At 42.1% G+C, this 72089-nt stretch overlaps 2 protein-coding genes across 5 annotated transcripts in view; both read left to right on the forward strand.

The window, feature by feature from the left end:
- Nucleotides 1-6978: 6978 nt before the first annotated feature.
- On the forward strand, nucleotides 6979-21108 carry Eef1aknmt (eEF1A lysine and N-terminal methyltransferase). The gene is made up of 8 exons (XM_027417218.2): nucleotides 6979-7389; nucleotides 9024-9783; nucleotides 10628-10827; nucleotides 12827-13022; nucleotides 15540-15707; nucleotides 16875-17090; nucleotides 18229-18360; nucleotides 20290-21108. Exons 1-8 carry the CDS (start codon nucleotides 7237-7239, stop codon nucleotides 20562-20564), a joined length of 2100 nt encoding a protein of 699 aa, XP_027273019.1. The 5' UTR covers nucleotides 6979-7236; the 3' UTR covers nucleotides 20565-21108.
- A 40615-nt stretch (nucleotides 21109-61723) lies between these two features.
- The window catches only part of Dnm3 (dynamin 3), a 473687-nt gene continuing 463321 nt past the window's right edge, over nucleotides 61724-72089 (forward strand). For 3 of the 4 annotated variants that reach the window (XM_035445648.1, XM_027417220.2, XM_027417221.2), the window contains exon 1: nucleotides 61902-62062. In XM_035445648.1, the coding sequence (XP_035301539.1) occupies nucleotides 61902-62062 (161 nt within the window). Of the gene's footprint in view, nucleotides 62063-72089 lie in introns of all 4 variants that reach the window. The other variant, XM_027417219.2, reaches the window with a different exon arrangement.

Here is a 72089-nt window from a genome sequence, read left to right on the forward strand (position 1 = left end):
AATGGATGGCTCTCTCACACACAGATTGTGAGTTATCTGACCCAGCAAGAGGGACACAATCTTTGGGAATTCCACACCTACCACACGATTAGTGGCCTTATTTCCCAATTGGTTTTCTATACTCTTTTGCCTCTGCCATCTCTTCCTAGCTGAGCTCCTCCTGAAGCATTTCTCCTGATCAATGATAGATAAGTTGGATGCATGGTCAGATGAATTCCTGGAGAGCCTAAGTTGAGGAGTACAGCTGATTCTGGAAGGGCTCTGGCACAGGGAATCTGTACTGGCAGATGTGACAAGAAGGACACAGCCTATAGGGGAGGCAGGTCTATCATGCGACCCACAGCCAGGATTCCCTGGTAGTTCTTGAATCTTTTGCAATTCACTGTAGCTTGCCTGTTCTTGAACCAGAACTGGGGAGACAAAGGAAAGAGCAGGTCAGTAGAAGCCAGGTGCCTCATTTATTTCCTCATTTATTTCATCCATTGGATGAAAAGCCTGGACCTTGGTCTCACTTCACAGCACTTATAGAAAGAACTCTAAGGTTCATGGGCACAAGAAGGATGAAGGTAGATTGAGATAACCTGAAAGGCAGAGACTAAGAAAGCTTCTGTTAGAAGGCAGGGATATCAAGGAGAGCCCTGATGCTGAGGCCTCTAAGACACTTCGGAGAAGATATTTAAGCACTGGTCCCTGTAGTGTTGATCAAACACAGAGGGTGTTCTGAGAAAGTTGAAACAAACTATGGATTTCCTGGTGAGTTGAGGCTTCAAGGAAATTTGTGTGTGATAGATAGATTGGGGGGGGGGGGCTGCCTTGTTGCAGGAGGGATGTTTCTAGATAAGGAAGAGACTTGGTAACACTCTCGGGATTTTATGTGTGTTTGGAGTTTGAAATTCACCGTATTCCTAGCATGATGGGTAGAAGTTCCTGTGAAAATCCAGGAACTTTTTTCAAGTTTACCATGTGGATGTAAACACTGAGAACCAGATGAGAGCAGAGATTGCAGCAGCCTGGCTTAGAGTGCTGATGAGTCCCCACAGTACTGGCAAAGCTACTCTGTTTTTGTGCACTGTTCTCCAGTCAATGCACAGGCCTGAGCAGGGTGTTGTATATCAAGTCTGTAGCAGTTGATGTGGAGGCTTGAGCATAGGAGCTGGGGACTGATCTATTTCTGGTTAGTACCAGGTTTTTTCCATTCCAAAAAGATCTCACAATGATACCAAATTACCATATGACCTTGGATCTCTAGTTCCCCAAAGCTTCTCATTGCCACCAGATCTAAAAATGATTGGAGGCCCCAATGTACATCTGAGTAACAATTCTTCTAGCTCTCCAGTGAACCCAGACCTCCAAGGTTTCACAAGTACTTCAGGTCTACCATGTCCACAAGGTCTCCTGATGTCTCGAGTGCCTGGAAGGTCACAAGTTTCTCCCAGTGATGTAAGGATGCACTGGAAGGAATACAGTCTTCGCCCAGGAAAAAAGGCCGGTCATAAAAGATGATTTTAATTAAGTACATGCATGGTACTGGCTCAAATATTTGACTTCCATATGAAAGACCACATCTGCTGTCAGCTCTCCTCCTCCACTAAGTCCAAGTATTTTCCCAGAACCGGATTCCATCTTCTCCATTGATCAGACAAATGAGTGTCTCTTATACAAAGCCCTGAAGTGTGGCCAGGCTGGCCAAGCCCCAACAGCAAGAGACAGAATCCCAGGTCAGTCAGCAGCTTATGCATCACCTGCACACCCAGCTCCAGTCCAAAATGTGGACTCAACACAAGCTCCAGAATCCAGCACAGCTTCAACAGCAACTCAGAGGCTACCAACAAATCTACTGGAAAAGTAAAGGAGACTAAATCAGCTGACACCATTCCAGCCACAGATGATGGTCAAGACTCCACTGCCATCTGGGTCCTGCTTTTTCTTGAACGTATCTGTGAATTGGATACTTCTCTATATCAAGTATCCCAACCAAAGATTTTTTTACCTTTTTATTTTTCCTAAAAATTTATTTTTCATTATACATACCAATCCTAGTTCCCCCTCCTCCCATCCTCCTGTCCACCAACTCCCCACTTCCCACCCCACACTCACTCCTCAAAGCAGATAAGGCCTTTTTGGGGGATTCAACAAAGCTGGCATACCAAGTTGAGGCAGGACCAAGCCCTTCCTCCTGTCAAGGCTGAGCAAGGTAACACACCATAGGGAATAGGTTGCAAAAAGCCAGTTGTTCATGCACCTAAATAGGTCCTGGGGCCACTGCCAGCCCCCCTCAACAGATCAAGCCACATAACTGTCACCCACATTCTGAGGGCCTAGTTTGGTCCCATGAAGCCAACCTGACTTTTTTAGCACTTCTCACTGCTTCATTTTGTAGGGCACATGAGCCAGCCAAAGATGGCGCTAAGGGGAAGTCAGATGGGTGAGTCCTGAGTTTTTTGTTTTTTTGTTTTACAAAAAAAGATGATCTGTTGCCTAGATCGAACCAGATGAGGTCACTGCATGAACAGCTTGTGTTCATTAGCTAAAGCCTAGGTGCCTAGGGGGCATGATAGGCTGACTTTTAAAACCAGTGGCTGGCTGTTTCCCATTCTGTGTTTTTTCTTCCTTTAAAAGATGCTTGCTGTGTGGTAACAAATGAGTTCCTGCTTGACTAGATTCCCTGCTGCATCTGATTGTCTCCAGGAGTCTGGGAACTGGCTAGCAGCTTACTCTTCCTCAGACCCAGCTCAACTTTCCATGGTTGGGCTAAGACCCTGCAGGTTTATTTTAAGAACTCTTGATTCTGATGGTTCTGACACTACTGCCTTCAACTACCACAGTATAGGGATCACAGGCAATTGCCACCAAACACAGTTTGGTTTTCTTTAACTTTAAACAAAGCTTTAACTCTGTGTAGCCCAGGCTGGCCTTTAGTTCAAGGAACTTCCAGCTTTCTGTCCCACAAGTCTGTTATTATAATTTAGCTAAGAATTTGGATACAAGAATATTAATTTTTCAGTGACCATATTTTCGTTGTTTTTCTTTTCAGAGTTAACTGTTTATTATGTGTATACAATATGTAAAAATTGTGCAGATATTGTGAGAGAGCATTTCTTCATTTAGTTCAGGCTGGCCTATACATTCTAGCTGTCCCACTGAGTCATGAGATTCTCAGTATGAGTTAATATATCTCCCCTATGAGCTTCTCTCCACGGATTAGAGAATTGTATTAATCTACTGTGTTATTCATACTTTATCTTTAAATCAATAGAGTGATTTTAATCAAATTCCACATATCTCTCTTACTACTACATAATGTGCCACAACTTTGAGACAATTAAAATCCTGGGCACTTGCGATGACTCAGAGAAACATCATCCTTTACAATAGGCACAAATATAAAATATCTTGGGGTAACTCCAACCAAACAAGTGAAAGACCTGTATGACAAGAAGGTTAAGTCCCTAAAGAAGGAAATTGAATAGGATATTAGAAAATGGAAAGATTTCCCATGCCTTTTGATAGGTAGGATCAACATAATAAAAATGGCAATCTTGCCAAAAGCAATCTACAGATTCAATGCAATCTGCAACAAATCACAACACAATTCTTCACAGGCTTTGAAAGAACAATACTCATCTTCATAAGCAAATCCAAAAAACCCAGAATAGCAAAAACAATCCTATATAATAAAGGAACTTCTGGAAGCATCACCATCCCTGACTTCAAACTTGACTATAGAGCTATAGTAATAAAACAGCTTGTTATTGGCACAAAACAGACAGTAGGATCAATGGAATTGAATCACAGACCCTGACATTAATCCACATACCTATGAATACCTGTTTTTTGACAAAGAATCCAAACTGGTAAATGGAAAACGTCTTCAACAAATGGTGCTGTCATAACTGGATGCCGATATGTAGAAGATTGCAAATCAATCTGTATTTATCACCATAAACAAAACTAAAGTCCAAGTGGATCAAAGACTTCAATATATATTCAGTTACATTAATCCTGATAGAAGAAAAAGTGGGAAGTAGCCTGGAATGCATTGACACAGAAGACTACTTCCTAAATATAGCACAAGATGTACAGAGACTAAGAGCATTAATCAATAAATGGGACCTCCTTAAAATAAGAAGTTCTGTAAGGCAAAGGACACTGTCAATAAGACAGAACAACATCTAACAAAATGGGAAAAGACAAAATGGGAAAGATCTTCACCAACTCCACATCTGACAGAGGACTGATCTCCAAAATATATGAAGAACTCAAGAAACTAGACATCAAAATACAAAATAATCCAATTGAAAAATGGGGTACAGAGCTAAAGAGACAATTCTCACCACAAGAACCTCAAATGGCTGAAAGACATTTAAGGAATTGCTCAACATCCTTAATCATCAATTAGAATTTGCACTAAAGATGACTCCAAGGAAACTGTCTTCCACACACAACAGGACTGACACACATGAACTCACAGACTGTGGTAGCATGCACAGAGCCTGCACAGGTCCAAAGCATGTGGGAACCCAACCCTGAGTGGGGGGAAGTTGACACTGGCATCCATACCTGATCAAGAAGCTATCTGGAATTCCAACTTGAAAAGGAAAAACTAATATTTTTCCAATGGCATCTAATTGGATATATTAAACACACTTTAAACACAAGATTAAGATGGCCAACACAAAACAGACTGAAGGATACTTTTGCAGACTTTTTCTCTTATTGCTTTGTTAGGACATTTTTTGCCTTACTGGTCTTTGGCCTGTATATTATGGTTTTCAATCTTTTGTTTTGATGAGATGATTGTGTGTGTTTCTTCTGTTTTTTAAATTCTGGGTGTTTTATTTTATTGCCTGCTTGCTTGCTAAATAGTTTGTGTGTGGGGGTCATGGGGAACATCTGGGAGGAGTTGGGGGAGGAGAAACCATGATCAATATAATATATATATATATATATATATATATATTATATATATATATATGATTTTATTATACAGTCGTCTGTCTGCAGTCCAGCAGAGGGCACCAGATCTCATTCAAAGTAGTTATGAGCCACTATGTGGTTGCTGGGAATTGAACTCAGGACCTCTGGAAGAACAGTCAGTGCTCTTAACCATTGAGCCATCTCTCTGGCCCCCAATAATATATTCTAAGAAAAAAAATTTCAAATGAAAAAGCTCAGCTGAAGCTGGGCGTTGTTGCGCACGCCTTTAATCCCAGCACTCGGGAGGCAGAGGCAGGCGGATTTCTGTGAGTTCGAGGCCAGCCTGGTCTCCAAAGTGAGTGCCAGGATAGGCTCCACAAGCTACACAGAGAAACCCTGTCTCAAAAAAAAAAAAAAAAAAAAAAAAAAAAAAAAAAAAAAAAAAAAAGCTCAGCTGGGCAGTGGTGGCACACACCTTTATTCCCATCATTCGGGAGGTAGAGGCAGGAGAATTTTTGTGAGTTCGAGGCCATCCTGGTCTACAAAATGAGTTCCAGGACAGCCAGGGCTACACAGAGAAAACAAGCTAACACATAAATGCTCAAAAGATGATTATAAAAGATTGCTTTAAATTAAAAATGATGTCTACCCTAACGGTTCAGTGTCTGTTCTAGCACTATGTGTAGGCTGTGAACAAGAATTACTGGAAAGAAGCTGTGTCCTCAATGGCTCATTGATCACAACCAAGAGGTTGACATGTTCCAATCCCAATCTTTAGCCTCCTTAATAGCCATTTGGTGTCCTCTGTGCGTGACTTAACATCTTCTGTGATCATTATGTATGATCTCTGGAAAATAGAAATAGACCTCCGGCTTTCCTGCTTGTTTGTAACCATCTCACAATATGCCAACCAATGTATTTGGAAGTGTTATTTTACTGTCTGTATTGTTACTATAAAAAGGTCCATGAGCCGGGCGTTGGTGGCGCTCGCCTTTAATCTCAGCACTCGGGAGGCAGAGGCAGGCGGATCTCGGTTTGTTTGAGGCCAGCCTGGTCTCCAGAGCGAGTGCCAGGACAGGCTCCAAAGCTACACAGAGAAACCCTGTCTCGAAAAACCAAAAAAAAAAAAAAAAAAAAAAAAGTCCATGAAATTGCAACCTCATGGAAACACCGTATTTGAGGAACCTAAATTTGTGTTTCTGGGCTACGGTCACTCCGTATTTGGCTCCAGAATAAACCATCTCTTTATCGTGCTGTTTCCTTCATCGTCTTTTCAAAACAGCCCTTCGCCAGGAACCTCCTTGGAATATTTTCATGCAACGAACATTTGAAAGGATGGTATGCTCATCAGACACATAAAAGATACCTTTACAGCTGGCATCAGCATGACAATTTAAGGAAGTCGATAACAAAATGAACAGCTTCAGTATGGATACCGTGTTTTGAGGGGCGAGGTAGAGGGAAAAGGAGGCACCTAAGAAAGTTGGTAGTCTTTCCTCCTGAAATTTTACATTGTTACAGTATTGATAGCGAAGGCCCGTATTTTGGAGCAGAAAAGTAGTCCTTTCCCTCTGAATTAAAGGAAGTCCGGGGAGAGAAGATGGGGAAGGGAACAGAGCGGGCTGTGCAGGTCTGAGACGACAGAGAGGCACAAGCGCACCAAGGCTTCCATCCTCCCGAACAAGAGGGATTTCTTCCTGAGCCTCCAGCTTCTGCGCAGTTTAGCCACAGTCCCACCGTGACTAGGAGGGCTCCCCAAGCCCGTGCGCCCTCTGCCGGCCATGGAGCGCAGCCTCTCAGAGGCCGTTGTGGCGACGCGCGCAGCCGCTCCCGGCTCCCGGCTCCCGGCTCCCGGCTCTCGGTAGTGGCCTCTTCCGCCCGGACTCTGGCAGGAAGTCCCGCCCACCCGAATCGGCTTGGGTAAAGCCCGCGACGCCTACGATCCAGGCCCAGGGCTAGAGAGTCCTAGCCAATGATGTGCCAGAAATGAGACACACTGACCAATGAGCTGCTGGCGTGGTATGGGCGCCAGACCAATCCCGAGGCGTCTTACCCGGATGTGTTTGCTGGGCTCTGAGAGTAGCAGCCTGAGTGTGGGGCTGCTGCTGCACGTGGGGCGCGGGCTGAGCGTGCAGAGAAGGGGGCGGCGCGCGTGCGTGTGCCGCGTAGGGCGTTCGTTTGGGTTTTGAGTGCGGGGAGAATCGATGCTGTCTGTAGTGGGTAAGATTCCCGCGGCTGCATCTAGGTGCTTCCTGTGGTGAGGTCCCCTCTTGATCTGTCACCAGGAGTAGTCTCGAGGACGCAGCTCGCCGTGGGAACATGAATCTCTTACCTAAAAGCTCCAAGGAGTTTGGCTCTGTTGACTATTGGGAGAAGTTCTTCCAGCAGCGAGGAAAGAGATCTTTCGAATGGTATGGAACCTATCTGGAGCTGTGTGAGGTGCTGCACAAATACATCAAGCCCAGGGAGAAGGTAAGACATGAGGCCAGGAAGCCCTCCGTGGGGACCGAAGATAGCAGTTCTAAACTTAGGAGACAGGCAAGCGTGGGTACCCTACTCGGATCCACAATTCAGGAGTCCGTGCGGCATTTTGGCCAAATGACAGCTTTAAAATAGTGTTTTAAAGCTTTTGGTCAAAAGCTGATCCTTGAGCCTGGCGCAGTGGCGCATGCCTTTAACCCCCAGCTGAGACAGGCGTATCTCTGTGAGTTTAAGGCCAGCCTGGGCTACTAAGCAAGTTCCAGGACAGCTAGAGCTGTTACACAGAGGAACCCTGTCTTGAGAAACCAAAAGAAAAAATAAAACAACAACAACAACAAAACAACTCATGACCTTTTTGGAATGGTTACTTTTATCAGTAGTCTGAAAGGGTATTCTATCACTGCACGAGTGTGGATTAGGCAGTGCTGTGTGGCTTTGTTGATATATACTTTTAGTAAAGGAGGTGTGGAAGAGATGGGGTTGTGTTGGTGGTAGGGAAGAAAACAACATCTGTTGTGTGCCGTCTTTTTATTCTTAGCAAATTTAGGTGCACTTGTTTTCACAGGTGAATGTTGGAGATCACGCATGTAGTAGGTTGTCACATGGAGATTTAAAAGCAGGTCTGTCTGACCTCAGAGCTTAGTCACTTCCCATCAAAGGATGCTTTTCCTTCAAGAGATGGGCACAGCAGAATTTTTGAAAGATGAATGGGAGATTGTGCCATAGAGAGAGACAATAATTTGGGTTTTAAGTTTGACTTCAGAAGAATAGCTAAATATCATCAGATGGGATCTGATAGGGGCAGATTTTGAAGTCTCACAAACTGTAGTTTATTATCTGGGAAACAGGAAGCATGAGTGCACGGAGATCGTTATGTCAGGCTGCTTTTTAAACGGTAAAACAATATTGCAGCTGGTTTGTTTGCATTTTGCAACTTCCTACAGACTTTTTTTTAAAAAAAGGAGTTATTTATTTTATTATGCATATGTGTGTTTGATTGCATGAGTTTATGTGCCTCCTGTGAGTACATGAGCCTGTGGAGGTCAGAAGAGGCTGTCTGGTTCTGGAATGAGAGTTATAAGTAATTGTGAGCTGTACCGCGTGGGTGCTGAGAACTGAACTTGGGTCCTCTGTAAGAACTGTAGTAGCTCTTACCTTCTGAGCTATCTCTCAAGCCACACATTAATTTTTGAATAGCACACATCACAAAGCCCTGTTGTCACATGACCTTTATTGTGGCAAAATACTGTTTCGATTAGTGAATTCCTGCCAGGTGTGTCTAGCTTTTGACGTCGAGATACAAGGTTGTCATCTACAAGACTCACACGTGAGAACCATGCAATCAAGTGACATAGAAAAATCATTGCAAAAAAAAAAATACAATATTTTCAGAATGTTTACAATTTTGTTTTGAACTCTAGTTCTCAGCATGAGTCATACACAACTGTATTGGTAGCTTCAAGATGGCACCTAGAGTTAATTGAGTGTTGCTTTCTTCTCGAAATAGTTGTCCTGTCTTTTGAGAATAAAAAATAGGCAAGGTGAGACTTTCCTCTTTGAAGTATTAAAGAACATGTCTTTGCCTTGGTAACTTCCATTTTGTATATGATTTTTTTTTCCTCTAGGTCCTTGTGATTGGATGCGGCAACTCAGAGCTAAGCGAACAACTATACGATGTGGGCTATGAAGACATTGTGAATATTGATATCAGTGAGGTTGTCATCAAGCAAATGAAGGAGCGAAACGCCGGCCGACGGCCCCGCATGAGTTTCATGAAGATGGACATGACACAGATGGACTTTCCTGATGCCACATTCCAGGTGGTGTTGGACAAGGGCACGCTGGATGCTGTCCTGACAGACGAGGAGGAAAAGACCCTACAGCAGGTGGACAGGATGCTGGCTGAGGTTGGCCGTGTCCTGCAGGTGGGCGGTCGCTACCTCTGCATCTCCCTGGCTCAGGCTCACATCCTGAAGAAAGCAGTGGGTCACTTCTCTCGGGAGGGGTGGATGGTGAGGGTGCACCAAGTGGCCAACAGCCAGGACCAGGTGTTTGAAGCCGAGCCTCGGTTCTCCTTGCCTGTCTTTGCCTTCGTCATGACCAAGTTCAGGCCAGTCCCTGGCTCTGCCCTTCACATCTTTGAGCTGTGTACTCAGGAGCAGGGCAAGCCCGTACGGCTGGAGAGTGCCGATCGGCTGGCCGAGGCCGTGAGGGAGCGGCAGCACTATGCTTGGCTGTGTAGCCAGCTGCGCCGCAAGGCCGGGCTGGGGAGTATATCTCTGGACTTGTGCAGTGGGGACACTGGGGAGCCACGCTACACCCTCCACGTGGTGGACAACCCCACTGTGAAACCATCGCGGGACAGTCATTTTGCCATTTTTATCAGTGAGTTGGGATTGTTCCACCTCTTTCCCTGGAAGGGCTGGCTTACAGGGGCTGGAGTTGGGCTTGGGTATTGGTGACTGAGTATGTCATGGCTCTTTTTAATCTTAAAGTGAAATTAGCCAAGGTATGATGGAAGGGAGTAATAGGCCTCCAGCAGCCTTCTTAGAGTTGAGCATCTTCTTTTCATAGTCTATTATAAAGGCTTGATGACGTTTGAGAAAGGAGGTGGTAGGCAGGAGACAGTAAGTGCAAATTTAGATCCATTACACATTATGTAGAAATGTTAGTTCCTCAATGAATGTAGATTAATGGAGGCAAGGCTGGGCTGGTTAGTGCCAGCTGTGAGCCGGCTTTCTACGTATTTCATAATCCTTACTGTCCACCTGTGGGAATGAATAGTTGAGTGGATAGGAGGATGGGGATGGGTCAGACTGACTGGGGTTGAGTCCCGGCTTTGCATTCACTAGCTGTATGAACTTAGACAAACAGTTTAGGTTCTGTGCTTCTCTTTCCTCATTTGTAAAAATGGAAATAATGCCATGCTCATTTTGGGCCATTGTGAGGATTCCATTACTTGTATTTTTTAAACAGCTTGGAGTTAGGCCTGCATAGATAAAACAGCATTTTTTTCCCCTCTCTGCTGGTTTCCCCCAAGACTTGTATCACATGTATTGCCTGCTTCGTGTTTGATGGGCTGCTCTGCTTTGGTAATGATAACCTGTCAGTGGGTCACAGGAAGGAAGCTGGTCCTGAGCAGTGATTGGCTTTGCCATGTGGACCATATCTGTTATGAAGCTTGAATATTTGCCCCCAGACTCCCTGTAACCAATTTTGTCTGTTGTAGTACCCCAGGGCCGAGAGACTGAGTGGCTCTTTGGCATGGATGAGGGCCGGAAGCAGCTGGCAGCAAGTGCAGGCTTCAGGAGGCTGGTCACAGTGGCTCTTCATCGAGGCCAACAGTATGATGGCATGGAAAGCATTCAAGCAGAGCTGTCAACCAGAGTCATGGAGCTGGCCCCAGCCGGGATGCCTCCCCAGCAGCAGGTACCAAAACTTTGGCATCAGCCTTCACTGGTTTCTGGAGTTCTATCAGCAGCTAGGAAGGCAGAAGAGCCTTAAAAAGGCCAGGACAGGGGAGGGAAACAAATGAGAACAAAGTATAATGACAATGCATAGAAAGGCCATGATGAAACCCATAACTTAAAAAAATTGATTAAGGGGCTGGAAGGTTGACTCAAAGATTAAGAGCACTGACTACTCTTCCAGAGGATCCAGGTACAATTCCTAGCACCCACAGCTGGCAGCTTACAGCTGTCTGTAACTCCAGTTCCAGGGGTCCTGACACCCATGAGAAAACACTATACACATAAAATAATAATGAATAAAATTATATTTAAAAAAATTAAAGAAGAAAGTTAGAACTAGAATCTGACCATAGTTTGGAGAGTCATTGTCAGGTGAGAGTTAAATGTTCCTGGGTAGAGAGAGAAAGGTGAACCACTCTAGAGGCTAAGGTTGTAGATCAGTGGTGCAATAGAACCCCTGCCCCCCCCCCCCCCGCCTGTTGTGCAGACAGCCCTGGGCTTAATTCTTGAAACACACACCACACACACCACACACACACACACACACACACATACACACATATATTATGTATATGCGTGTATTATATATATATATATATATATATATATATATATATATATTATGTATATGGGCTTTTTCTCTGGTGTATGTCTGCACACCAGAGGACAGCATCAGATCCCATAGGATTACCATTATAGACAGCTGTGAGCTGCCAAGTAGATGGTGAGAATTGAACCCGGACTGCCAAAGCTCTTGACCACTGAGCCATCTTTCCAGCCCCTTAATTCCACATTTGAAATGGGCGTCCCTGGTTGTTTTATGTCTCAGAAGTATCATATGAGGATATAAAAGAGAAGATCTAAACAACTCACTTCTGGGTATTAGCATGTCTGAAAAGGAAACAAAGTTATGCCAAAAAATGGTATTGCCAGTTGACATCTGTCTTTTGTCATCTGTCACCTTGAGTAATTGACAGGTCTATTTAAGAACTGAACTTTAGGAAAGCAGAGGTCCTAAAGGGTCGGTGTGACACTGTGGATCTAAAATGATCATATCTTGGGTCTTGGGCTCCTAGCCTAAGGTCCTACTCACTAGACTGACCTGTGTTATGAGGACTCTGATTTTTTTTGATAGACTCTGGGGTTGTAATCAATTAGAGATACTTATTTCATGAAGACCCAGATTGTCTGGGGAGCTCTTCTCCCCAAATCTGCAAGGCCAAGGATTATTGGTAGTTAGAAAATATGCTGGGAGGTCTTTAAAAGGAAACAGAGGGAGCAAGTTCAGGGGGAAATACATTCTCGTCCTGAGATAGGGAAAAATGGGCAAAACATGAGACTAAGTTGAGGAGAAGAAGGGTTGTTGTTTCCCCTGGGCTTTTGACATTTCTGTTCTTGTCTAGATCCCTCTCACTTATTACAGCCCCTCCCTGACAGCCTTGTCTCCTTCGTTGATGTCCTGGGCTGTGGAGAATCTGCATGTTTATTGATGAAATCTTACATTTTTCTTGGGCAGCACCAAGTGCAGGTGTCTAGTGGTTAGGGGGATCTCTGTGTGTTCATTAGAGTTTCTATTTATTTTTATTTTATGTGTATTGGTGTTTTGCCAGCATGTATGCCTGTGTGAGGGTGTCCGATACCCTAGAACCAAAGTTACAGACAGTTGTGAGCTGTCATGTGGGTGCTGAGAATTGAACCCAGGTTTTCTAGAAGAACAGCCACTGTTTTTAATTGCTCAGCTATCTCTCCAGCCCCTCATTTGAGTTTCTAAAGTGGATCAAACCTTTGGTCTCTGTCGAAAGGCCCAGGAGAGCACTGGATTAGAAAGGCAAGTCTTTGGGAGCTGTTGCTGTCCTTGGCATGGGGAAGTTTTCATGCTCAACCAAAGCACAGTATATAGTGTGACATACTTCTTAATTGAGCTGATGTTATTTCTACATCTCTGTCTGCGCCTACAGGTTCCCTTCCTGTCTGTGGGCGGGGACATTGGAGTCCGGACTGTTCAGCACCAAGACCACAGTGCCTTGAGTGGTGACTATGTTATTGAGGATGTGCAAGGAGAAGATAGGTGGTACTTTCGGCGTCTCATCTTCCTCAGCAACAGGAACGTGGTGCAGTCGGAAGCCAGGCTGCTGAAGGATGTGTCTCACAGAGGTGAGGCATCACAGATGGGACTGTGGGAGCTAAGAGCTTGGCCAAGATGGAGGGCAGAGCTTGCTCTTTGTAATCGGAGGCATGGGGCTCTTTGGGCTCTCTCTCCTTTTCCACCATCTGAGCAGGGTACTAGTAGAGATAAGCAAGCAGAAGCATTTGCACACATCCTGAGCAGAGCCTAGCTCTGGAATGATAAGGAGTAGGGGCAGTGGTCTGAATAAGCCTGATACTGGCTTTAGTGCCTCAGCTTAGTTTTATAGGCTGCTACGTATACATCCCTCATGCCCCTCTGGAGACGAACCAGAAACACGAAGGTTGCATGGAGCCCTGCTTTCCTCCATAGTATGCCCGAAGTTGTCTGCTTCAGAGGGATTTAGAGTTGGGTGCAGTGAAGAAAATAGTTTCTGAGCCTTCGCTCTAGTATGCTAGGCTCTAACGGGAAATGGCTGTAGAGCACATGGAATACGGTTGGTGTGATGGATTTCTTTTAGAATTTGATTTTTACTTACTCAGGTATTTTATTTTCGAGATAGTCTCAGTCTTTAGGTTGTCCTTGAACTTTCAGCAGTCCCCCGCCTTAGTCTCCTAAGCTAGGATTACAGGCATAAGCCACCATACCAGTCTGAATTTTAATTAATTTGTATTTAATGTGGTCACAGCTGTCTGATGTTTATAGTGTTGGTCAGTGAGACTCAGACCTTACTTGAGTTCACTCATTTTCTTTTTTTAAGATTTATTTTATTTTTAAGTAAAAGAGAGAGAGAGGGGGAGAGAGAGAGAGAGATAGAGAGAGAGAGAGATAGAGAGATGTGATGCAGGTGCCTGAGGAGGCTCTAAGAGAGCATTAGATCTTCTGGAGCTAGAGTTACAGGCAGCCATGAGCTGTTTGGTGAGGGTCCTGGGGCCTGAACTCTGCTCCTCTATAAGAGTAAGCCAGTGTTCCTAACCGCTGAGGGCCACTCTTAAGTGTGTCTAAGATGTTTGATAGAGATCTCACTGAGGAGAAATCACTACTTTGTCTTAACTGCCCCTTTTCCCTGGTTACATATGTTCATATTATTGTGACTAATTTAAAATCATGCACTTAATGTAAAAACTAAGGCAGGTTTTGGTCATGCATTGTTAGTCCTAGTACTCAGAAGGCTACTTGGCCTGCAAAGCAATTTCCAGGCCCCAGGCTGGACAGGATGAAACTAGTCAAAAAAAAAAAAAATCACTTTAGATTAAAAAGTAAAAGTTTCTGTCCTCAACCTCTCCAGTATAACTTGCCTTTGGTCACAGATATTGGTTGTCCCAATTCCCAGTCACTGCTTTTGTTTGACCATGCTGTTGTCTGGCACATTTTCCATGCTTGTGGGCTCCCACCCTCTCATCTGGTAATTCAGGCTGCAGGTTCCTTAATCCCATACCATACCTCAGTCAAATGATTGAAGAGAATTTTGCTCTTTTTCCACATTGCCCTTCCTTCCTTCCTTCCTTCCTTCCTTCCTTCCTTCCTTCCTTCCTTCCTTCCTTTTTTTTTTTTTTTGAGACTGGTTTTCTCTATGTTGCCCTGGCTGTCCTGGAACTCTCCCTATAGACCAGGAGGCTAACCTTGAATTCACAGAGATTCACCTGCCTCTGCCTCCTGAGTGCTGGGATCAAAGGTGTGTGCCACCACTGCCCAACATTATCAAATTTCTTGACTTCTTGGTAAATTTTTCTTCCTGTGAGAGGAGTAATGTCTATCACAGAAGTATGAATGACCACAAAGTAATGGTTACTCAGAAGAGATTAACATTTGAAAAGTACCCCATGGTTGTTAGTGCGGATGCTTCTAGGAAGTGTAGAGTCCTGTGAAAATTGAGAGCCATCCATTTAGGATGACACTGAAGGAGTCAGGAAAGTGGAGTGTTCTGTTGTAGAGTTTCTAGCCTCTGTAATTTCCTTCTCAGGGGGGTGGCATACTGTATGGTTCAGGAGGCACAGTAGGAAGATGGTAGATACGGGACACAAGCAGCCCTATGTTCATGTCTTAACTGCACCACCTGTTAACTGTGTGTACTTTATTGAATATCTGAGATGCTCAGTCCCCCCCTCCCCCATGGGCAAAGAATTGTAAACAGCTATGAGAAGAGCTAAGAGTAAAAAATGTTGGAATAGTAAGTGGTGTTGTAACAGGTCTTACATTCTCAGAGGGAAATACCTTAAGGCCCTTTAGTTAATATTTCCAGGTTTCAATGTGCTTTTGCTGTCTACCTTTTCTGGCTCTCTGGTATTCAGCAGTATATGGCGAATGTTAAAACAACCAGGTCTTTGTGAGGGAAGTCTGATTTGTAGAATTTGCAAATTTCTATGGTATAAATATTCTCTCAATGGTCAATTTCAGACTATCTATACAATGTCAACCAATCTGCAGCAAAACTGCTTACCAAACAGGTGGGTCTTCTGTTTAAAGCACACTGCTGCTGGTAACCCTTACTTTCCAAGGGCTAGTGTAAGAAGCCTAGGACTTCAGAGTGTGTCTCTCTCCTTTAGCCCAGAAGAAACGGAAAAAGGACAGGAAGAAACATCGACCTGCTGATACTCCTGAGGACTTCCCTTCTGCCCCAGGACAGTCCATCGATAAGAGTTACCTCTGTTGTGAACACCATAAAGCCATGATCGCTGGCCTTGCCCTGCTGAGAAACCCAGAGCAGCTCTTAGGTAAGAGGTGCCACTGCCTTCACAGCCAGAGCCTGTAAGACTGCAGGGCTAAGCTTGTTGCCATTCCACTTATGCAGGTACCACAGACTGGCAGGCACACATAGCAGGTCATCACTCACCTGAGCTATGTTCTCCACTAATGAGTTTGTGGGTAACTTGCCTCAAACAGCCTGCCATCTTGAAATATGTATTGAGATATAAGCTTTGTTTTCCTGTTTATTTTACTTTGGAATTAAGGTATAAAATATATTTAGCAAGGTATGTGTGAAGCACACAGATTTTTAAGTTATTTATAAATTTTCACATGTGCATATAGTCATGTTATGGGTGGTATATTTATCCTATCTCTAGTGCCTTTCAGTAGTGCTTTCTTGGAGCACAGAAGAGATTTTTGTTTTTTGGAGACAGGGTTTCTCTGTGTAACAGTACTGAGTACTGGCTGTCCTGGAACTCCTTTTGCAGACAAGACTGGCCTCGAACTTACAGAGACCGCCTGCCTCTGGCTTCCAAGTGCTGGGATTAAAGGTGTGCACTACCACTGCCCAGCCTAGAATTCTTCTTACAGTTAAAATGACACTAATAAGTAGCTTGATGTGTTCACTCACAAGTGCTTTACCTCAAGTCCCTAACTATACTTTATTTAATCTCAGGGTCTAGCTTTTTGTGGTGATTTGTTTCTTGTAGTACTCTTGTGGTTACTGTGGTTCTCTGCTGAGGGCTAGGATTTGGGTCTTTGTTTTCTGTGCTTTAAAGAACTTGAATGGATTGGGCTTGTTTTGTTGGGATGTCTGAAAAGGTAGTTAGGGCCCTCTGAGTTAAGAACTGGGTGAGGGACGATGCGTTCAGACTGCTTTGTGGTTATGATTGTGTCTCCATTTCCGAGGATGGAAAGTCTATCCAGTAACTCTTAAGGAACTCTTGGTAGCACGTTAGCCCATTACATTGGAGTTTGTGAGGGCCCATGATGTAGGCATGGTCCATTATCTGCATCTAGTCAAAATGAAGCCATGGCTGAAAGAGCAAATGTCTGGAGACGTCTCCGTTTCTTGGTCCTTAAATGTATATCACTAGGCAGAACAACAATTTTAACTTCCTTTTTTGTTCTCCCTGTAGAGCTAACTTTCCAGTGAGCAGATTGCAACATGATCTTCTCTTCTTTTGTTACAGAGACTCCACTGACATTATTGGTGGTGGGCCTGGGTGGGGGTAGCCTCCCCCTCTTCGTTCATGATCATTTCCCAGAGTCTCGTGTTGATGCTGTTGAGATTGATCCGTCCATGTTGGAAGTGGCCACCCAGTGGTTTGGCTTCTCACAGAGTGACCGGATGAAGGTTCACATTGCTGATGGCCTGGACTACATTACCAGCCTGGCAGGAGGAGAAGGTACTGCTGTGACAGCATTCAGAGGAGTGTTAGTTATGGAACGTTAGAGCAAGGTTGCCAGGCCTGCAGGGGTCTCTAGAGTTCATCTCTCTGAGGTGCTAACCACATCCTGTGAATCTTCCCCTGTGTGTTCATCTGGCTGTGGATTCAGTTTTGCTGGGGTGTAACAACCAGTAAAACAGACCAGTAGCCCCTGTCTGACCTTGTAACCCTGCCACCTCTTACTTACAAGGAAGCTGGAGTCTGTAGCTGGTGAGGAGAAGAGGAAGAAAAGATAGGGCATATGCTGATTTTTTTTTTTTTTTTTTTTAAACAAATCATTCAGCTGTAGGCAAAGTCAGAAATATAGTAAAACTGTTCCCACAAGTCAGTGACTTCCAGCCTCAGGGGCATTTGACAAGGTCTGCAGAGATAGTTTTGGTTGCCACAAACTGGAGGGAATGTTACTGTCACTGATGACAGAAAATCTTCTATCCAAAATGTCAGCAGTGTGAGGCTGAGAAATGCTATTGCAGGGTTTATTTTTCTCTGTACCTTACACATAGGCTGAAGTGCACATTACTTTTCTTAAGAACGCTAGATTCAATAGGTCTCTTATTCCTTCTTTAACTTCATCTGTAGGATCCTGGTGATGCTGCTCTAAGTTAGTGTACGCTTGGTCAGCCTTAGTCTAGTTAGCTGCTTTGGCCAGATGACTGGCTCTCAGTTTTGATTTTACTTTTAGAATTACCTGGGGAGCTGGGAAAAATTACCACAGGCTTCCCATCTCCTCTTACATTCTCTTGCCACCACCCTAGGGTTTCGTCCTCACGTTCTCCAGGTGATGCTCATTTCTTCCAGTATTAAAAACCACACACATGGCATGTATCATGCTAGAATGAGCCTGTTAATGTGCCTTTGGAAGGCACTTCTAAATTCGGGGGAATGCTCATCTGCTCTGTAGGGTAGTTTGAACTTTGATGAGAAAGACTGCTATAAACCATGGCATTTGAGTCGTTAATAGGCAAAGTACTCATGTCATCTTTCAGGGTTAGTTGCCCCCAGCAGGTTTCAGAGGAGCAGATGTGTGTATAGAAATGTAAATGATGTTGTCATCTTAGCCTGCAAAGACAAGGACTCACTGTCTCCTCTTTTGCAGCCCGACCCCACTATGATGTGATCATGTTTGATGTAGACAGTAAGGATCCGACACTGGGAATGAGTTGTCCTCCCCCAGCATTTGTGGACCAGCTTTTCCTGCAGAAGGTCAAAAGCATCCTGTCTCATGAAGGTAGGAAGCCCTAGAGATTGGAATGGAAAGTTAGCTCAGAGCCTCTGCTGCTATGGCAGAGGACTCGGTTTAGTTCCCAGCACCCACATCACCTGCCTCTAATTCCAGCTGCAGGGAATCCTAGGCCTTCTTGTAGACTCTGGGTGCCTGCATAACAGCATGCACATTCCCCCACATCACATAAATGCATAATGAAAAATTAAAAACCAAAATGGTTCTTTTTTTTTTTTTTTTGAGACAGGGTTTCTCTTGTGTAGCCCTGGCTATCCAGGAACTGGCTGGCCTTGAGCTCACAGAGAACCTCTCACCTCTGTCTGGAATTAAGGGTGTGTGTCACCACCACCCATCACAAAATTAAATTATTCTTTCACTCTTTTTTTGTTGTTTTGGTTTTTTGTTTTTGTTTTTTGAGACAGGGTTTCTCTGTGTAGCTTTGGATCCTGTCCTGGCACTCGCTCTGGAGACCAGGCTGGCCTCGAACTCACAAAGATCCGCCTGTCTCTGTTTCCCGAGTGCTGGAATTAAAGGTGTGCACCACCAATGCCTGGCTATAAAATTATTCTTTAATAAAAAATTACATGTAATTACATGTAAATGTGTAGTCTGATTGGTTTGTAGTTTGATTAGTTTTCTTGAATTGACTATCTACAAGCACCAAACAGACTATTTCCAGCAACCTGACCCCTTTACTTCTTTAGTAACTCTTCTTCCTCAATAAGAGTAAACACTAAACTTTCATTACAGCTTGGTTTTGCCTATTTGTTTCTTGCTATAGATGGAGTCACATGTATTATACCCTTTTTAAAAATTTTACTTATGTATTTTGTATGTATGAGTGCTCTGTCTGCATGTACATCTGCATGCCTGAAGAAACATCAGATTTTATTATATATTGTTGAGAGCCACCATGTGGTTGCTGGGAATTGAACTCAGGACCTCTGGAAGAGCCTTGAGTGCTCATAACCTGTGAGCCATCTCTTCAGTCCTGTATTATACTTTTTTAAGTGTCTGCTTTCTTTCACTCAACCTGATGTTTGTGAGATTCAACCATGGTCCATTCAACCACTGTCCATTCTTACTGCTCTTGGTATCATGTCTCTGCCACAATTCGTTTATCCAGCACCAGTGTTTGGGGTGTGTTATAAGTAATGTTACCAGTGATAGTTTTAATATGTGCTATTTATTTGGTAACTTTGCTTGCAGTTGTCTGAATAGGTACATAGGCCTGTAACTGCTCATGGTTTATGAAGATGTTCAGCTTTTGTCAGTCATGCCAACCAGTTTACAATGTGGTTGTAGTAGTTCACATTTAAGCAACTTGGTGACTCTAGCTACCACTCAGATGGTTTCCAGATATCCTGGACTTGGCATTGTGTTACTTAATGTTCATAGAAGCCCATTTTCAGATGAACAAACTTAGGTTGAGAGACTTGCCATGCTGACACTCAGAGTTGGAGCTCTAGTTCTTTGTCACTTAAAACCTGCATCCACAACCCCTAGGTATTTTGCATTTTAAAAGTCCTCTGGTAACTGGGTTGATTGGAACCTTGTTTGACAGAAGTCAGATAACCGTGACCTTCTTACTGGATAGTAAATATCCATTTGACATGGTGAGAATGTAACTTCCTTGTGGAACTGATAAATTTGTCTTTTGTGGAGTGTATTAATTATTTTCTAAAAAGATTTCTTAGGTGTGGAGAATGTTGAAGTAATGTGTTAGCTATGGGAAAACATCAGAAAGCAAGGCTAAAGTTTTCTAATGTGTCACATCTTCACAGTCCTTATGCTTTTGTGTGCTGTGTGTTCTCTGTAAGCTCTCTATTTGTTTTCTTCATTCACCAGTGTCTGTCTCTGTCAGAGAAATTTGTATTCTCCTTATGTATGTGTCTGGCTCTGTGGTCATTCTACTCTTTCTTTCCTACTCTACAGGTATCTTTATCCTTAACCTGGTGTGTCGTGATTTGGAGTTAAAAGACTCAGTGCTGGCTGGACTCAAGGCAGCCTTCCCTCTCCTGTATGTCCGGCGAATTGAGGGGGAAGTGAACGAGATCCTGTTTTGTCAGCTGCAACCAGAGCAGAAACTTGCTACACCAGAGCTCCTAGAAATGGCTCAGGCTTTGGAGCGGACCCTGAGGAAGCCTGGGCAGGGTTGGGATGACACTTATGTCCTGTCAGATATGCTGAAGACTGTGACAATTGTGTGATTGGTGGGGCCAGTCAGCCCTCTCAGCTTTCTGCCCAGACTGACTTGTATTCTTGGGCTGCTGGAGTATGATGCACAGTTCTTTTGGAACATATGTTTTTCTTGGTTTCATACTCAGCCTAGTCCCTCCCACCTTTTGGGATGGGAGGCAGCCCAGGGATGATTATGGAAGAACCAGTCGTTTGCTTCTGGAGGCTGAGGGAAGACCAAGGGCAGAAGTTACAGTTGGGCAGTGTGCTGATGTGGATCTTCAGTGTCTTCCCGAAGGTCATATGCTGAAAGCTGACTCCCTGGGCCCCTTTGGAAAATGGAGGAACTTTTAGGAGGGGCTTTGTGGAGGAAGTGAAGGCACCAGTGTGTAACTGGTGAAGGGCTGTGGGGACACTGGCCTTCCTCCTTGCTTTTGGACTGCTGTCAAGTGAAGTGCTTGTTCCACAGCATCTTCTCCTCCACCATGCCCTGCTTACCTCAGGCCCAAGGACAATGGGACTGCCCACCGGGGACCTCCAGACTAGGCCAAATAAACCTTTCTTCCTTGCAAGCTAGTTTATTTCAAGTATTTTTATAGTAACTGAAACCTAAGAGCAGTTTTTAGTTTCATTCCCTATACAAAGGAAATTTGTACCAATGAAGACCAGTCCCTCATCCAACTCCCAGGGCACTTACTGGCTCTTGAGAGGTTTTATGTACACAGAGTCACTTTATCTGTCTCTTCTTTCCAACTAAAAGAACGATTTATTGCCAGACGTTGGTGGCGCATGCCTTTAATCCCAGCACTCGGGAGGCAGAGGCAGGCGGATCTCTGTGAGTTCGAGGCCAGCCTGCTCTCCAGAGTGAGTGCCAGGCTAGGCTCCAAAGCTACTGGAAAAAAAAAAAGCTACCTGTCTCGAAAAAGCAAAAAAACAAAAACAAACAAACAAAAAAATGATTTATTTTTGCATTAATGTCAGGCAAATGAGTCTGTATGAAAAGTTTACAACTTCATATATATGCATACATATACATACACACATATGTATACACATGCACATACACATATATGTGTAATGTATTTTGATTACATTTCCCCACCCTGTTACTCCCTCATCTTCCCTCTCTAAACAAACCCTTTTCCTAACAAAAAATTTCATTTTTTTTGTTAGACCACTGCATTTAATTAGTGTTGCTTGCATGACAATAGGTGGGGGTTATTTACTTGAGCAGCAGCAATACCAGTTACACCACTGTAGAGTATTATTTCCACCCCCACCCCACAAATGTTAACTATATAGCACCTTGAGAAGGATGGGTGTAAGGATTCAGGCATTATGATTGCCTGCCCTGTCACCTGGCAGAATGCATTCAGGCAGTACCCTGGTCAGCCCAGGTGCAAAGAACTCCTTTAAAAGAAAGACCCCTGCCCATTGCTCTCTTTCCTGCTGTTCCCCTGGGGCAGACAGGATTTTTCCTGTTTCCCGCTTCTGTCTTCTCTCTGTGTCTCTGTGTCTCTTAACCTCTTTTCTCTTTCCTTCCCTCTCCCTTCCCTTTCTAATAAAACTTCTCACTTAAGCTCTGTCTCCTTGGCATGTTTGTCCTCCACCTTGGTCACCCTCGCCTGCCAGGAAATCCCTTGAGCTTTATCATAACAGTAGGCCTTATGAGCCTTTCCCCCTTTATAAGAATTCTGCCCAACTTTGGGCATAGCAGGTGCTGGGAAAGGAGTGTTGTGAACTTAAGGCTGTTAACAAATTGTGAAGTGAGTTAGACTTAAAACAAATGCTAAGGGAAGATCATAGGCAAACCAGAGAAGAAACACCCATGCAAAGGCCCCCATGATTCTTGGAGCCCTGTAGATTGCCAGAAAGGTATCCCCAGTGTGCCTAGATTTTTATCATGAGCTAGAAATATGGGAGTAAGCTAGTGTATATTAAAGTGTTGGCCAATCAAAAACCATTTTGAAGACATTTACTGTGCGTCATCAAGTTTCATCTTCTACCTAAGAGATAGCCTATAGAAATGTAGGATGCCAGAGAGAGTCTGGTATAAGCCTGCCTTTGAGCATATTCCAAAGAGTAACCTGATAGCTAGGAGTCAACACTGAAAAGTCTTATCTTGTTTTAACTCCAGTGGTCTAGAATGCTGATGGTTGGATGCAATGGTTCTCACAATCTGGGAAAGTATACAGTTTTCAGTTTCCAGAGCCATCGTGTAACAGGGCGAGAATATGATATGATACTTTGGTCCCTACCAAACAAGTTCTGCAGCAATGTAAAATGGTTAAAGTTGACTATTGCCTCTTATTCTGAACCAAGTCTTCAGTGTGCCAACCTGTCATGCTTTTGCTTGCTAATAGGATGACTTCCCTAGTCTGTCTTGTATGGGTATAGAAACAGTTCTTATCCTTACTGCACACTGGAGTCACTTGGCATAGTAAGCAGAATAATGCTTCTTCAAAAATGTCTGCAATCTGTGAATATGGTACAGCACACTGTAGTGGGGAATCGATACAGCAGGTGGGCTTGATAATCAGCTGATTATAAACTATGGATGTTATTTTGGATTATGGAGGTAGGCCCAGTGTTACCATGAGGTTATTTAAATGGCAGAAGGGCACAGAAGTGTCAGTATCAAAGTGGACATGAGGAAGACTCCACTGGTCATTGGAGATGGAACGAGGCCACTAGCCAAGGAACACAGTTGGACTGTAGAAGTTAGGAAATGTAAGAAAACTAACCAGGTTTCCAGGAAATGAGGCTCTGCCCTGTAATCTCCAGCATTGCTGAAACTGTCAAAAGCTCAGTTTTAGCCAATGAGATCCATTTTGGGGATTTCTGAATTGCAGGATGTAGTTTGAATGTAATGGGCCCCCATAAGATCACAGGGAGTGGCACTATTGGAGGTGTGGCTTTGTTGGAGTGGGTAAGGCCTTGTGGGAGGAAGTGTGTCATTTCGGAGGTGGGTTTGAGGTCTCATATATGCTCAAGTCACACCCAGTGTCTCGGTTCACTTCCTATTGCCCACACAAAATGTAGAACTCCAAGCTACCTCTCCAGCACCATGTCTGCCAGCACACTGCCATGTCCAACTGTGATGATAATAGACTGAACCTCTGAGCTGTAAGCCACCCCAATTAAATGCTTTCCTTTATAAGAGTTGCCATGGTCATGGTGTCTTCACTGCAACAGAACCCCTTACTAAGACACAGGACTATACGATAATATTGTTTGAGTTCCTCTAAGCTTAAAATAGCATGTCACAGCAGCCCCAGGAAACTAATAATCTGGGCAGCCTTAAAGGTCACAGAGGTTGAAGATTCCATCCCTGTTTGGGCATATTCTGGGAACCAGGAAAAGGGTGTGTCATCAGTGTAGTGCTGAGGTACAAGTTCAGCCATGGCTTGGTAATTGGTGAATGTTGCCTCACTACATGCTAGCCTACTCCTCGGTTCTTTGCTAGCTCACATCCCGGAGTAGATATCCTTTGAGTCAACTGAGGACATGAGCTTGCTGCAGAGGGCGGTTTCCTCTGAAGTGAGCAGCTTCTTGCCCCACTCCAACAGAACAGTAAGTGCCGATCCGAGGGTCTACTGAATGAATGGAACTCCAGGCTTTCTCTCTTGTGCCTTGGCTGGCTGATTGGTTCCTATGTATTTGTTAAATAGTCAATAAGAAATGGGATTGGTAAATTGAGTTTCCCTTTTCATATTCATTAGGGCTTTAAAAATATTTATTTATTTATTTATTTGAGAGGCTATCCCATGCCATTACAAGAAGCATGTAAAGGGAAGGCAACAGCTTCTGTAGACAGCAGGGCAGCTGCTAATTTACGCTAATGGGTCCTGGAGCCATATGATCAGGAGGTAGCACAGAAGGTTAGACCACTTCTTAGGAGTCTCAGATCCTTGTCAGAACAGGCAGGAAAGGAGCCAGTCCCTAGAAAAGCCACCTCCTTAAGTGACAGGAGATTGGACTCACTGCCTCCTCCTGTCTGAAAGACCAGTCTAAGCCGGTTCCTATGCTTCCCAGTAGATGGCACTAGAAATCACACTTAAGTCTGTGATGTCTGTAACATTCCTGGAGGAAGGGTAAATAAAACTCAAGATGCAGTTCAGTGAACAGTGTTCTGCTTCTGTTAGGTATGAGGACACTCTCCTACTTTGTATTTCTCTCCATTCTCCGAATCCCTGCCCACTCTGCTCTGGTCTCCCTTTCTTACCTTGTACACGGAGACAGCAGCACTTGTTTCACTCATCCTCTAATGGTGCAAATCTGGAAGTAGGCATCTCTTTGCTCCACCCCTTTGATTTAGAAGGTAGAGTAATTGATGGGGGAATGCCATTAAGAAAGGAAGGAACGACCTAGTTCAAGAGAGGGAGGAATGAAGAACGAAGGGGTCTATACCAGGTTGGAGAAACCCATAGAAACAGTTGGCCTGAAAAAGGGAAAGCATATCGACCCCAGACGCTCATTGGGAGGCCAGTACGGGACTAATCCAGCCCCCTGATCATAGATGCCAATGGAGAGGCCCCTGCACTCCTGGGAGCCTCCGGAGGTGGACTGGCGTTTTGCCCTGGTGTGTGTGTGGGACTTCGAGAGCCCATCCCACTTGAAGGGATGTGCTTTGTCTCTGAACACATGGGGAGGGGCCTAGGCCCAGCACAGGAAGATTTGGTGGACTTGGTGGAGCTCCGGTTGGGGGCCCTACCCTGCCTGGGGAGTGGTGGGTGGATGGGGTGGGGGGTAGGTTGGAGGTGGGGGAGAAGGAATGGGGGTGAGGGGAGGGAGAGGGAGAGGGGAATTACATGTGAAACAAGCCTGTTCCCTAACTTGAATTAATAATAATAATAATAATAATAATAATAATAATAATAATAATAAAAAAAAGAGAGAGAGAAAAAAGGAAGGAACGTAAAGCTAGAACAACGCAAGAAACAAAAACAATAGATGAGGGCCCAAGCCGACATATTTCCATGATTCCTGCCAAGATGGAAGTAATTTCATTTTTAAAATAGAGATATACATGTTTATGGGTACATTGTGGTAATTTGATAATCTGTAATATCCTGCAATAAAATTAGGGGTTCTATTTGTCATTCCACTGCTCTATGTATAGTTCTATGCCAATACCATGCTCTGCTGGTTAGTATAGCTTTGTAGTATGTTCTCAAGTCAGCTTTGTGTGCTTCTGACTGTTTTGCTGAGGATGACTATATCAGTCTGCATTCTCTAGAACGACAAAAACAGTGGAATGATCATATGTTGTAAAAAGGAGTTTATTAGATTGGCTTACACAGTAGGGGCTGGATACCCCAGCAATGTCTGTCTGTCTGCTGGGGGTGGGGTGGGGCAGAGAACCTGGCACCTACACAGTCCCAGTGGAAAATTCTTGGAGAGTTGCTGGTCTTCAGTCCATGTGGACTTTGGTGGTATCTGTATTGGTCTGTCATGGGTTTCCTATTTGGGGTGAGTAAGGTGTGTGTGTGTGTGTGTGTGTGTGTGTGTGTGTGTGTGTGTGTGTGTGTGTGTTGCATGCATCTCTCCAGGAAAAGTTTCACATAACAGTCAGAGATGTCGCACATATCAGTCTTTCCTTTCACACTTACAATGTAAATACAGTTTCAGCAATTGCTTCAGTGCTCCTTTCTACTAACTCTGTCGCCTATGCCTTGTGTTTGGTGTTGAATTCTCTTCCCTTCATGAATACTTGTGTTTCTGATTTTTGGTATACTTTTTTATTGTTGATTAAATATTGGATACTGTGAATTCTATATAACTGGATGCTATATATATATTTGTGTACCTGTATTCTTGAGCTTTATCCCAAGATGGCAGATAAGATGCTAAAAAGGAGTTTGACCCTTTTGGGTCTTATTCATGAATTTTGTTAGAAATATGATGAAGTGTTTAGAATAAAGTCAACTTTACACCACTTTTGTGGTGAAAACTTTTATTTACTTTGCCTTGGGCTTCATGGAGTTTTCTAGTCAGGACAAAAGAGCTACTCTTGACTCTGTGTGTGAACTCTTGGGATTATTTCAGTCTTCCCAGACAGAAGAGAAAACTTGGAACCCTCTACCCCGGTTGATCTATTTGGATGTTCAGCTGTGTCTCTTCACTTCCTTGCATCTGCCAGGCCTCATGTCTGTTCCTGTTCTCAGGGCTATCACCTTGCCATCTCAAGGCACCACCTGCCTCAATCGCATGACTCCTCTTACCCCTCTGTCTCCCGTGATTATTGTACTTTATTGCCCAATGTATTCTGACTTACATTTCACCTGGGAGAGAAAAGTATGGTCCCCAATATAATTTTCTTGGAAATAAAGTTCCCGTCGTGAAATTTAATCTAGAAATTTAATCCTAGAAAAGAATCCGCCGGGTGTGGTGGTGTACACCTTTAATCCCAGTACTAGGGAGGCAGAGGCAGGCGGATCTCTGTGAGTTTCAGGCCAACCTGGTCTCCAGAGCGAGTGCCAGGATAGGCTCCAAAGCCACACAGAGAAACCCTGTCTCAAAAAACAAAAAAACAAAAACAAAAACAAAAACAATTCCTATTTTACTTTGAATGTTTTTGTCCTTTTTTTTTTAATTTTTTAATTAATTATTTATTTTTTTTTGAGACAGGCTTTCTCTGTGTAGCTTTGGAGCCTATTCTGGCACTCCCTCTGTAAACCAGGCTGGGCTCAAACTCACAGAGATCCACCTGCCTCTGCCTTCCGAGTGCTGGGACTAAAGGCGTGTGCCACCAACGCCCGGCAGAAACACATTTTAAGAAGTGTTTCTTTCCTAAATCTGAGGCTAGAGGTTAGACCAGTTTCAGATTTTAAAGATCCTTAGGAGTCTAGTCAAATCATGTGAGTTTTCTGTGCCAGGGAACTCCTCTGAACCTTTCAGTTGCTCTGTCTGGAGCCTGCATTTGTAGACTGTGGCTGGCTTCTCATCCTCTTTCATAAGTACTATAAATTGAGCATGGTTTCCCAAACTTTCTAAAGAGATAACAACTATCTTCCTTCCTTCCTTTTTATTTATTTATTTTTTTTAATGTTTTTCTGAGACAGGTTCTTTCTGTGTAGCCCTGGCTATCCCAGAACTCAATCTGTTGACCAGGCTGGCCTCAAACTCGCAGAGATCTACCTGCCTCTGCTTCCCAAAGTGCTGATATTAAAGTTGTGTGCCACCACCACCCTGTGTTTCAAGCACAGGCTTTGTCAAGCAAAATGCTCTCAATAAACCATCGTGGGAAGAGTTAATAAGCAAGTACCTGAATGACTGGTTAGTGTAGGGTTCTGTCCCCTTTTGGGCGTTTCCAAAGAACTCAGCAGGAGACTCCAACACTTCTGCAATGCCTGAGCCCCACTGACTTCCTGTTAGCATCAGGGATGCCGGCCCACTGGTTCTAGCAGGACTTCTGACATTCTGGAGAGCCGTCCTCTCACCACCTTCACAGTAGTTTTACATTAATAGCGCCCAATTACCTTGGAGTCTTTGGGCAAAAGGTGCCAACTATAGCCACATCAATAGCAGGTGGCAATTACTCTGTTCCCTGAAGTCAGAAACCTAATCAAGTTCTGACTGGAACTAGGTTTGGACTGTAAATGTCACCATTTAGGGAAAAAAAAAAGCCATGAAACTAATAGAAAGGACTTTTATTTTCCCCTTAACAGATCATGGCATAAATTGCTCCTGCTGACCTGATGATGAGATGATTAAAGGCCTCTTCCTAGAACATAGGTATTACAAGGAGACTGAAGCACTTTCTTGCCAGTAGGTCCTCTGTAGCCCATTGGGCTATTGAACAAAGTGCAGTGGTCAGAACAGAAAGTTCTTCCCCAGACACACATTCAAGTCTATCTTTCAGGCACAGCCATGCTTTTCTTGCCTCATTCTACTGAATGATGTTTCCCAGGCTGGCCGCTATTGGCTCATGGCTCTCAGCTCAATGGCTTCTGTCTATGGAGTATATGCTGAATGTTCAGGTTGGGGCTCCTCTGTTGGCAATCCTCAACTTCCTGTCTGGGGAAAGTCATGACCCTTAATCTGGAAGAACACTCAGTAGAAACACTTTAGGGCCTGGTGGTAATTTGGAAAATTTTGGTAGGACTTCAGGACCTCTGAATCTTCCAAGGAGTCCCTTGCTCTCTCAAGCCTTCCTCACATTCCTACCCAAATCCTGTAGTCTTTCTTTGGCCTACCAGATCCTAAATAATGTCATGGAGACTTTTTATTAATATGAAAGCTTGACCTTAACTTAGGCTTGTTCCCAACTAGCTTTGTTGTGCCCAAATTCTGAAACCCCAAAATCACAAAGAGTCACATTTCGATGCAAAAGCAAAGAGTCTTTTATTGCAGTTGTTTAATAAGCTAACCCCATTAGCTCCGGCCTTTCATCCATCACCACGTGGATGGCTGGAGAAAGACCCTGAGAAACCTCAAGGTGGGGAATATGTCAGATAGCAAGGGGAGTGTTTAGGGGTATGCAACAGTCTCAGGATTGGTACGCTTCCAGGCTTGGACGACCTGCCCTGTGTTGATTGGTCAACTGGTTGTTATGGCCCATAGGCCCTCCCAGGGCAATTGCTATGCTCTGCATGTCACTGTTGTGCACTTGTATGTAAAGCACACCCAGAGCCATAAAGCACAGCCCCACCAGCTAACTTCTGATTGGTTCTTTGCCATGAGGGTATCTGACCTCCTAGTGACCAGGACAGGAGGGGCAAGGTCAGGCGAGCACATGTTAGCCTGTCATGGCTGCTAAAACGGGGGGTGGGCGGGTGGGGGGCTGGTCCCTTCAGCTTTTAAATCTTAAATCAGCCAATTTATATTAATCTATGTTTTGCCACATGTCTCATTACCTCTCCTCAGTAGAATATGTCCAACTTCCACCATGTCTGGCTGGCAAATACAATTCTTTCCCAGGGTTCCTATCTCTCCCTGGAAGTCTCGCTTATCCTCTCCTGCCTAGCTATAGGCTGTTCAGTTCTTTATTAAACCAATCAGAAGGTTCCTTAGGCAGGTGAGGTTAAACAGAGACACATCTTCACACAGTGTACAAAAAGATTATCCCAACATGTTACAGTGTCCAGAACTGACTTAAGTGCATCAAGTATGTGAAAGACATAGTGTGCTGGAGGCTCATTACATTTACACACAAAGGTGGGTGTTTAATCTGTCCTATTCATCATTTCATACTTTGTAATAGACATCTGAGGCAGATGCTTGCTAACATCTTCACATTTTCCCCATTTATCTTCTCTCTCTCTCTCTCTCTCTCTCTCTCTCTCTCTCTCTCTGTCTAAGATAAGGCATCCCTGGATGCCCTGGAACTCTGTGGACCAGGCTGGCTTTGAACTCACAGAGATCCACCTGCCTTGCCTCTGCTTCCTAAGTGCTGGGATTAAAGGCGTGTGTCAACACCGCCTGGCTATCTTTTTTTTTTTTTTTTCTTTTTCATAGACAAGAAAACAAAAAGTGTTAAAGAAATTACTTCATGTATTAGGAGCTATCTAGTGCACAAAATTTAAAATAGTGATTCTAGTTCCAGTGATCACCTCGCTGTTCCCACCCCCCCAAAGGCTCTTGATGGTCAGGAACATTTTCTTTAGCTCTTGTTTTTTACTCCACAGCAGAAAATGACACAAAGTAGAAGAAATACCAATGTTGATATTAGAAAAACCTTACTTTGAATCCTGGACCAATCACTCACATGCTTTGTAACTTTGGACAAACTACTTAACCTCTCTAACCCCAAGTTTACTTTTCTACAAAGTGGAATGCAAGCCTTCCAAGAAGATTCTGAGCAATTATGGGTGTAAGTGCCTGGTAGACCAGATATACCAGAGGTATTTATTATTAGTCATCTTGTTCTCTCTCTCTTTTTAGTATAGTCTTCTGACCTCAGTGGGAGCTTCTTCTCCATAACAGCTTCTGTTAATTTAAACTTCCTCAGTCTGCCTTCTCTTTGTCAAATTAATGATGAATTTATATTGTTTTATATTCACATTTCTACCCACGAATCATATTGGAAGCCATGGGGGACATTAGATCTCATTGTGTCATGTATATTCTACACATGCAAAGAACACTTAGGATGAGGTAGTGTTATGACATCAGTGTATCTCCCAGAGTCCATCTATTGGATACCTCATATCCAACATCTTAACAGTGAATTCCCAGAAGCTTTGAGAAATTAAATCATCCCCAAATAAGATCTTATCCTGCCTGATGGAAGCACATAGCTCTCAACCACTTGTCTCTGTTGTCTTGAACCTTGTGAACTTGCTTCTCCATTTTGTTTATTTCCTTCCATTTGCCTTGGAGTGAAAACCATGTGTGTATGTGAACATTCCAAATTGTGTAGTGGCGGTAGTCAGGTGAGGAGGTTCTTTCCTGAGATGAGAAAGTGGGATGAAAGCCACCTCCCAGAGAGACAATCACTTGAACACACATAATCACATAGTGTCTTCTTTGAGTCCTTGAGTCTTGGTGACTAACTTTTCCAAAGGCTGTGATAAGAACACAGATGGTGGGCTGGAGGGATGGCTCAGCTGTTAAAGGCTAGGCTCACAACCAAAAATATAAGAACACAGATGGTGTAGAGGGAAAGGGTGTAGGGGGAAAGCAATGAAGGGGGAAAGTGGTGTAGAGGAAAAGTGAGAAGGGAGAAAGTGGTGTAGAGGGAAAGTGGTACAGAAGTCAAGTTGCAGATTTTCCTTGTCATTGTACCTAAACCCATCCTCTTTTGCATACAAGAATTTATTTTTTTTCACAATTTTAGGCTTGGAAATACAGATATCACTGTGGTCTAGATATGGTCAGTGAAATGAGAGGTCAGGTTTCCAAGTGGACTTCTGAGAAAGCCTGTTAAGTAGACTGAGTCATCTCTGATGTCTTTTTAGCTTCCATTCTCATTTTTACCTTCTGTTAAGAACATTGTTAGATTCCTGGAGGTAGGCTAGACATTTTGTGACAGAATAGCCTGCTAAAGAAGGCAGTACAGAGAAAGAGAGGGAACCTGTATTCGTAGTGTCACTGTGGAGCTTCTTAGTCTGGATTTCATAATAAGACATTTTGTTATTAAAAAAATCCACTCTTTAGTGCAGTCACATAAGCTCATGACCAATACACAGAATATGATGGAAAACTCAAGAGGCCTCCACTGAAATTCTTTTTTCATCGCTTATTTCTATGAGGTTTGAGGAAAAATTTACCTATCTCATTGGGTGTGCTGTTAATGTTATTAATAAATTCTTGGTCTTTAGTCTGTTTCATGTTGAGTTTCAGCCATACCTCAGCTCTCTGGGTATGCAATGTTATGACTGTAGTTTTTGCAGACTAATGTTGCATGCTGGGATCTACATTTCTGGTGTTTCCAAGGCAGTCCATCTCCTACTGGGCATTTCTGTGCTACGGATTCTGCAGAGTGGCTCCATTCCTATGACAGGTTTCTGCCTGGATCTTCAGATAGCATCCTCTGAACTCTAGATGTAGGTGGTATGCTTCCACAGTCCTTGCATCTTGCAGGATTATTTGTTACATGGGAAGGCTTCATGTGTGGCCCTATAGTGCTAAGAGCTATATCTGTGCACACACAAGCCACATCTGGGGCAGCCAGGGGGTTTTGTGTCAGGGAATTGGGAACAGACACTGGAGGCAGCCCAGGAGAATGAGTGTTGAGTACCTGATACCCTTGTTTTTAAGATAGGGCTCTAGACCTGATGGTGTAGGCAGTCCCCACTCCCCTCTAAGATTTCAGATATATCTTCAGGGTCTTCTGTTCAAGTCAACTCTCTTTACCAAAAAGTTCCTTGGCCATATTCTTGATCTGCTTTTAGACATGTTTCTTTACTTCCAACTAGACCAGCTGTACATTTTCCATATAGTTTTGCATGCATTTCTTTTTAAACTATATATTATCTTTAAATCATTTCTTTCCTCTAACATCTTACTGTAAAGAGGCAGTATGAAGAGCACCATGCTGCTCCTGCAATGTTTTGCTTAGAAGTTTCTTCCACCGAATATGCTAGCTCATTGTGCTTAAACACTAACACTCATAAAACCCTGGTGTGTCCAACCTACTCTATGAAGCTGAGTATTGCTATAAATGTGGTCTAACAAAACCACAAGCTTATTTAAAACATTGTAAGACTTCTCAAAAAGTTCAATTGGGTGTTTCTTGAGGGTGAGCTTTGAGATGCCACTGTCATGTCACTCTGTCAAAAGGTTGGGACATGTTTGCTAGAACATGAGCACAGTTCTTTGCCACCTTATGACAAAGATGGTTTTTCCTTGTGTCTAGTAGCTTATTACACATTTCCACTGACATCATATCAGAATGTACTTTATTGTCCACAATTCTACCAACATTCTGATCATAAAACATAAGATATTCCCCAAATGCCTTGTCGTCTTCTAAGTCCTTTGGCATTACAATGAACACTCCATGTATGGAGATGTAGGAATTTAGTAGCCAAGGTCTCAAATTCTTCTGGCCTTCACCCATTGCTCAGTTCCAAAGCCACTTCCCCATTTTCAATTACTTATAGCAATAACCTCATGCTTGGTAGCAATTCCTCAGTCTGTTTTATGGTGCTATGGCAGAATATGATATACTGTATCACTCATAAATAATATAAACTTACTCGGCTCACAGTTCTGGAGGTTGGGAAATCTAAGTGCACAGAACTAACTTCTGGCAAGGGCCTTCATGCTACATGATCTTGCTTTAGAAGATGGAAGGGTGAGAGGGCATGGGACAGGAAGGAAGAAGGAGGAGAAGTCCTTACATTGTGATAACACACTCACTCACTCCTACAATCCTGCTCTCAAATTAAATAACAACCTATTAAATATTCCACTTCCCAGTATGATTGCATTGTAGATTAAGTTACAATACACAGACTCAGAGAATACATATGAGCTGTATTATCTATAACTGATAATGACATACTATCAGTTTTGGGGTGACTAAATGAGGACATATGGATGAACTAGTCTAGCACAGTGTCTGTTACATAGATAAACTGAAATAGATGCTTTCTTAAGTTGCGCATCTTCCTAAATGAAGCTTTTGGGACTTTAGTTTAGAGGCGTTCTCCATACTTGGGCTGAACATTGATGTATACTTAAGATGAGCCCTCAATGTTCATATATACAATATTACAAATTATATTTATTTTCACTTTACATTTACACATAATATTCTTTATAATAAAAATTCAGCAAGGCATGGTAGTGCATAATTTTGATTTCAGCACTCAGAAAGCAGAGGCAGGTGGATCACTGTTGAGTTTGAGGGCAACCTGGTCTATATAGTGAGTTTCGGGCCAGCTAGAAAATTCTGTGTCAAAAAATAATTTAAAACATGGATGTATAATAAAACAAAGACTTGAGGACAACTTCAAGCATTTCCTGCATCATCATCATCACTTAGGATGCTTGTTAGGAAAGCAACTCTAGGGCCCTGAAAATGTAAAAGCTGTGGGAATGATCCTCACAGACACCTGGGTTTTAGGATCAATAATTAAAGGAAAACTCTCTTTATAGTTCCAAGACTGTGGTAGCAATTCTATCTAGGATTCTGGACTGTTAGTATTTTTTTTTCTTGACTCCATGTAATATAACAGTGGTCAGCACATATAAGTAATAAAGGTTATAAAACTTAAAGCCATCTTCATCAGTTTGAGTCAAGACCTGCTGAAAACAAAGTTGGGAAGATGGTAAAATTTGCCTTTGTTTCACAGTCATCTGATCCTGGTTTTCCTGCAGGTTCTCTGCACCCTCACAATGACTCAGGTCTTACAAGGCCTTTCTTTCTCTCTCTCTCTCTCTCTCTCTCTCTCTCTCTCTCTCTCTCTCTCTCTCTCTCTCTCCTTCCTTAACAGAAATGTATATTTATTCAGTTTTACATATTGAAATGTTATATTTCAATGTGATTTTTTTTGAAATTATGACTACATATTTTCCCTTTCCTCCTCCAGACCCTCCCATAGACTCCTCTTTACTCTCTTCCAAGTTTATGGCCTCTTTTTGTCATTGTTGTTACATACATTGTATGTGTGTGTGTGTAAAAACCTAAATACAACCTGCTTAGCCTATATAATATTACTCGTATGTGTATGTTTTCAGGGCTGACTATCTGGTACTGGATAATCAACTAGTGTGCTTTTGCCTAGTGAAGACTGTTTCTCCAGCTCTCTGTTACCTATAGTTTTTTTTTTCTTTGTGTGTGTGTGTGTGTGTGTGTGTGTGTGTGTGTGTGTGTGTGTGTGTGTAAGGTTGAGGCCTAGTGGACCTTCCCTGTCCATGTGAGCTAGTCTATTAGTGTTGTCCTTATTCAGCTCATATTTAGGCAGTAATGTTGGTGAGAATGTATGGATGTAACTTCTGACTTTGTTCCTCTGGCTTTTACAATCTTTCTGCCCCTTCTTTTGAAATTACCCATGATCCTTAAGTGCAAGAGTTGTGTTGTATATCAGTTGAGATAGGCTACACAACTCTTCATTTTGATTGGTTGTAATTTTCTGTTATTTCTCTGCCAGGACCCATCTTACTTTCTATTAAGATGAGACCATGCCCTAATAATACAAGTAATTCTCTTAATTTTTGTGCCTTGTGGAACTATACCAGTGAATTACTGTATCTAGACAGATAACCTGGAACAATGGATGAAAAGAGCTTAGGATTTGGAATAATTTATGTAGTAATACTCAGAAACACATGTTGAAGTCTTATCACATCACAGGCACCATCCTGAGGACCTGAAAGTAGAAGGAAAGCAGTTTTTACTTTGAAAGAATACAAAGTTTAGGCTAGAGAAATACACACAAACCATTAAATACAGAGATAACTGTTGTAGTATGGATATTATCTTTATATTTTATGTTGGTATAACAAAACATTTCTTCTTGGGTTCTTTCCCAATAAAACAAATTGATTCATCACAGTTCTAGCGGCTGTGCTTGGTCTTCTTGATAGGACACTCTGCAGTTCTGAAATTGTGATGTAGAACATGACATCAAGAAAGAATAAGTATGTTAGGGATCTTATTTTTATAATAAAACGCCTCTCTTGATAACTCATTAGGCCATGAATGGATTAATTCAGGTACAAAGGCTCTACCAGTCACCTCCCACTGACATAAGACTTTGGAAATAAAAGTGTTCAACACATGAATTCTGGGGAACATACATTTAATATATATCAGATGTAAGCAATTCGCAGGAGAAAAGGGTCTGTCTCTACTTAGGGGAGACAAGAAGGGCTTCCAGAAAATGCAGTACAAGAGCTGGAGGACAAGTAGTTAGCTTGAAGGAATTCTGGACAAATTGTCTTGGTAAAGACCCAGAGCATAAAAAAGCTGGACAACTTTAGAAAATTGTGTGTGTGTGTGTGTGTGTGTGTGTGTGTGTGTGTGTGTGTGTGTGTGGTGTTGTTTGTGGTGGGAGGTTAGGATATGTGACTGGGCCCCAGCCATGCTAACATGTCAGCTTTATATACTTAGTAACTGAGCCATGAATTTTGAGGCAGTAAGACACCCAAGGTTTATGTATAGATCATCCCAGCAGCAGAATGAACAGTTTAGAAGTAATATCAACCTGGAGAGGGGAGGGGGAAGGGAGGGAGGAAGGGAAGGAGGAAGATAGATAGATAGAGAGAGAGAGAGAGAGAGAGAGAGAGAGAGAGAGAGAGAGAGAGAGAGAGAGAGAGAGATCTAGAAAGCGAGTAAGAGTAATATTGACCAGGTGAGGGATTGTGAGAGTGAGAGCTAGTGATGGAGGTGACAAGAAGAGGGTGGATTGGAAGAGTAGGGACTTTGAGTCAGGAAGAGTGGGTATTGACTGAGATAAGGCGAGAGGGGCTCCGTTTCTAGCTCTAGCCATCAGGTGAATGGTAGGACTGCTTTTCTGAAATAGATAACTAAGTAGTTACTTGACCTGCCCAAGTCTCATTTCTTTGTGTCTAAGATGGAAATGTTATGTATCCAAGAGGCATTCTATTCATGAAGACTAATGAACAATAACAGCAATCCAGGAATATCATTCTCTTAAAAATTAGAATGCATAATTTACTTTCCCCAAGTAACACAATGCCTAAGTCTGCATAGATCTTCAAAAAGACATTAGTTAATAGGTGTGCATGCACGGAGCCCTGGGACTTACATTTGGAGGAAGGAAAAACAAAATGCTCTTTGTCTAAGGGTTGAGGGTGGGAGTATAGGGTGTGATGAGAGGGAGGCTGGAGATAGGCATGGGAATATGATTTTCAATACATTTCCCTTTCTATGGTTTATTTGATATATGTGTAGATGGAGGTTCCTGTCCAGCCTGGTCCTGCCACCCTTCAGCCCCAAATAAACACATAGACACATTATTTACAAACTGTTTGGCCGATGACTTACGCTTCTTACTGGGTAGCTTTCTCTTAATTATTAATCCATAACTATTAATCTATATATTTCTACATGGCCTTATCTTACTGGAGAAGGAGCCAGCATGTTGCTCCTTCAGGGGCTACATGGCATCTCCCTTGTGTCCTCTCTCTGCTTCCCACCCCCCCCATTTTCCTCATAGCCCCGCCTATATTTCCTGCCTGGCTACTGACCAATCAGTGTTTTATTTATTAACCAATAAGAGAAACATATATACAGAAGGACATCCCCTCAACAACCATGACCATATAAACATTAAATTAAAAAGGATAAATTTCTGATTGACTGTAATGGAAGAAACTTAGCCATGTGTTCAATGGTTCCCACCCAAAGTCTTGAGGTACTTTTACCTCCATGCCTGTATATGGAGGTAAAAACAAATGAAAATAACAACAGCAGCAAAAATAAACAAAAAAACATGTCTTTTTTCTGGAATTTTCTTCCAAACTGTCTCCCTTGGCTAATCCCCACTTGGACTGCCATTTCCTTCCTATTAGCCTCATCTTTCTATGCTACCCCCATTCATGACATTCTCTTGTCTTCCCATGGGATGTTATAATTTCTTTGATGATTCTCCTGTTGGTCTATAAACGTTGACTTGCATGTCTTTCTACTCATTAGACTTTCCTCCCTTTGCATTTATAGCGCATACATGTCATCATACATGTTCATGAGATGTTTGTTTCATGAATGAGCCCTGTTATGAGGAATAGTGACTTTATCCTCCAGACTTTTGGAAGTAGTTTTTATTTCAAGCATGTTTACCCTTAAGCTCTGGTCAGACTATTGTGCTGACCTGTTGTCTTCGCTTTCCCAGTGCTTCCTCAAGTAGACTTATAACTGTCTACCTGTTTGGGTCTTAGTTATGGCTGTAGAGTAAGAAGCAGAAGTCCTTCAGCTTTTGGTGCTGACATAAATATATCTGATCCCATGGTCCAAAGGAGTCCAGTTGCCTTAAAAGAAGTTGATTAGTTTCTCCTCTAATTAGGACAGGAGCTTTCTGGAAGAGAGATTACCACTTTATGCCCCTGGTATCCTGCACATCAATCAAATGAATAGTATGTGCTCAGTAACAAAGTGTTAGGCTTAAGTGCCCAAAATAATAGGGTGTATTGCTTTATGCTGAGGGTTTCTGCTGAGGGTTTCTATCTAGGGTTGTAGATAACTGAAATTCAAGTGATTAAATGTACGCAGAAGTTGATAATAGTTAAGTGTATGGAATTGAGAAGTAGGTAAAGCTGAATTCAAATTCCTTTTCACCATTAATTGTGTGACTGTAGCTAAACCCTTTTCTGAACCTGTCCTCATCTGTAAAACATATACATATATGCTGTCTGCTAGAGTTATTAAGACAATTCAGTGGACAAGCAAAGGCCTCAGTATATGACAGACACCTGATATATACTCAATGTTATCTCACTGAACATGTTATGCTCACCCAATCATGTGACTATTCAACTCCAAAGCTTTCAAGGCCAGGTCTGTGGTAAGGGTGTTAAATTTGCAAAAGCTGAAGGAGGCTCAACTGAGAGAGAGAGAGAGGAAGGAACTAGGGATGAGACTGTATGAAAAGCCAGCTGAGGGTACTTGCCTCTCAAATTGCGTTTCTTGTTAGGGCTAAAATTTGAAAGACGGGAGTAGCAAAGCTTTGCAGGCGTGGAAAACAGGCACCACAAAATGATTAAAGCAAAGTGGCTGGCTGGCTGGCTGATGGCCTCTAATCCTTATCTCAGAAATGCAGCCCTTGTGAACCTCTATCTGATTCATTTGCAGAAACATCCTTTTTTTGTAGGTGGGGAGAAAAGGAATGGAATATCAAAGGAAGCTTGGAGGACTTAAAGGACAGTACATTTGAGGGGCAGGCCCCACAGGCTCTTACTCCCAGGGTCTTTTAACACCTTGAGTGCCAGGAACTCAGATGAGGCAAAGGACTGGTTTAGTTTTTATTCAGATCAGTGCTTTGTTGACAACGGAGTCTGTCTGAATCACAGGCAGGTCAAGTGACTTCAGCCTCTCTGATGAGTCATTGCATTGTCTGGCTTCCACTAATGTCCCAGCAGCTGGAGCTGACTTGTTTACTGAGAGCTGTCTGCTCCAGCTGTCTGCAGGTACAGACACTAGCAGAGTGGAGCAGCCTTGATTCCAGGAGCTTTTGATCTCAAGCCAGTCCCTTACATACAGCAATTAGCAGGAGTTGTGGGGTGTAATGTGACAATGATCTTTCTTCTGATTTGGTATCAGGACTAGCAAGTGCTTAGAGTTGGAACCCAAAGGATGGAGTTAGAAAGTGGGATCAAGACTACTATATAGAACTGAGGATCCCAGCAAGACAGAGTTTGTGTCCACCATGGGCAAATGAAGAGCACTTAGTAGAAAGATTATTCACAAAGGTAAGGGTAGGGTTCTGGGGGAATCAACAAAGAGTGCTACAGGGTCTCAGAGAGAGCTGGAGAATAGGTGAGCTAATGATAGTAGCTGTGCAGGTCAGTCTCCTGGGGAGAGAGCAGGGTGTAAATAAGAATACCTGGTACAAGTTACTAGTTAGACAGGCCAGTCACTTGAGTTTTTCCAATAGGAAAGTGGTAACAACTCTATCTACTCCAGTGTTAAGAGTGAAATGAGACCAAGGCTTTGAAGAATAACATTTTGCAGAAGTTGATTGTAAAGTTGCAGAATCGATGCTTCTCTTCAAGGAGGGGAGGTGCAATATAGATTACCAGTGCAATTTGCCTACTTCCCATTCGCTTCACCAGCCATTCTGGAGACCCTGCTTAGTATGCAGGTTGTGTCTGATGAAGGGCGATTATAATAAATGAAGATGGGTGGGCTCTAAAAAACAAGGCAGGCAGCATGAATCCCATATTCTTTGTTTGTTTGTTTGTTTGTTTGTTTGTTTTGGCTTGGTTTTTCTTTTTTTCTTTCTTTCTTTCTTTTTTTTTTTTTTGGTTTTTCGAGACAGGGTTTCTCTGTGTAGCTTTGGAGCCTATCCTTGCACTCGCTCTGGAGATCAGGCTGGTTGGCCTCAAACTCACAGAGATCTGCCTGCCTCTGCCTCCCAAGTGCTGGAATTAAAGGCGTGTGCCACCAACGCCCGGCCCACCTAACAAACACTTCTTGAGGACCTTCAGAATACATAAAAAGAGTAAGGAGTGGGGTTGACATGGGCAAGGCATAGCTAATACTCCCTCCCTCAAAAGCTTGCCATCTATTTACAAAGAGAGATACATATGCTTCCTATGTCAATATATGAAATTCCTATGTCAATATATGAAAGGAATGTAAGATATGAAATATCTATCTATAAAAAATAATGCAGACACATCTGCAAAATGAGATAATGTAGATGAGAGGGACCAGCATTAGGTAGGGTCCCTACCTAATTAGGTGAACAAGAAGAACATGGGGAAGAATGGACTTTTGCATTGGAAACTGGGTCTTGAGGTTCCAACCATTCTGTTGGGTTGTCATTATCTATTCATGTTTAGGAATAACTTTTTCAAAATGAAGGTAAGACAGTTCAGTGCACTCTTGGAGTTTTTATCTGTGTTTCTTATTCTTTTTATGCCCAATGATACTAGGCATTGAATTTTGAAGGTTCTCAAGAAATGTTTGCTGAATGATTCAGAAACAGTATTTTTACTACCTTATTTTGCCTTATTAGTTTGAGATGAGGTAGCAGGTAAACCAGAGCCTAGCAGTGGTGATGTTTCTGTGTGACGTTTTCCACCCACGCTTGAAATACCTCTGATGCAAAAGAGAAGTTCCAGTGAATGAGCTTAGCTTATGCTTTTGACAAGTGGTCTTTGTAAGGGTGGCGTGTGCATATACTACAATCTTAGTGATTTTAAGATAGAACATGACTTTAGAAGACGTCAGTCTATTAAGAACGTGTGGCATGCCAAGCATGTTTCTGTTCTCTTTTCTCTCTGAAGTTCGGGAGGAAGAGGGGACAAGGACAGTGATAGTCTCCTCAGGGAATTGTCACATTATTGTAAAGTTTAAAAATAGTGTTTTGGCCATGTTGATGTCCAAAATCTGAACTGCTCCTGGAGACCATGCTGAGTTCCTTGTCAAGTGCTGATGCCAGAGACCACGTGGATATCTGTAGTCCTCAGTGTTGCCAGAAACCATGTGTAAGTGCAAGATTCATGCTCCCACTGACTGTAAAGGGCAGGGAAGCTGCCTTTGCTGTGGTATTGATGACTACAGACTCACAGTTAAGAAAGAGGAACACAGAAGGCTTCTGTGAGAATCCCTAATTCTCCCCTCTCCACAAAGTAACAGCTTGGATAGAAAGCCATTGAAGAGAACCCTTAAGATTTGTTATAAGGATGCTGAGTGTAGCTCTCCACAGTTGATGGCTTCTTGGGGTGGGGGTACGGGTGGGGAAAGACTCAGTTTTCTTTAAGGGTTTGACCAATACAAAATGGACTGTGTTTGTTGGTTTGTTTCCTTTTCTTCTTCTTCTTTTTTTTTTTTGAGGGGTGGTCTCAAGGGTAGGGGGACAGACTTGGAGGTGAGGGTGCTGGGGGGTTCATGCTGTGAAATTCCCAAATAAACAATAAAAATATTGTGGAAGAAAATATCGTCTAGTACCAAAAGTCTTGCATAAATGTTGATGGTCTAGGTCAGTGGTTCTCAAACTTCCTATGCTGTGACCCTTTAATACAGTTCCTTGTGTTGTGGTGACCCCAACCACAAAATTATTCCATTGTTACTTCATAACTAATTTTACTACTGTTATGAATTGCAGTGCAAATATCTGATATGTGACCCCCCCCAGGGGTCATGACCTGAAAGTTGAGATTCACAGTCTAAGCAGAGAAAGAGAACGTTAAAGTGACATCCTCCCGTTTTCTCTGGTGAATATTAGTGGAAATGGTCCCATCTGGAACACTGAAACATTGCTGTGTATGCTGACAGCTCTGGCCTGAGCTCACTGGACCCAGCCCAGAGTCGGAGCCTTGTAGACATCTGTAGGCTTCACAGTATTTGTATCTGAGATGCATGTCAGTTTGGTAGGTGCTCTCAGAATGGATTGAAGTCAGCTGAGTTCAAACAACCTGAACTTGGAGACCAAACAAATTCGGCCAATTTCATTCTTGTTACATTGTGGTTTAACAAAAGTAATCCAAATTGATCTCCCTTTGTCCTTGAATGGCAGGATTGAGATGGCAGATTGTCATATGTAGATTTTGTTCCCTCTGAGTCACATGAAGCCAGCTACTACTTCCAAATAGAGCACAATAAACACCCCCAGGTGATGGTGTGGATGTGCAAACAGATGAAGTTTTTCAGAGGCAGTATTTATGAAAACTGTGCTATTAATGGAACATTTAAATTGTTTTGTCCTGAAGTTTTATTTTGAAGCCTGTCCTAGAAAACCAGATGTGACAAGTGGAGCCTCCCATATCCCACTCTGTATGGCTGAGCATCTCTTAAAGTGGTTCACCAAAATCCCATCTTTTTAACCCTGACTTTGTTTCTGAGGGACCTCTGACCTTTGACAACTCCCCAACTTGTCTTCTCTCTGCATTTTAAGATGGCTCTCTGTGCTTCATTTCCATCACTTAAACATGGAAGAGGAGAGTAGATCCTTCAAAAAGAAATCTACAGAGAAACTAAGTTGAGGTGTGTGGGTCTTCTCAAATGAGGTATGCATTTCAACTTCTCTAGCTTACACCGGATTCCTCCTTCAGTGTAGCTATTACCTCTTTCTGACGCTAACCTCAGGAGACAAATGGATGGTAGCGTGTGTCCTGCTGGAAAAAGAGAATATTGAACATCCCCAGACTAGTCTCATATCATAGTTCAGTTTTAAAGCTACAAAAATAGATTTATAATAAAACAGAGCTGTGGAAAAATGAAATGAAAATAGAAACCATATTGTATGATATCTTTCTAATAAGTAGGCGGCCTCTCCAGAATGTTGAGTTTAGTCGGTTTCAGAGACTCAGTGAAGGTGCTACACTGCAGTGAAGTCTCTAATGAGATCCTGATTAGACTTTTCCTGGTAGTCACATTTTCCTTATTTCCATGAATCTTCCCTAATAATTAACCTTTTTTCCCCCATGATAATTGAGAGCATTCTGAAATGCTTTTGAGATCCAAGGCTACATCTTCAGACAATGAAAATTTCAATTCTTTTATCAAAACTGATAGTTTTGTGACCCTGTCAATCCATCAATTACACTAAATGTTCCCTGAGTTAATTACCAGTTATTTAGGGCTTAGCTGGAGTCATCTGGTAAGCTGGGAGGTATGCAAACGGATGGAAACTGTCAGACTCATTACTGTCCCTGGTAGTAATATGATGTTAAAATTGTTATTGTGGTAGGACTGTGAAGAGGGTTGATAGTTTCCCAGGTGGAAAGCTATGAGGATTCTTCACACCTGCTCTCTCTACTGTCCTCTATTTCCCCTTTGCATCATGTAAGATCATACATTTTGCTAGAGAATGAGATTGACAATCACCAAATGAATTCACTTTCAGTGCATAAATGGTACTTTTCTGTGAAACAAGATCTTTCCAGATATGGTCATTATCTTTAGCTGGACTAGAGGCACCATCACTTTATTTTCTCTATAGTTTCCTGCCTTCGTGTTTCATAAGTGGATCTTTCCAGTCCTTTGTGCATCCATTGGTACAATCTTGCAGATTTTGAATCATTACTAGTCTTGAGTGCTCTGAAATAGATGCTCTCTTAATCTGTTTTGAATGGATGTAACAGAGTAATGAAGCCTGCATAATTTATAAATAATCAAAATCTATTCCTTACAGTTCTGAAGGCTGGGGCACTCAATATCAGGGTTCCCTAATTTGTCAAGGGCCTTCTTGCTGTGTCATCTTATGGTAGATGGTGAGATGGTAACAGAGGGCTGAACTTGAATTTGTAACAAACTTATTTTTCAATAATGAGCCCACCCCCAGGATAATAGCATTGTCCATTCACCGGGCTCTGCTCTCATGACCTAATTGCTTCTTAAGACTTGTACTTCTCAACATTATTAGCGATGGAGATTATGTGTCCAAAACATGAGCTTTGTAAGATACAGTAAAACTGTGCCAGGTGCTATCAAAAGGCTGGGACATTGTGATGGTGAATATTGTCAACTTGACTCACCTAAGACACAAACTTCTGGGCATGTCTATGCATGGGTTTCTAGAGGTTAATTAAGACTGACTCAAAATGTAGAGTGCATTACTCCATTGGCTGGAGTCTTGGCTTATATAAAAAGGAGAAAGCTGAGTACCTACGGTCATCTAGCTCTGCTCCTGATTGTGGGTGATGCGAACAGCTGCTTCATGCTCCTGCTATCATTCCACTTGCATGATGGACTGTATCCTCAAACTGTAACCCCAAATAAATCCTGTTTTTTAATTCTGTTTGCTCACGTATTTTGCTGCTGGCAATACAAAAATAATCAATACAGAGATATTAAAAATATGCAGTGAGGGACCTGAAGAGTTGGCTCCTGTTTGAAAAGTACTTACTGCTTTTGTAGAGGATCCGGGTCAACTTATAACTACATGTAAGTCCCATTTCAAGTGGTCTGATAGCCTTTTCTGGCCTCTGTGAGCTCCTGCATGCATATGGTAGATAAAAACTCATGGAGGAACACACACACACACACACACACACACACACACACACACACACGCACGCACACACGCACGCACGCACGCACGCACGCGTGCGCGTACACACACAAATAATAAACTTTTGAAAAAAGGAAATGTAATGAGATCTCATTCTTCTTTATTTGGGTATTATCTATTCTACAGTAATGCTATTTTCTTTGTAATAGAATTCCCAGATAACCAGATGTCCTGTTTTGTTTTACATTTTCCATAATTCTGACAATTTTACTTCCTGAACTACACTTCCCAGTGACCCTTGCTGGTGGATATGGCCACATGCTCCAATTCTAATAATGGAATGTTTGTGAAACGATAGGTCATTTTTAGGACTGTCCCACATAAACTTTCTATTTGTGCTCTGAGTGTTCATTTCTTCTTTTGGTTAGTTAGAATAGAGAAAACTTTCATGATTACTTTGGAATCTACATGTTGAAGATAGCAGTGTATCTCTGTTAGACTAGACTGCATAGTACATGGAAGAATATCAAAACGATGGCTAGTTTTTTGTTTATTTGTTTTCAATTTGACACAAGTTAGAGTCATCTGAGAGAAGGGAACCTCTGCTGAGAAAATAATCACCACAAAACTGGGCTGTAGGCAAGCTTGTGTGGCACTTTCTTTATAATGGTTGATGTAGGGTGGCCCAGCCCATTGTGGGTGCTACTATCTCCTAGGTGGGTTGTTCTGGCATATATGAGGAAACAAACTGAGCCAGATAGGGAGAGCAAGCCAGTAAACAGCATCCCTCCATGGCCTCTGCATCATTTCCAGCCTCCAGGTTTCTGTCGTGTGTCCCTACCCTAACTTCCCTAAGTGATGGAGTGTGACCTGAGAGTTATAAGCTGAAACTTTCCTCCCAAGTTGATGTTTTATCATAGCAATAGAAATCCTAAGTCAACCACTCACTTTCCCTGTGCTGTTATGTAAGCAAAGAATCCAATTTTACTACTTATAAGGCACTGTGCATTTTATCATCTATACATTGCTACATAAGTGGTCTACTTGACTGATAAAGATATACAATGGGTTAAATGATTTTATTAATAACTAAATCATTGGGGGACATTATTGAACATCTAACATACTAAGAAGATAATTGCTCATAATTTCTAAAAGCCATGTTATAAGAATGTCTCAACCAGCTTTTACTAGTGCCTTAACTGGCAAAACCTAGTGTCTCAATACAAAACCATTTTATTATGACTTAGGTTTGCAAGTAAAACATTTCAGAAGGCTCAGTACTTATGATAACAACTACAGCACAGATCAGTCCCACAGCCAACAGCCACGCAGTGTGGTCAGTTTAGCTTGTAGGCTTGACAAATGTGGAATCATCTGGGGAGTTCTGGTGAAGAATTGTCTACATTATGTTGGCCTGTGGATGTATTGGTGAGGACTTCTTTAACTGGGTTAACTGAAATGGGCAGACCTACTCATTGGCAGGCAGCATTGTTTTCTGGGATTGTATAAGCAAAGACTGCCAGTTGAGCACTAGCATCCATATATTCCTTGCTCTCTACTCTGGACTGTGACCAGTTGCTTCAGGTTCTCATCCTCTTGACTCCCCTGCTGTGATGGACTGTGACTTGGAATTCTGAGCCAAATAAATCCCTTCTCTCTAAGGTTGCTTTTGTCAGAGGTTTTTTTTTTTTTTTTTTTTTTTTTTTTTTTTTTTTTTTTTTTTTTATCACAGCAGCAGGAGAGGAAACAAAGACAGAGTAGAAGTGCATCTGTATGATTTGTGCTGTGGGATGAAGTCAGGGAAGTATGACTGGCCACTAAGAAGCACGCGGTACTGCTGGATGGGGTAGGTACAAAATAGTATAGGCTGTGTTGGTGGTAAAGTGGTGAGCGTAGCTGCCATTCAAGGTAGCATAGATCACCTAGCTGGGCTCTTAACAGTATCCAACAAAAATGTGAACTTCTGTTATGTGATAAACTGCTAGGCACTGGTAATATAGATAGGGACCAAACACTTTTCTTTTGATTTCTTTATGGTGTTTATAGGGAAGAGACAAAACCTAAAGTTGTGTAGAAGATGAGCGTTCTGAAGAAAAATAAAATAAGGGAGGCTAGAAAGTATCTGTTAGAGTACCATTTTAAGTAGAGGGGTTAAGTAAGATGTCCCCCAGAAGTTAATTTTTTTTGGAAAAAGTAAAACTGTAAATGGGCCGTGAGAGCATGGGGGCTCATCACCGTTATGTTTAATGAAGAGGGAGGAGCTGTGAAAAGCTTCATCAGAATGTTCTAGTATTTCCCAAGAATAGAAAGGCCAGGGGGTGCCTGTAACAAAGTGAATGGCTGGCAGAGGGGAACAGGGTAAGGGTGGGAAGACTAACAGGGAAGAGCTTTGTCAGTCTTGTATTGACATTGGCACTTAGTCTGAGCAAGTGAGGCAAACACTGGAAGCCTTTGTGGGGAGAGGCCATATGGTGGCCTTATGTTTACAAGCATCCCTATGGCTAATGCACTGGGTAGTAAAGGTAGATGTAGGGAGGCCAGGTAGGAGAGCATTGTCATCATCTAGATGTAGTTTGCCTAGACCCACATGCAGTCACAGAACAGATAAGAAGTAACTGGATTTTGAAATTAAAACCAGCAAGAAAGCTAACGTTAGCTTACTTCCTCACTGGAGGCTCCTATTTGGCTGAAGTCACTGAAAGTATACCCAGGCCCGAGGCATCCAAATCATTCAATTCTAAATCTAATGATTTTGAAAAATGTAAGTCTTTCATATGATTTTTGTATAATACATATTTGAGAAAACCACTGTGTCAGTCATCTTTAGCACTGACAGGCAACGGGCATCTAAATAAATAAAGCATAAGAGTGAGCGCATGGGATTTGTTGAAGAACTTTTCAGGTGACAGAGGTGTGTGCTTGTTTTTCAGATTTGGTCACTGATCAGAGTTTATCCGTATGAGAAATACAACAGTATTAGGCAAGATTCAAATTCCAATGTTGACATGAATGGAGTTTGTAATACTTGAGGCAAAATTTAAATTACAGTTGACAGGTCTCATTCTTTGGGCTTGAAAAAGTTGACTGAAATAATGTTTATTATGTTATTAATGAACTTTCATATATACCACTGAAGATAAAGAGTCTATTAAAAACAAACAAACAAAACAAAAACCCAAACAAAACCAACCAAGCAAACAACAATGACCTTGTGTGCTTTGGCTTCAGTAACTGGGAGAATGATTTCCATTTATCTTGACAGGAAAGAAAGTGATAGACGATATGCTGGAGGGAAGATGGCATGCTTGTGTGTGACGCAATGATCCAATAGGGAGGAAAATTGATGGGGAGAAGTATGTAGCTGAACAAATGGAGGTGTTAGCCTTACAAGATGGGGATGGTCCACTTGCAGAAACTCTAGACCAATAGGAGGGAGGATGTGGTACAGAAACTGACGAATCAGTATTTGAGATAATGGGAGCTACAGAATTTATCTTCTGATTGTATCTATTCTTTATCATTTGAGAAGAAGGATGAAGTAAGGGACCCCGAAGGCTTGAGGAGAGAGGAAAACCAGGAAATTATCATCTAGGAGAGGGCATGGGCATGGACATGGACTACAGTAGTTTTAGGCCTGCTTGAAGTTCAGAGTTCTTCACTTGAAGCTGTTCCTGATAGCATGCATGATTGTGAATTTGGCTGAAAAACTGAAACCCAAGCAAGAAGTTGAGGGTATGTGCAAGAGTCTTTTCAGAGTGTACACCATGGCACTTAAACAGGATGAAGAAAGTGAGGGAACGAAGGGGTGAAGGACAAAGAACAAGGGGTAGAATTAATAGAGCAGGTCCTGTGGCTGAAGGATTGGTGCAAAGGGGCCTCTAGGAAATGGACTGGAAAGAGTAGATTGAAGGCTGAGTCTGAGGTGTCTGAGATGATTAATGGTTGTCCTTTGGAAGGGACAAGGACCAGAGATTGGCTCTGAGAAGACTCTTTCCCTTTCTCCCTCTTTCCCTTCCTCCTTTCTTCCTTTGACAGGGTTTTTGCTAAGTACCCTAGTCATGATCATCTTCCTGCCTAAGCCTCCCAAGTGCTGAGCTCACACACACTTCTTATGCTCTACAGAGTTTGGAGGGCACAGTGGGGGGGGGTGTCTTGGAGTACGGAAGAGGGGGGAGTACAGAAGTGGGGGGAGCAAATACAGTCTCTTAGGACAGACCTTTAGCCCAACTTTATGTCAATGACAAAGGCTTCCTGGGCAATGCGGGTGTTATTGACTGTGGTATGAGAAAATTCTTTCTCTTGCTTTCCGTCCACTGTTTTCCTGTGCCAAGTGTGTCCCAGTTCACTTTAAAATTGATCTGGTTCCCGGATCAGATGGAAGGGAGTACAATTTAACACTGCAGGATTAAATCTATCTACCAACAGGCTGTCTAGGGCTGGCTGCTCTGAAAGAGAATTTTCTGATTTCCCTCTGTTCAGATCAAGATATTGGGCACCTTTGGGAGTAGGAAATACGCATCTTTGAAAAGTTCATATCTACTGGATAGAAGACATGGTAATGGGGACCTTCCTCACCTTACCCAGCTCCTACAGTGAGGGAAATTACATCAGTGGATAGAGGGTCAAACCAACATTCCAGCTTGTGAACTACCATCAAAAACAGGTCTTCAAAAGGCAAAGAGGAAAAGAGTTTTGTTTTTTTTTAAAAAAATGTATTTTTTTGTTATTTAAAATAACTTTAAAACTTAAATATAATTTGATCTTACTCTTCCCTCCAAGTCCTTCCAGATCCTTTCCCCGTCCCTACTCACCCAACTTTAAGTTCTTTCTGAAAAAACAAAAACCCAATGCAACAACATTCCCCCTAAACAAGCAAACAAAGTAAAATCATGCCTAACAAGAAAAAAACAAAAAGCAAATAAACAAAAACCCCACCAAACTCCTACTCTTGAACATGAGGCCTGTCCTGGAGTGGTTGATATGCCCAATGTCACTCTTTTAAGCTGATAATCCCTCTCCCAGCACTGTATAAGAGACAGTTCAGATGCTAACCTTTATACTAGTGGTTAGGTTTTCACTCATTCATTTATTCATTCATTAAGAAATAATATAATAAGAAAAAATAAAAACTATCACCTCAGAATTGGGCAAGACAAAGCAACAGAAGGGAAAGAGCCCAAGAGGAGGCAGAAGAATCAGAGACCTACTTGCTCACCCACTCAGGGATCTTGTAAGAACACTAAACAGGAAGCCATGATCTACACACAGGCCTTGGGGCAGGCCCATGGAGGCCCTGTGCATGCTGCTTCATGTTCTGTGAGTTCACATGAGCTTTGCACATGTTAATTTAGAGGGCTTGTTTGCTTGATGTCCTCCACCCCCTCTGCCAGGGTTCCCTGAGCTCTGAGAGGAGGGATTTGATAGAGACATCCCATTTATGGCTGAGTGTCCCAAGGTCCCTTCTGCATACTGTCTGGTTGTGGGTCTCTGTATTTGTTCCCATCTGCTGCAGGAGAAAGCTTCTCTGATGATGGCTGAACAAGGTACTGACCTATGAGTATAACAGAATATCATTAGGAGTCATTTTATTAAATGTTTTTTTCTTTTTTTCTTTCTTTTTTTCTTCCTTTCTTCCTTCCTTCCTTCCTTCCTTCCTTCCTTCCTTCCTTCCTTTCTTTCTTTTTTTTTGACCAGTGTTATTTGGTTATCTTCTAGGTTTCTGGGCTATCTAGTCTCCAGTCACCCAAGCAGTGTCAGGTATGGGTTATATCTGTGGAATGGTCCTTGAGTCAAATCAGTTATTGGCTGGTTACCCCCACAAGCTTTGGGCCACAATCATCCTAGTATGTGTCTCAGGCAGTACACCATTGTAGATAAAGGATTTGTGGCTGGTTTGGTGTTTCTCTTTTGGGTAGCCTGTTGATTACCTTTTTGTACCAAAGGTGCTAGAATATAGAGGAAAGGACACTATGGAGACACCAGCCCAACTTCTCTGTGGTCAGTGAGTTACATAGGTGTTGTTTTCAACAATGGGACTTTGCTGTCAGTTTGTGGAGACAACAGCCTGGGTTGTTTGGAGATTCTCATGGACAGAAACATTTTTATACAGAGAGAAAATAGGATATTTGAGGCAAACAGCTCACAGAAAACATACTTGTCTTCTTGTTGCTGACCTGCTTCAGGAGCTGCCAATTTGCAGATATTAATAGCTTAAAAGTGATTCTGTCAATGGACCAGTGTGTGTGTGTGTGTGTGTGTGTGTGTGTGTGTGTGTGTGTGTGTGTGTGTGTGTCACTGAGGACATGATATAGTTCTTAGGGACTCTTGTTAGTTCTTAAGAAGGCTGTTATGTTATGGAAGGGCCTTTCCCATCCTTCCTGTTACCATTGGAGGTAGGACCACTTGCTCCTATACATTTTCTTTTCAGGACAGCCACTCTCCATTACCATAACCAGAAGCCAAAACAAGGGGATACCACTCAATCTTGGGCTTTGATCCTTCGACACTGTGTGTTAAATGGCCATTTCTTTGCCAATGCTCTGTGTTGAGTGCATTGTTATAGCATGAAAATGTATGTATGCTACCAGTTCTTGCTCTGTAGCAAGGTGTAACAGGGCGGTGCCTAATGGAGTCAGAGTTATCTACCACTGGGACTCAGTCTCTTAAGTTCAGTTTTTGTTTATATGACAGCTTTCATATAAAATAAATTGTGAAGATGGAGTCAAACTTGCCTAGTACTTTTTATATGAAGTTTCTCTCCCTATATTCTCAGCATTAGATGACAGCATTTATACTGCTACAGTAAAGCTCTGTGGGGACAGAGGAAAAAGAGAAAACAAAATAATTTCTTGGAGTAACTCTAGAGTAAGGAGATTTTGAGGACCATGAAGAGGACGATGGAAACTCATCTATGAAGCAGGATAACTGCTGCAGACTAATAGTTGTGTCGTGGTAACCTTTAGGAAGATTTGGAATGGTGGCTTGTCACAATGAGTTGGCAAAAGGACCACTTCTTAGATCTGCAAATACTTTTCCAAGGCAAATAAAATAAAGTAAAATAAAATAAAACGCTGATAGGATGAGGACCAGGATGCTGAGGGAAACAGTGGAGAGAGGCAGAGGCAGGTAGATCTATGTGAGTTCAAGGCCAGTCTGGTCTCCATAGTGAGCCCCAGGCCGGTGAGACTCTGTCTCAAACAAAAATAATTGAAGGGCTGGAGAAATGGTTTAATGATTAAAAGTACTTGCTGCTCTTTCAGAGGATCCAGTGTGATTCCCAGCACCCACCTCAGGTGACTCAGAGCTGCCTGTAACTCCAGTTGCAGGACTTCCAATGCCCTATTCTGACCTCCATGGGTACCTGCATGCATACACAAAGAACTGTGTAGCCTTGGCTGTCTTAGAATTGGCTTTATAGACAAGGCTGGCTGTAAAATAAACAAGTTTTAAAGAAATAAAATTATAATTAGCATACAAAAATACTTTTGATAATTAGTAAAGTATATTTACAATTCCTGTATAGATTTGGATTATTAAAAAATAAATAATAGTTTGATAACCTGCACTAAAAGATTATTTTGGTATTCATTATTTAATTTGACATCTCAATAGTTCTAGGAATTAAGAATGTGAATGTAGGTAGGATTAAGGTCTAGGAGAGCAACACATACAACCAGTAAGAACTTTAATCTTGGTATCCCAATTCCAAGTCATGGAAATTAAATAATCTATGTAAGGATACAACCTGCCCCTTATATTTTCAGCCCAATAATTTGTTGTGTGTTTTCAGCTGTTCATAACAGCTTGGTAAATGTAGGTGTAATGTTTTACTAGGTTCAAGGTTTTCCTGAGGGAGTGTCTCTGACAGTTCTGTACAGCATAGTATTCCCTTCCAACTCTGAGCTCTCTGTTTTCTTAACTGAAACAGGAATCCTAGTGGTATCTACCTATATTATGACAGACAATGGTCATTGAGTTGACCCAATGACACAGAAAAGTAGTTTGTGGATATAAAGAAGCACATAAGAGCTGTCATTATAGGCTAAAAGGGCCAGCCAAAGAAACTCACCCTGTCCTGAACCCAGAGCAAGTGGAAGAAACACTTTGGCTTCAAAACTAGAGTCAGTAAAAGAAACCTACCTGACCCTGAAACTAGAGCCAAAAGGCTAAAAAGGGCCAGTGAAAGAAACACAGTTTGGTCTTGACAGCAGGACCCCTGGCCAACTGAACACAAAACCAACCAATCCCTGAGTAGGAAAACCAACTAATCCCTGAACAGCAAACCAACCAATTCCTGAGCACAAAATTGACCACTCTGACCCTGAACCTAGAGCCAGTGAAAGAAACTCTGGCCCTGAAATCATAGTCAAAGAAACATGCTTTGGACCTGGAACTAGAGCCAGTGAAAGAAATGTGCCCTGAAAGAGCCAAAAGACTAAAAAGGGCCAGTGAAAGAAACATAGTTTGGCCCTGAAACCAGAGCCAACTTTGCCCCTGACCAACTGAACATGAAACCAACCAACCCCTGAGCAGGAAAACTAGCCAATCTGAGCTTGTCCAAACTCAAGGGGATCAAAATCTGACCAATTCTCTCCCTGAAAACCTTCTCCCTGGAAAAACTCTGCCCCTAAGAAGCCCTATATAAGCCCCTCTGCCCGTTCAGTTGGCAGCTGCCCTCAACCCTATCAGAGGCAGCCACTCTCCTGGATTCCTCCTTCCCAAATAAATCTCTTTCGAAAGAGTTTTGGGTCAAGATCTTTTGCAGGCGAGGAGCAGAGTCTCTGCTGGGAAGCTCCCTTGAGAGCAGAGCAGAGCAGAGCAGAAGAAGGAATGGATACTTCTGCTGGAAAGCTCCCTTGAAGGGGTTAGAGCAGAAGAAATGAATACCTCTACTGGGAAGCTCCCTTGGGTGGGACGGAGCAGAGCTCAGCTCTAAGTGCTCTCTCAAAGAGGTACAGGATTGCTACATCCTGTGGGGAGACCATCCCCCACCTAACCCCAGCTTCAGATAAAGCCTGACTTCCCAACAAGTCAGGATACCTTTCCCTCCAGAGCTGTAACACTTGCAGCCATCTTGCTTCACCACCAACCTTGGCAAGAGGTGTGAGACAGAGGACTTGAGTTCAGCTGGCCCTCGTGTGTGTGTGTGTGTGTGTGCGCGCGCGCGCGCACACACACACACACAGGAATAAGGTTCTCCATCATTTTGCCTCTGCAAATGGAACAGAGGAGATCTTATTAAACAGCAAGTGCTCATCTGAGGACACTCTCACTCTGGGTATTTCCAGGATCCCTGCATTCACATACCCCATGCACTCACCAGCTTCCACACCTGGCACTGTTCAAAAACCATTTCTTCTTACAGAAATTGGATGATGGCACAGTTCAGTATTGGTAGAATTTTTAAGTCATCATAATCTTTTGGAAGATAGGTTCATATTTATTTTAGACTCTCTTAACAGTATAATTTTATCTGCCCATTATCAAGATTGCCTCAGATTGTTACTGTCAACCCATGTATTACCATTACTTGCCATGCAGGAGTACATGCTATGGAGTATTTATTTTTATTAAAGTGAAGTTTACACAAAATAAAATATACCCTTCAAAGTGTATAGTTTAATGAATTTTGACATAAATTTGCAACCACAGTATCATCGCTACGTTGAAGATGTAATTTCCATGTGTTCTCTTGTAGTCCTTGCAGTAGTATTGAATTTACTGTTCCTACCCTTTGCCCCAGATGGTTAACTGTCACTCTACAATACGTCTGTTTCTTTAGAATGGTTATGTGATTAGTTCATGCAAATTACAGCATTTTGCATGTGGTTTATTAGTGCCATAGATTGTGACATGTGATTTAAGCAAACAAATTTCAGTTCATGTACTTATGCTTTGTATGAAATATACATGTATGGCTAGTTTGCAGTTCGGTGAGACAAATGAATCTTGCTTAACAACAACAGTCCATGTGACTGTGGTAGCCTAGACATTGGCATGACTGTGGTAGCCTGGACATGTGGCATTTCTGTTCTTTGAGTCAGAAAGAAATGTCCCAACTTAACATCTTGATTATCTTTTCTTTGCTGCTGGTAAGCAGCAAAGGTCTGGAGGAGTGTGTGTGCTCCCCTGATTCTATTTGCCAAGTTATTTTAACTTCATATACCATTTCTCCTTTGAAGCCTCTGTTATGATCCAATTATGGCTGAATAAAACTCTCTAAATTATAAAAGGTAGAAAGTCTGAGGAATAAAAGAAAAAAGGACAACAAAATTCCCTCCATATTATCTCACAGACAATTCTACCTATGCATTTATTTGGATGCAGTGTTTTATACATACACAAAACGTGATTTTTATCTACATTTTCATGTAACATTTTCATCTATGACAAAGGTTTATTTTATATAGTATTCATATTGTGAAGATAAAGATGACACAAAAATGTATAAAATCATTAAGTCAGATCTTGTAAATAAAAGTCAAGTTTATCAGATTTTGTAGTTCTGTTAATTTTTATTCTTTATTTTATGTGAACATTTATGAACCTTTCAAAATATATGTCTCCATCTAGCATTCAGTTCTTTATATTGAAGCCCAGAAGTAAAATATGACTTTATTAACTAAATAAAACAAACAGGATAAAGATGAGTTATGTCACTCTCAACAAAGCTTATAGCTTTGTTCGAGAAATAGACCAAACAATTCATAGCATAAGAGAACTGACCCTTTATGCCTGCAGAAACTGTTTCTGTGTCCAGTGAGCCGTTGTGGGCTGCTACATTGCTGCTGACCTTGACTTCATTGTTCTTGTAAGGTTTTGTTTTGTTTTGTTTTGTTTTTTGTTTTTCAAGACAGGGTTTCTCTCTGTAGCTTTGTAGACCAGGCTGGCCTCGAACTCACAGAAATCTGCCTGCTTCTGCCTCCCCAGTGCTGGGATTAAAGGCGTGCACCACCATCACATGAATAGACTGGTAGATTTATTATGTTTCTGTTTTATTAAAATCACAAGGAAAAAAGTGAATAGACCCCTCCTACTTACCTAAATTTTCTGGGTTTACGGATTGTAGTTCGGTTATCATTTATTTAATGGCTAATATCCACTTACATACCATAATTGTTTTTCTGGGCATGGGTTACCTCACTTAGGTTGAATTTTTTTCTTGTTCTGTCTGCCTGCAAATTTCATGATGTCATTTTTTTAAACAGTTGAGGAACACTCCATTGTGTAAATGTACCACATTTTCTTTTATCTGTTCTTCAGTTGGGGGACATCTATGTTGTTTCTAATTTCTGGCTATTATGAATAAGCAGCAATGAACATGTGAGCAAGTGTTCTTGTGGTAGGATGGTGGGCCATTTGGGTATATGCCCGAGTGGTATATCTGGGTCTTGAGGTAGATTAATTTCTGAGGAACCTTCATATTGATTTGCATATATCTGTACAAGATTGCACGACCACCAGCAGTGGAGGGTGTTCCCCTTGCTCCACATCCTTGCCAGCATGAGCTGCCACTTGTGTGATTGATCTTAGCCATTCTGATAGGTGTAAGATGAAATCTCAAAGTATTTTTGATTTGCATTTCCCAGATGGCTAAAGATCTTGAACATTTAAGTGTTTCTTATCCATTTGGAATTCCTCTATTGATAATTCTGTTTAGATCTGTAACCCATTTTAAAATTGAATTATTTGTTTTCTTGATATCTAGTTCCTTGAGTTCTTTATGTAGTTTGTATATTAGTCTTCTATCAGATGTGGGGTTGGTAAAAATCTTTTCCCATTCAGTGGGCTGCTGTTTTCTAACCTTTGCCGTACAGAAGCTTCTCAGTTTCATGAGGTCCCATTATTGTTGATCTTAGGGCCTGTGTTAATGGTGTTCTATGCAGAAAGTTGTCTTCTGTGCCAATGTATTCAAGGTTATTCCCTATTTTCTTTTCTCTCAGGTTCTGAATGTCTGGTTTAATGTTGAGGTCTTTGATCCACTTGGACTTGGGTATTATTCAGGGTGGGAAATATCGACCTATTTGTATTCTGCATGCATACATCCAGCATGACCAATAATATTTGTTGAAGATGCTGTCTTTTTTTCCAGTGTGTATTTCTGCCTTTTTTTTTTTTAGAAAAAAATCAGGTGTCCATAGGTGTGTGGATTTACATCTTCCTCATTCTTATGCCTCTTCTGGATCAGGAAGAATGCATCAACCTCACCTAGCACCATAAAACTGGCTCTATTACTCTTACTAACATAGTAAATCCTTTAAAGGATTTATTCTTCCTTGTTCTCTCATATAAAATCAATTGGCTCAATAAACTTGACTAACTGATTCATAATTTAAGAGGAAAAGTTTATAAACAATCATCCATTTCATTCTTTATCATGTACAGAGGATGGATGAAGACATATTTTCATCAGAGTGACTTATGCAGGAAATAGATACTGAATTTGTAAGTCTTCCAAATAAAATAATACAACTAAAATAATACAACTACTCATTTGTAGAATAATGGATGGATGAAACCGAGTGGTTGACCTCCACACACAATAGGTTGTGGGTTACCAATAAAATGAAATACCTAAGTGGTGAAACAATATGGATAGTGGTGGTGGTAGTGTGTGTATGAGTGTGTGTGCGTGCTTCCTTTCTTTTGATTAGAAGAAGAGTGCTGGAATTCACAGGAGATGGGAACAGGGTTCAGGGAAGGCTGCCATGAGTGTTCTGCTGCAGAGTTGGAGATGACACTTGGTGATTGGGTCTGGAGGAAGAGAGAGAAGGTGTGCCAGCAGCCTACCTGGTTTTTCTGGCAGGCATGGCCTGTGGTTTAATGTGAGGGGGTGCTAGGATTGGAGGCTCAGATACAGTGATGAGTTGGGGGTGGGAAGTTAGGAGGGGATGGTCTATGGGATCCACAGGAGATGTGGGCAGCGGGGAGGGAGGCTGCAGTTGGTGTTCTGTTGCAGGGCTAGGGATGAGACTGAGGGATTGGATCTGGGGCAGCAGAGAGACTCATTTAACATTTTAATCGTCTCTCTGTATCATTGGAAATTTCATAAATGTAATTTTAAATGGGCCTTTCTAGCTTAACACACCCCCCCCCCACACACAGCAGTATTTACAGGGAGGTCAATTCAACAATTCAATTATAAATTGTGACAATACAATTCAACAAGCGAGAGTTAAAGAAAACACTGAACAGCTTTCCTTTCAAAGGAACCCTAAGCGATTCCATCTGAACATAGGTAGACTTGCTTGGTAGAAGGATGCACGAATGTGTGCTAAGTCATACCTATGAGATACAGAGGGTTCTTGCTGGCCTTTCTCAATGCTTTAAGCTTGCTCACCACTGTTTTCTGCCCTTCGTGCATGTCAGTTTAACCATATTTTGAGGAGGCTACTGGTGAGTTCCCATCTGTCATTGGATTAGAAGTCTGGAGGAGTTCTTCCACAGTTGTCTTGATGCCTGGCAGTAGATGAGTAGCATGGGTAACAAGGTAGGGAGTCCTTAGCTTCTCACCAGCCCGCTCAGCCGAAGGAGAGAACCGATGATGTCAGTGTCACACAGACGCTGCAGTTTTGAGAGTCTGCCTGTTTCAATTGCTCATCCTGTTTAACAAGGCTGAAAAAGCTTCCTCGGTGATGCCGATTCTCAGGACAGTCTAAAACCCGAACAAGGGAAAAGCCTTTGGAGGCAGAAGCGAAGGGCTGGAACAGATGCTAATAGTGTCCAGAGCAGTAGTATTATTACCCAATTACTAAACGGATAGCATGACAAATGCTTACAATTTTGATTCAGCTTTGCTTCATAGAAAATTATTGAATACTGTGCTTTGCACTGTGGGAAATAAACAAGATGTGACTTTGTAATAATGTGATGGATTTTTAAGAACATGAAATCCTAAACTCATATATTCAAGTCTGTGATTTTTGAGAGTTTAAATATTTTTCTAGGCATATTTTCATTACTGAAAAAAATTCTTTTAGGGTATGCTTTCATTCTGAAGTATATTTAGAATATATCTCTGTGTAATATATATATATATATGTATATATATACATATATATATATATATTACATATATATATATACATATATATATATGTTTAATTTTGGAAATAGCCAGGCTATAAGGAAGTAACCTATGAACAAGGTAGATGATCAAAACGGGAAAATTCTGTTTATCTAAGAGGAAGTGTGACTGTATCTCATGGAGTGTAAATTTGGGGGGGGATTTCTATCAATTTTAAAAGAGTTCCTCTCATGTCATATGGCATTCTTTCATTAAGGTTATTTCTTAGAATTACCATGAAGTAAAATACCCATTTACATATCAATGTTCTGATGGGCTTGTCAAAGTTCTCACTGCTTACACACAGAGGCTGAAAAAGGTTTCAAACCTTTAGGAACTACCAGGCAGGTGGTGGGGGCATAAATGTGGGAGCCAGAGAGTGAAGTCTGGCATCCATCACTGGTGTCGTGACAGGGTCGGAGGTGACTGTGTGACATACTCAAGAAACTGGGCATTGACTAGATTCCCTCTTTAGCTTTCATATATGATGGAGAGGTTGTCTTTCTGTTTGTCCCATCTGCTTTTCTCTGTCATATTTCTGTTTGGTCGTTTGTTCTGGGTCGTTAATTTACCCAGATTAATTTGTACATGGAAATCTATAACCCTGAAAGAGAGTGGCTATGTCTGTGTGGATTCTGGGTTCCTTGGTGCTGAGTTTCTGCAGAATAACTGGGAAAGGGAAGTAATGAAGGAAAACAGTTGGCAAGAGCAGTTCTCAATGGCTCCTTAAGCTAAACAAGCAGCACTGACTTGAGGTTTCCAATGTTTGATACATTTTCCTCTTTAAAATTTCTTTTCCTTTCCTTTTTTTCTGGTTTTTCAAGACAGGGTTTCTCTGTGTAGCCCTGGCTATCCTGGAACTCTCTGTAGACCAGACTGGCCTGGAACTCACAGAGATCTACCTGCCTCTGCCTCCCCAGTGCTGGGATCAAAGGTGTGCACCACCACTGCCTGGCTGATAATTTCTTCCTAGTGCACAGTAGCTTTGTTGTCTATATTAGGGCTCAAAAGACTTTGGACAAGGATGTAGTGGAGTGCAGAAGGAGCCCAGTAAGGACCATGTCTTTCCAATGCTATCTGTGACCCTCTGCAGATGGAATCATTGCTCCCCGATTTGCATCTCATATTGCTTTAAATAAATAAACCTTACATCTGTAGTAAGCTTGAGCTATATAACAAAATGCCATTGTCTGCATAGCTTAAAAAGGCATTTATTCTCCAAAGTTATTTTTTTAAGTAATTTATTTTTATTTTATGTTTATTGGTGTTTTGTCTGCATGTATATCTGTGTGAGGGTGTCAGATCTTGGAGTTACAGTTATGAGCTGACGTGTGGGTGCTGGGAATTGAACCCCAGTCTTGTGGAAAAGCAGCCAGTTCTCTTAATCTCTCTCCAGCCCTCTCCAAAGTTCTTAGGGCTAGGAGATTTAAGGTCTTGGTGATAGTCTGTCCTGGTGAGGACTGTCTTTCTGCTTGGAAGATGGCTGCCATCTTGCTGTGTCTTCACTTGGCAGATGGAGCTCTGGTGTTTTTTTATTACAGGAGTACTAGGTCTTTCAAACCAGAGTTCCACCATTATGACTTCATTTAACCTCAATCACTTTCTTAGATCAAATATAGCTGCATTGGGAGGCTTCAGCTTGTGATGGTTAATATTGACTGTCAACTTGGCAGGATCTAGAATCATCATGAAAACAAACCTCTGGGTGTGTCTTTAAAAGATTATTTAGATTGTATCAATTAAGGTGAGGCTATGCTACATGTTATTTCTAATTACATAGAAAAGAAAAAGCTAGCTGAGGAGCATTTGCTTTTCTCTGCTTTCTGACTATGGGATGCAATGTGACCAGCGCCCATCCACTTCTGCCACAGACTTCCCTGTCACTAGCACCTGGAGAGCAGTTACCTAGAGAAATGTTTCTTCAGGATCAGCACAGCAGCTCCTGCAACAATGGTCCAAAGGAGCCAGGATCCATCCCAAATGTGGCACTGCAGTCCGTGTGGTAATGGTTTTGCAGGCATTACAATTACAAGGCAGAGGCAGTCATGAAATCTTACGCCACACTTCCAGAGAGGCACTATAGCTAGGTAAAGTGAGCAGGGTCAGACTCCCTGCTTGGAGTTCCAGAGGGGGCAATAGTGTAAAGGTGAAGCCTAAGTTACGGTGATGGCCCCAGGATGCTGGAGATGCAACTGAGATTTCTATGTAGTCTCTACCATTTATGTTACTTAAAATCATTGGACGATCCTCAGATGGATGGAGCATGTTCAAGACAAGAAAATACTGCATACCAAATCATGTCAGTATTCAAAATGCACTGGGAAGAGAACTGCTGTAAAGGAGGTAAAGAAGCATGGCCATTTATCTTTGTATATCCATCACTGGGCATGGGATCTTCTCAGTGCGCTAAATTTAACATAACAAATGCAGACTGCATGGTTATTGATGTACTTCACAGCCAATCTCTTTGTCCTGTCCAGGAACTAAAAGGACAGCTAGCTAAGGGAAGGAGTCCCAAAGGCCCAAATGGGTGTGATAGATGGAAGGGGTAGGGAACAGAAAGTTCAAGGAACTCACGTTAGCTTACAGGAGGCTGAGGAGGACAGGTCAGTAAAGGTGATTACTTCAATAAGGTGAAATAACCCAGTTCTCCAATGGAGGAAGAATTGACTCCAAAAGGCTAGCTTATCTCTGCCTCCCACAGCAGTCTGGGGTTCTGGAGTAGGGTTGTGAAACATGAGATTTCCTTTGCAGTGCAATGGTGATGGTGGTGCATGGTGCAGCTGATGGTATTCGGTTGTTAGCTGATGGTAGTGCTTTCCGCAGGGCATTGTCAAGGTAGCTCCTTGAAAACACGGCAATGGCAATTGGAGTGACTTTAGGCCATTCCTTGATCAAGTGCTGTAACTCTGCCCTTTAGCTTGGGCGGTGGCATCTAACAGCAGCTGGGAGGCAGTGCATGCGCGCCTGGCCTGGGCAGTAGGGTTGGAAACTCTGGGGAGGAGCAGGCAAGGGGCGTGGTGTGGGCGTAACCATGTGGAACTAGGCCACGCCTCTCTCGCTTTTCTAGCCTGCGCAAGCGCTCTGTGGGCCGTTAGCTGTCAGGAGCCTAGCAGCGGGCAGCCGGGATCCGACGTCCGTGCGGGGACTCAAGCTGTCTGAGCCCCGCGCAGCAACCACCCCAACAAGCAAGCGCCCCGAGGCCTGGGCTGCTTGCCAGGTCACAGAATCGAGCGGAGACCTGTGGGGCAGTTGGCCGCGCAGGCAAGATGGGGAACCGGGAGATGGAGGAGCTGATCCCGCTGGTGAACCGTCTACAGGATGCTTTCTCGGCGCTGGGACAGAGCTGTCTGCTGGAGCTGCCGCAGATCGCCGTGGTGGGCGGCCAGAGCGCCGGCAAGAGCTCGGTGCTCGAGAACTTCGTGGGCAGGTGAGCGCACTGGGAGCGCGGTGGGGGCGCGGCCGTGGGGGCTTCCCTGCTCCAGGCCATTGGAAGGTGGAACAGTATGGGGAGCCAGAGGGTAGACTAGAGGCTGCAGCGGATTGGGGGAGAGAGCAATAGTGTCCCTGGAGCAGGCGGTGTACTCCCTGCTCTGGCATCCTTCGTCCCCTCATCCTCCACCCCGTGGTGACCCCCTGTCTGCTTTTCATCCTGCCATACAAAGCCATTTCCTCCCCACCCTTGGTGGGGGAGTCGGGGTCCGCCCCAGAATCCACTTCCCTCGCTGGCTCGGTGCGCGCCAGCCCCTGGCTGCCTGGATGCGCAGCTCGGTGCTTTCCAGTCCCCTGGTCTCTTCCTCGGTCTCAACGTCCCCCTCCTTTTCCTGTCACCCTCCGCGAAGCTCTCAGATCGGCTGTGGGATTTACCCCTCCTCCTCAGTTCTTTTCCCCTCGCCCTGGCTCTCCGGTCTCTCTACTGTTTAAGACAAGCATCGCCTGCCCGGAGCTGGGGAGGCGGGGTGTGTGGACCCAGAAATCCCTGTGGTGAAGGCTTATCCGGAGATGCTTGTCTACCGTTTGCCCAGGGAGTAGAAGAATAAACGGTGGTGTTTGAGTGTGCACCCATTCACTGCTCGGGCATGACTGAAAACCTGAGCCCTCCGGGGGTGACTGTGGACTTTGCCATGTCATTCCTGCATCATCTCAGAACTGACCAGCATCTTTCTCGAACTCTCTCTGTGCCCCCTCCCCCCCAGCATCCTCTTGCGTTCCTTAAGCTCTTGTTTATCCAGCTGGTCTTCAAGCTAACATACAGAATCCAAATTGTGGTTGTGGCTTTCTTCATGTCTCCCAATTAAAAAACAAAAACAAAAGCAAAGAATTATTATCGTTTTAAGTTGGGAATCAACGTTTCTTTTGGTGATCAATTCAGGAAGGATTAGTTACCCTCCACGGCCTTGCGTGAGGAGCGCACCATGAAGGCTGAAATCTGTTTCCCAGTAGTAAACCAGGTAGAATGTGCAGTAGTGAAGCCGGTGGGTTGGGGAGGGAGCCAACCAGAGATTGCACTTTATTCTTTGATTTGGCTAGCGAGCGACTTGTGATGCAGAGGGTTCCTGCTGCGGTCCTCCACCCCTTTCTTTTTTTTATTGCTTGGCAATGTGTAAACTGTGACGCTGACTATTCCCATATTTTTGGGTGTGAGCATCATAAAGTACGTATTCTTTTTTTCTCCGATGATGCGCCACCTCTCAGAAGATCCTCTTTATTTTCCTTGTATCAATATCAACTAGGAAGATTAAAAAGTGGAATTGCTGGCAATGGCTGCTATCCTTAGGTTGGTAGTCTCCTTAGCCATTTCCCTTGCTTTTGGAATTCATTTTGCTCAAAAAGAAAAGCTACAGCAAAACCATTTTACCTACGTCATCTCTTACTTCTGTTCTAAGGCAAGGAGTTATCTAATGATACTTACTCTCCCCAAAACCCTTAAAGGTTAAAATTGTGTTTCAAATGCAACAGACATGCTTTTATGCATCTTCCTTATAATTTCCTTGGATGGGCATATATTTTGGTGAGTGCCTTTGAACAAAATGTAAATTCTGTGCACACATCTCAGTTCTACTCTCCAGGTTTGAAAAATCTCAACAGTCTTCTTAGTGCTCTAATGCAAGTGTGTGCATTTCCCTTTGCTATCTGTATTATTCTTTTGTAATTCAAATACAAAAGGAGACACAGTAGAGTAATATATTTAATTTTTTCTATATATTTAACTTTTTCTATAATTAAGTGAAAAACAGGGGCTATAAGAATCAGAGCACTTTCCAGAATGCATCAGTAACTTGCTGTACTTTATAGAGTTTTACTAGTAGTTAGTGTTGGGATGACAAAGAAAATAATGAATATAGATGGATATGCTCAGTAAGCAAGTACATCCAGCCTTTATTAGCTGCAGGGTGGCACCTGTCTAGCATATGACTTACATATTAAGGAGAAAACTTAATTAGAAGGTCATTTGACTTTAATAAAGATTTCGGTCATTGAATTATTGAAGAATCTAATTTCTAATTATAACTCAACCTTAGGGAAAAAAATCTCTCCATTTTCAGGAGTGAATCTGCTCAGGTTGGAAAAAAAAAGGTATTCATGTTTCACTGTAACCTCTTAATGTTTTATTAACCAGAAATTTTATAACCAATATAAAGTTCTTTAAAATGCAGTATGTCACCTCTACTCATAGCTGTTTTCATTTTAACACTTGAGTGATTGTGTAGTAACAGAGTATAATCATGCACCAGGGTCTTCAGTTGGGTAAATTGTTTGCTTTTGAATTAAACTTGTTTCCTTTAAATACTGTTATATTTATTTATTGGTTGACTCACCACTTAACAATACACCTTTAGTAGCCAACCAGGTCTTCTCCTCAAAAATAGTTTGCTTTTTTTTTTTTTTTTAATACCACTGAGTGAATTTGGATGTGAATGTGTTTATTTAACTGTATGTGTAAAACCAATTTTGGGGTGATAACTTTGAGTTTTTTAAATGAATAAAATGCATCATGAATGAACTCCTTGTTTGTGATTTTCTTGCTGAAGCGACAAATTTGCATATTAATGTGATATAGTGTGAGTAGCTGGATTGTTTTGATTGTTCAAGGCAAGCCTATATGCTGGCAGTGCAAGGTCTATGGGTCCAATACACAGAGAGTGAAACTCATGGATTGAAGGAAGATAGGGGTTCACTACCAGGCTCGGGTCTGTCCATTCGTCTAGCTTATAAATGGAAGAATTGAATTCATTCAACCACTTTCTTATTTATGTATTTATACGAACTTTCTCCCCACGCCTCTCCAGTTGAACTCAGGGCCTTATGCATGCCGGGGAAGATGCTCCACCCCTCAGCTGTATTTCCAACCCATGACCCCCAACATTTATTTATTTTTTTTTAACAAAAAGACTTGAATCACTCTGTATCCTTGGCAGTCATTGAACTTGTGATAGTCCTCTGTCAGCTGCTCAGTAGCTGGGCTTACAGGCCTGAGCCACCAGCATTAAGAGAAAAGATCCCCAGGCTTGGCTCTAAATATATATGTATATTTTGCAGGCAATAATGATGAAAATAATGGCTAATAGTTTTTGAGTGATTGCTACATGTTGGATATTGTCTTGGGTCCTTTTATAAGGACAATCTCATTTAATCCTCATAAAACTCCAAAGAGGTTGGTACATTCATTCATTTCATTTTACCTAATAGTAAATTAAAATGTAAGGTGCTTGAGCAAGTCACTCAGGGCTAATTTGAGTTAATGTAAAAATTCAGTCCAACCTGAGGTGTTAGAACTCTTTAGTCTAGTCTTTAAAACCTGTGTGTCGTACTGACTTACCACATGGAAGTTTATCAATCCTGGTTAATACTTTCAGCATCTTTCTTAGTGGTCTTAAAACTCTGGGCATATGAGCAAGAAACTGCTATATTGATAATTCCATTCCTATTATGTCATGTACATCTACTCTCTTAGAAGTATTGATTAAAAGACACAGATTTTTATTTACTGTATTAGACATTCCTGAAGATAGCTCTGAAACATAATTGGGTTATTTCCTTAAGTGTGTGTTTAGAGTACATACAACTTGTTTACTGAGGTGCTAAGTAAAAACTGTACTAGCTGCTAATGGGCAAATGTTTTTAATGATACACTTGTTAGCAGCATTAGTTGTTCAATGCTAATTATATAGGCAGGAGATTTCATGTGATTTTATTCCAGTCTGAGTGGTAAACAGATCTCCATTTCTAAATAAGTAGAAAAGGTTTTGTAGTTAATGGAAACCAGATAAAAGATTTTTAAATACTGACTGTACCAATAGGGGTTTGTTTCAATGTGGAAATATCTCAGTAATATTTACCTGTTTACTTATGAGCTTTATAAAGATGTTGGTTGTCCAGTTTGAGGGAATCTGTGAGCCATTGGATGATGGATGATATTGAATATGATCAGATAACTAAATAAACAGTTTATATGGCTCAAGCACTAACTCCTTTGACAGATTTCATGAACATATTAAAAATTGATTAAGAATCCTCTAAGTGTGAACAAAAGTTAAAATTTACTAAACCAGAGTATGTTCGTATTGAGGAGAAGGATTTTGTTAAAATTGCAAAGCATATAAGTTATTGGAATTTTTTAAAAAAGAAATGGCTCTTAAGATTATAGTTATTAGGTTAATGGATGCTGACAATTAAAATGTGATACCTATTGAAAATTATGTTCAGAAAATTCCAAGGAATTATTCAGTAAAATATGAAAAATGTGAACTGTTCTTTACCTAATGAGTTGCTGGAACCTGAAATTGTGAAGTTATCTGTGCTGAATCAGCATTATATAATGCCTTTTAAGGCTACTATCAGTTCACAATTAGTGGGATTTATTCACTACCAACATTCCTTATTTAATACCAGTAATGTCTGAAAAGAAATATGGCTAAGTGAACTGGCTTTGACAGAACCATCTTTGTTTTGGATTTATTTATGATTAACCATTATAAAAGTGCTCTTAACGTTTTAAAGAATGAAGATGGGGTGCTGAGAAGATGGTTCAGTGATTAAGAGCACTTGCTGTGCAAGTGTGTGGACCCGAGGATGGATCTCAGTGCTCACAATAAGTTAGGCTTTGGGTGGCTGCAACCGCAGAAACAGGTGGATCCCGGGAATTTGCTAGTCAGCCAGACTAGTCGGAACTGAAAGTTTCAGGTTCAGTGAGAGACCCTATCTCAAAAAATAAGAGGGAGAGCAATAGATGAAGATGCCTGCCTCTGGCACTCACCCCTCCACTTATACATACATACAAATGATAATAAACAAAATGAATGTGGTTGGGGCAGGCATAGTAAGTATCTCAGGCCTATAATGTACTTGGGATGCTGAGATATTGTGAGTTCCAGGGCAGCCTGGGCTGTAGTGGGAAACTCATTCTCAACACTGTTCAAACCACCACCACTATATCACAACTGAAAATTTTGGGCAATCAGTCTTCCATAATCTCAGAGGAATGGAAACAGTATTTAGGCACATTAAAACGAAGGTATTGGGTTCTCTATTAATGAAATAATATTTGATATATACACACATATATAGAGTATGCTTTCTATCACTATAACAGAATTGTGGAGACTGAGTAATTTTATTAAGAAATGAGGTTTAGCCCGGCGTTGGTGGTGCACGCCTTTAATCCCAGCACTCGGGAGGCAGAGGCAGGCAGATCTCTGTGAGTTCGAGGCCAGCCTGGTCTCCAGAGCGAGTGCCAGGATAGGCTCCAAAGCTACACAGAGAAACCCTGTCTCAAAAAACCAAAAAAAAAAAAAAAAAAAAAAAAAAGAGGTTTATTTAGTTCAAAGTTTTAGAGGCTGGAGACTCCAATATCACTGTATAGCTCTGGTGAGGGCTTCATGTTTGAAGTGTGTGTGTGAGAGAGGTACAGGTCTCATGGCAAGATGGGAAGCCCAGGAGAGAAAGACGGAGGGGGAAGGAATGTTTTTCTATTGTAACAACCATCTTGAGCATTTGCCAAAGTCCCACAAAAGTGCATCAACTGTCATCTTTGCCAAGGCCTACCTCCTAACAGTTCTCCTACCCCTTACCACTGCCAAGGGAAGCCAAGCTTCTGAGACAAACCCCACCCAAACCAGAGCAGCATGAGGCTGTGAGGCTTTTCTCAGACCTAGATTTTTCTGTGGCCACTCTTCAGCAGAGTTAAATTATGAGGTTTTACTCATTATGATGGTCTTATTTACTTTTAAGATGACCCAAGGCAGCCAGGAAGAGGGAGGGGGCTTTCCCTCTCTAACCAGAGCCAAATTAAGAGAGCTGAAAGCTAATGTATAGACTAATCTAGTATTCTATATGGACAGAGCTTTTCCAGTTCCCCATCTAAGCCTGCATTGCAATTTCTCGTATTATCAACATTGATGTAAACACCCCAGAGGATTATGGCATGCTAAACACAGGTTTCCATAATAGGGAAGAGCAGGCCAACATTAGTTAAGGCCTTACTGTGCGTGTAGCTCTGGACTCTGGTATGTAGTCTCTACATCTCTCAGTTCTTAGAGTTTTTACATCCAGATGCCAATGGGGATAAAACTCAGAGGCAGAGAAGAAAACTATTTGTGTAGATCACTTGGCTAGTAAGCAGCCAAACCTTGACTTAACCTTGGACATGACTCTTATTTGAATTATTGAGAAATATAGAGGTAACATCAATGAACATCTATTTATTGAATTCTAAATATAGTGGGCATGTAAAACATCCAGAAGCTGATGTATGTATGTATGTATGTATGTATGTATGTATGTATGTATGTATGTATGCATGCATGTGTGTATATGGAGAAAACTGTCAAGATGGTATGATGCCTTAGTAGGGAAAGGAGCTTGTTCTGCCAGCTTAGTTACCCGGGTATTCATGGAACACACATGGGTCCCTCCATACTACTAATAAATAAAACTAAAATATGAAGCTGACAGGAAAAAGTATGAGATCATAACTTTCAAGTGAATATTTAGGATGAAGACTTGATTATACTGTCAAATAGTTGGGATAAAACTTACAGCATACTGCTTTTAAAAATAAAATAGCCGCTGGGCGTCGGTGCACATGCCGTTAATCCCAGCACTTGGGAGGCAGAGGCAGGCAGATCTCTGTGAGTTTGAGGCCAGCCTGGTCTCCAGAGCGAGTGCCAGGATAGGCTCCAAAGCTACACAGAGAAACCCTGTCTCGAAAAACATAAATAAATATATAAATAAATAAATATAAAATAAAAATAAAAAATAAAACAGCCCTCCCCAAGCTGCAGCTCTGAAATTGATCCTGGATTTATGTGGAAAGTAGACAATATATGGGTTACCAGTGTCATTTTAGTTCAAGGCTGCATGTACTGAAGTATCAGTGTCAAGGCAGGGAGGTGGGGATCTGTGTCTCAGTGTCTGGCTTGACAACAAACCATTGAATTTAGACTGACTTTTTAATCACAAAGAGATACTGTACATTACAGAGGGCTCTAGAGGAGAGGAGCAAAAAGAGAAGGCACTGGAGAGATTAAAAATGTGACTGAGGATTGGGGGGATCTTAATGATAGAGCATTTATCTAAATGTTCAAGGAGATAGCACTAGTGCGTGTGCACACACACACACACACACACACACACACACACACACACACACACACACACACACACCTCCAAGGTACTAATAAGAAAGAGGAATTCCATTTTCTTATTTCAGAATGAAGCATTCAGTGTGAGAGGGGAAAGGAGAGGTTGTTTTTAAATAATGTGTATTGTTGGGTGTGGTGGCACACGCCTGTAATCCCAGCACTCCAGAGGCAAGAGGCAGGTCAATCTTTGTGAGTTTGAGACCAGCCTATTCTCCAAGTGGAGTTCCAGATTAGCCAGAACTACATGGTAAGACCCTATCTTAGTTAGTGGATAAATAAGTAAATAAATAAATAAAATGTAGTTTTCAGAAACCATTTTCAACAATTGAGAGTGTTTATTTGTAGCACACTAGTGGCATTTTGCACATGTGTGGCTGTGCATAGTTTATCTTTTCTTCCTTCACCAGAAGCAAGGACTTTGACACCATAAAAGATTGATGTATGAAACTTCCCTCTGGTTTAATTTTCACTCATTTCCTGGAGTTACATTAGGATACAGAGAATCCAAGAGATTTGTCCAAGGTCAGGAAAAGTTAGAGAGCTGGCTTTGGAACTTGATGTTCAGAACTTGTAGCTTAGCCTTAGTTTCCATTGTCTTCTCTTCCTCCCCCTATTGTTTCTGAGTGCCTCCTTCTCACCCCCACCCTGCCTCCTCCTTTCCCATTCCTTTGCAGTGTTGGACCAGACCTTCTCCTTGACACCCCGCCCCCCCGAACTATTCTTTTCATAGCACGCCAGCATTGACAGCCAGCACATTGCTTTTTTCCATACGGGATGGTAGATGGAGACAGGGAGCAGAATTCTTCTCAGATTTAGATAAGATAGTTTTCTGAGGTGGAATATCCCTGAATAAAGTGTGAGGTTTACAAGACCAAATGACTCACCAGATATTATCATCTAGGTGGGCATCAGCTAGGAAGCTGAGCCTGTCACAGTCACTGACAGGGCTTTTCTTAAACCAAGCTATGCTTCTGAAAACTTGCATATAAATAATAGAACTGAAAAGGCCACTATTTAAAGAAATGGATGGGTTTTTAGGTAAAAAGTTCATTTGGGTAGCAAATATACATCCTTCAGTTTGCCTGGTTCATATTCTAGCTTTTACTGTGTTTGCAGTCTTTGAGCGAATTGAGTGGCATTAGGTCTGTCAATGTCATTATATAAGTAATCTCAATAGTTTTTAACAAGTATCAATATTGTTTTAAATCCTTAATTTTGCAGAGAGATCTCTATTTCCAGGTGCTGAAAGGGTAGAGTACCTGTGACAGTATGTCATGTCCCTGCTTCATGGAATTGATGGAGCTATGAGTTGCATATATAGGCATATCAGAAATAGGGTTTCTGAAGCACTGCTTTGTCTATTGTTTCAGTGGCTTGGAATAAAAAAAGACAGATTCCCCTTAAATAAATAATTTTATGGGTGTCTTAGCTGGGGTTTCCATTTCTGCAATGAAACACCATTACCAAAGCAACTTGGGGAGGAAATGGTTTATTTGGCTCACACTTCCACAGCACTGTTCATCACTGAAGGAATTCAGGACAGGAACTCAGGCAGGACAGGAACCTGGAGGCAGGAGCTGATGCAGAGACCATGAGGGAGTGCTGCTTACTGGCTTGCTCATCATAGCTTGCCCAGCCTGTTTTCTTATAGAACGCAGGACTACCAGCCCAGGGATGACACCACCCACAAAGGGCCAAGCCATCCCTCATCAATCACAAGTAAAAAAAAATATACATTCCTGACTACAACTTGATCTGATGGAGACATATTCTTAAATGAAGTTCCCTCCTCTCAAATGACTTTATCTGGTGTTTAAATTAACACAAAGATGTCCAACACAGAGACAAATCTTGCTTATGGTTTGGGTGATTTTAGAGTTCCCCTGGAAAGCAGCTTTTGAGAAGCAGTCATCACATTATGTATTGTAATAGGGCTTGTGCTTGGCTGGCTGACTGGAGTCTGAGTCCCATCTCTGACTCTCACTGGTATAGTAAGGGAGTTAGTCTCATTGGGCTTTAGTTTACACATCTGACTTAATTTTTGGTGTGTGTGTGTGTGTGTGTGTGTGTGTGTGTGTGTGTGTGTGTGAGAGAGAGAGAGAGAGAGAGAGAGAGAGAGAGAGAGAGAGAGAGAGAGAGAGAGAGAATTCTGAGATGATGCCTTGTAGCCTTGTATCTGGCATAAAGAGCACATTAAGTAAATGATGGCACTGTGATTAAATCTTTCATTTAGACTAGATTTTTTTTGAATATTGAAAAAGTAAACCAAGCATGGCTGCTCACTCCTATAGTCTCATTGTTTGGGAAAGTGAGGCAGGAAGTTTGCCATGAGTTTCATGTACATGGGTAAGATGGCAAGTATGATATCCTGTCTCAAAACGAACAAGCAAACAAAAGTTAATAAAAAGCAAAACCAAAACTAAGCCAACAAAAAACAAAGCAAAACAAGAACCAATCTACCCAAAGTAAAAGAAAATGTAGGATTGGCTATGTGTATTTGTAATGTGTTTTGTATGTATATGTTACAAAATTACAGTTGCACCAAAATTTACTTTTAGATCTGACCAACTTAGTGCATATTTGGGAAGTCCTGGGAGAAACAGTTGTTCACATCCAGCACTATCACAATGTAACTGTTTTCTTTCAATAGGTACACATACATAAACTGAATTAAATTACTTCTCCCTTGCAGCAGTTTCAAAGCACTGTTTTGCTTATTAATTCATTAATCTTTACAAGCTCCCTGAGAGGGTAGTAAAGCGTATTTTGCTAATTTAATTTATAAATGAAAACTATTCAATTGACACACAAGGA

Source organism: Cricetulus griseus, chromosome 5 (genome assembly GCF_003668045.3).
Source record: "Cricetulus griseus strain 17A/GY chromosome 5, alternate assembly CriGri-PICRH-1.0, whole genome shotgun sequence".
NCBI classification, from domain to species: Eukaryota; Metazoa; Chordata; class Mammalia; order Rodentia; family Cricetidae; genus Cricetulus; species Cricetulus griseus.

Bases quoted from the DNA above. Each gene is read 5' to 3' on its own strand.
- Eef1aknmt (XM_027417218.2), top strand. From the start codon at position 7,237: ATGAATCTCTTACCTAAAAGCTCCAAGGAGTTTGGCTCTGTTGACTAT. The intron at 7,390-9,023 runs GTAAGACATGAG...TTTTTCCTCTAG, and splicing joins ACATCAAGCCCAGGGAGAAG to GTCCTTGTGATTGGATGCGG. The intron at 13,023-15,539 runs GTGAGGCATCAC...TCTCTCCTTTAG, and splicing joins GAAGGATGTGTCTCACAGAG to CCCAGAAGAAACGGAAAAAG.